A 60948-nucleotide genomic window follows, 5' to 3' on the forward strand; every position below is an offset into this window, starting at 1 on the left:
ATGAAGATTTAGGGCAAGCAACAGTTTTTGAAGCCTAGGACTCTGGTCGTAGTCCCAAACTGAAAAGAGGGAATCCCGGTCTGGAGAAAGCCACTACTTTAAATATAATAAAACTAACTGTACTAAGCTAAAAGAATAACTACTTACAGTTTTACATACATGTCTGAAAAGATGGAGAGAGGACACAGGATTCCAACTCAGGCCATGCGGCGACAAGAACTGAAGGGGCATCAACCCACACTGCCTCTTACAGCCTTGCCAGGGAACATAAGGAGATCTACTGCACAGGTGCATGTGCATCCACATGTGGAATACACCCAGAAGGATGAGCACTCAAAGAAGAAATGAACACTTGCTGGGAATCTGGTGCTGCCAGTAAAATTGTTTGTACAGCGCCTGACACAATGGGGTCCTCCTCTGTAACTGGGGTTCCTACTTGCTACTGTAATACAAATATAAAGTGATCTCTGGTGTGTAAACTAGAGCAGTGGCAGTCAAAATTCTCCATGTAAGCTTCCAAATGACTGAGGCGGAGATCTGAAAAAGGGCTGCCTATCAGCCTCTTTACTCCACAAAGGCTTTTGAGCAGGAAGGGGCAATTGTAGTGCAACCCTGGCTCCATTACCAAAGCAGCTATCCAGATGCAATGCAGGATACACAACCAAAACAAACTATAAACTTTAGTTGAGTTGCTAGGTAACTTTTCTTGGGGTTTTAGCTGCACATTTCAAGTGTTCTACTGATTGTGGCAGTTATAGGGGAATAGGGTTGATAAAAGGCACATCACTCAACCTCTACCCTTTCCAGATGTTGCTTTGTTACACAGATGGGAAACTGAAGTTCACTGTTTGAATTCAATGAGCCTTGGTCAACGGTTTGGAGTTCGTGTTATCACAACTGGATTGGATAGTAGGCGAATATGTTCTCTCAGCAGGTCATGTCAGACGAGTTAGTAGCAGTGAACTTCCATCCTTACATGAAGACGACTATCAGAACAAAAAGAAAGGCGTACTTGTGGCACCTTAGAGACTAACCAATTTATTTGAGCATAAGCTTTCGTGAGCTACAGCTCACTCACGAAAGCTTATGCTCAAATAAACTGGTTAGTCTCTAAGGTGCCACAAATACTCCTCTTTTTGCGAATACAGACTAACACGGCTGCTACTCTGAAACTTATCAGAACAAAACCAGCACTGATTCCCGAACCCTGCCACAAACTGCACTTTCAGGGACATATTAAGGATGTACAACGTACAGGGGCGATTCCCCTGCTTGCACACACATACTTGCTCAAGTACAAAGTGTAGCTGCAGTAGCAGAGCCACAGCTTAGCCATGCCGAGTATGCTCCCACATGGTTCAGGTAGGTTTATACTCAGCCTGGCTAAGCTCTGCCTCTGCTGCTGCTACCTGTGCCACACTGCTACTTACACGCATGAGCACTAGCACAAGTGTGCATGCGAGCAGGAGGAATCAAGCCGCTGGCTTGTAGCACAGGCACAGCTTAAGAGAACTCCCAAAACAGGGAGGGCCTTGTTCTTTAGCCAGGCCACTTCTTGACCATCATTCCTTGACTTCTACACTAACGCCTCTGGTTTGGGTTTCCCAACTATCTGGATCTGTGGTTGGGCTAGTCATGAAAACTTACCTGAGCTCTGTGCAAAGCAGGGACAAGTTAGCCAACAGCTGTTCAAATCATTCAAGCCATTCTGCACCTTCATACACTTATTTTCTCCTGGCAGTGCATGGCAGCCTACAGGAGCCCATTCTCTGCAAGGCCATCAGTTTTCATGTCCTGCTAATATTTTTAATGCATTTGTCCCAATTCGGAATGGGGAAAATGTCCAAAACCAGACCTTTTAAAGTTTTTCCAACAGAAAACATGAGACAGATCCCACCTTCAGTATAACCAACAGTTTGGTGGCTAGGGGACTAAGCTGGGATGGGAAAAATCTATGTTCACATCCCAGGTAGAGGAGAGAGAGAGAGAGAGAGAGAGAGAGAGAGTCTGGAGAAATTCAATCACAGACCTGAGAAACCTTCTAATGAAAGTTTTGAACACAGTACTTTCCCAATTTCCATTTTGACAAACAGCAATCTTCCAATGGCAAAAAAGTCCGTTCCCCCCCCCCCCCCCCCCCGAATTCCTACTAGCTTTAATCATCCGATCGCATCCATTTCCTCACATTTCAGACATGCTTATTTCTAAATAGGCCCTCTGTCACTGCCAGGTACCCTCCCAATTTTTGCTTTAAACGGGCTAGTTGTGTGCGCCTAGACAGGACCAAACCAGACCAAGTACCTGGCCTTTACAAAGCTGTACCAGGATTTAACCTTTTGGGGCTAGATGCAAGGCAAAGGCCTTCTTGTTTTAAGCATGGTGATTGGAACACCCTTTCAAGTACAAATGCAGGATAGGACACAGCATTAGGAGGCCTGCATTCTATTGCCAGCTCTGCCACTGACTTGTAGCAGGGTCTGGTGCATCTACCAATGTACAGTGTAAGTTAGCATGGGACAGCAGCATACCATAATACCATATGTATTAATGTTTCTTGAGTATCCAAATCTCTGAAGTCCCCTTTAAGAGATCCATGGCTGCCTCTCCCTCTCACCTTATTATTCTGTTCAATTTAGCTTCTTACATACGAACATCTCTGGTATCTGTACACACTACAGAATAAAAATACCATACGGCCTGCATCAATACATTGTTTCTTCTCCATTTCCCCCTACTTTGAGGAAAAAGTGCAATACTTAAGTTTTTTTGCTCTATGCAAATGGTGATGTTATTAGTTGCTTTGTAGGAAAACAGATCAAATGACATTTGTAAATGGAAGATCTCCCAATAGAGGTGTTTCTAGCGGAGTCCGAGAGGGATCTGTTCTTAGCTCAGTGGTATTCAGTATCTTTAAAAATGATGATCTCAAAAGACAAAATCATTACCTTCCTGGTTAAAAACAAACCAACCAACTTTCAACAATGGTGGAATGGTAAATTATAACGGGGAAGGTCAGTTCTATACAACCCCCTGGATTACTTGGTAAGCTGGGTTCACTTGAACATGTATGTGTGACCAATTGCAAGATCACATCTAGGAACAAAATGTACACTTACAGAACAGGGAACTGAAACCTGGAAGCAGTGACTCCAAAAAGGAGGTAAATCATGGTTAACCAGCTGATCTTAAGCTCCTAATGTGGTGGCTTAGAGTATTAATGTGACTTTTGGAGGTATAAACAGGGAAACATTTGAATAGGAGTAAGGTTGTGGCATTACCTTTGTAGATGGCATTAGTAAGAATGCAGTTTCCAGTTCTGGTATCCACACATAGTGCAGATCAAGTGGTGATTTGATCATGGTCTCTAAGTACCTATATAGTGAGATCTCTGAAAGTAGAGGGCTCTTTATGCTATCAAAGACATAGCGAAATTCAAGTGAGGGCAATGAATCACTGGAACACTGTTGGATTCTCCATCACTTGACGTCTTTAAATCAAGATTGGGTGTCTGTTTCTAAAAACACTGCCCTAACTCAATCACAAGATAAGGGTCTGATGCAGGAATTACTGGGTGAAATTCTTTAGCCTATGTTAAGCAGGAGATCCCTTCCGGCCTTAAAAATCTACAAAAGCAAGTTTGGAATAAAACTTTGCAATTTAACCCAAAAGGAGTGAGATTGTGGTCATACTTTGTGCTGATTACTCCTACAGGAACTTTCTCAGGATAAAGCTAAGAAAGCCACTTAGTATAGTTGCCACCTCCTCTTCATTTTCATTCTTGTTTTACCTCCCTATCCCCACATTTTTCTTTTCCTTCCTGGTATTGTTGATCCTTTAAGTTCCCCACCTCCTATATAGGCCATATGCTGCTCTTTCTACTTGTGAATGGGTGAGAAATCCACTGATGGCAAGCAGTGTTGCAAAAAAACAAACAAAAACTTTAGTAAACAGAAGAGTCGTAGGAAAGCTACTTTGTAGTATGAGAAAGTAGGGAGCTAGTAGGCTAGTTCTGTACATTCATGGTCTCCAATACTCCAGAGATTTAAAAGCTTACTTCAGGGATTTGCGTATTACAAAAGCTACATTCTCAAGGAATAATTCCATTTTAAAGAATCAAAACAGTTTAGTTGGTTACCTTCGGTAAGTGAAAACCTTACAGGTGAGAGCCTCGGACTTTCTATGTTCATTAGTTGTGTAAGTGTTGTCTACTCCAGTGAAATCCATTCCCTGCCCAGTCCTAATAAAGCATATGCTCTCATTCACAAGCCTTCAGACAGAATGTTAGGAGGTGTAGAATGCATTATGTCACCCCATGACAGCCAACTGAAAGCTCAAATATTATCATATAACAGTAATTTATAAAAAAAGCCTTCTCCAAGTATATAATACTATTCAACTTACCCATCCCTCCTGCTACTGTACAAGTTACACATTAAAGGTCTAACTAATCAGACCTTTAGATGAGCATCTATTTACAAGCCACAAAGCAGCGATTTTGTAGAGTAACTTTTGTCCAGATAAAAACAGTATAATCTTGACATTTTATTAATGGGCTTCATACTATGCATATTCTGGAGGGCTGTGGAGAAGAGTGATGACTGTCTTTTCTCTTAGTTAATTAGCTACTGAATCTGAGAGTTGGAGGAACAGATTACTTTGGCTATGCATAAGATTTGGGAAGTAAAAATCAAACTGTTTATTATTTACCATTTGAAAGCATTTTACACAGGTTTTGATCTTCAGAATACCCTGGAATCAGTAGAAAAAACTTTAAATGAACAGTTTTGTATAATAGAAACCTTTCAGCAGTCAAAATTCTGACTAAAAAAATACATGCAAAACATACTCCTCTCAAAAACACAACTTTGAACAAAGCACCGAACTACACAGATATGCAGAATGAAACAGCATTTTAACTTCACCAAAAAGTAGTCTTCATAAAAGGTGTAAAAGTCACCTATTCACTAGGCACTGCTCACTTTTTAAACAGAATAGACAATAAAAATATTGTCCACATATCTGCGATCCCAGCTCAAGGGCTGTAGTTAGAAATTCATCTAAACTTCATGTTTTAATAGCGACCTGTAAGAGAAAGTATACAAAACGAATTAATGTATGTTATTACTAATAGGCTAAATCTTTAACAATATCAGTCAAAACCTTTCAACATCTGTGATCACCTTGTTCAAGTAGGTAACAGAAATTCAAGAGCTAAGGGCTTGTCTGCATAGGGAAATTTACCAGCATTAACTATAGCACTGAACTTCCCTGTGTAAACAAGCCCTCAGATACTTGACATATGGAGGACTGGTGTTTCAAGATACTGAGAAAGGACAGGTACAATGCAGATTACTATGTACGGCAGAAGGATGTTTCCATGTTTATTAGCAAAGAATGTGGGAACATTACTAACGTATCCCTTAAGAACAAGTAAAAATAATGCAATGGCATTCTATTTTAAACAGAACCTTCCCATATGAATACCTCAACAGAATGTGCACTGATAGTGAGATACTCCAGACAGAAGCCCTTATTTTAGCAACTTTTTGATATTAAATATACTAATACAAAAGCCATTACTTGGACTTTAATCTCAGATTAATTTAAAAAGTGTTCTCTGTCCTATAGAAGGTACCATGTTGGGAAACTCAGTTACAACATGTTAGCCTCTGCCAGGATTGATCATTTGATCTTGGGCATAACCAAAACGTTAACCATGACATGGCAATATGGCATAACTGGGTCTCCCATGAATTTTTAAAAGGAAAGTTATGCCTGGCAAGGAGACAGTAATGCAAGAAGGCAAGAGTAAAATTGACATCTGCCTTGTCCTTAAAAAGGTGGTCACTTGCATGGAGAACTCAGTTTTTTCCCCCCGCAAGGGGCATTTGGGCAGGAGGAGGGAAGGATAGCTCAATGGTTTGACCACTGGCCTGCTAAACCCACGGTTGTGAGTTCAATCCTTGAGGGGGCCATTTAGGGATCTGGGGCAAAAATTGGGGATTGGTCCTGCTTTGAGCAGGGGGTTGGATTAGATGACCTCCTGAGGTCCCTTCCAACCCTGATATTCTACGATTAATACTCTCACCATCTAGTTTAAAGTTCCAGTAGTCGCACTCAAATTTTTTATCTACATGAAAGTCATCATCCAATCAATGTCTCAGCCAATTCTAAAACAAGACTTACGAGGTGAATAGGATCGAGATCTGGATCGAGATCTGTAACCTCCTCGGCTGTAGTATGGGGATGGTGATCTTCTCCTGTGGAAAGGATTAACATGATAATTAAGCCAATTTAGGTTTCACAGTAATTAACACTGATCTACACAAATTCAAATGATACCAAGAAATACCATATTATAATTCTCCTTCGACACCCCTGTTGCTCGTGATTAGTGTACATGCCATGAAAACTGGTCACCAGAAATTTAAGGTTAATCCTGTCACACATGCACTCTAGCTGCCTGTGCGACATTCTTAACTAGCAGTTGATTCACTGAAAACCATGCACTGCTAAGCTGACACAGGAGCATCTGTATACTGTATTGATAGATGCTACCTAAAAGTCAGTAAAGGTACTAGAACATAATGGCCATATGGGGTCACACCAATGGTCCATCTAGCCAAGTACCCAGTCTTCCAACAGTGCCAGATGCTTTAGAGGGAAACAAACAAATCAGGGCAACTGAGTGATCCACTCAGTGTTGTCCAGTCCCAGGATCTGGGAGCACACGAACAGCATGGGGTTTGTCCCTGACCATCTTGGCTAATAGGATGAATCTATCCTCCTGGAACTTATCCAATTATTTTTTGAACCTAGTTATACTTTTGGCCTTCACAACATCCCCTAGAAATGAGTTCCACAGGTTCACTGTGTGCTTGGTGACTACATGCCTATAAAAGCTAGTAGTGTATGAAGAAAGCAAGCTTGAGGTACTTAATATTTCCAGAGAAAAGGTTTCATTTTATATTTTAAAAAACAACCACGAGTCATGCCAATGTTAATTTTTGGACTATTAAACATTCAGAGACTGAGAAACATTTTATCTGTAATCAAACAGCATACCATAAGATATGTAACAAACCAATACTACTTATCTTAGCTATTCATCACCAAATATTTAAATTGGAAAAAAATCTAACATCAACAGCTGCAATCTCTGGGCTGGTAAAAAATTAGCACCGCCGCACTCCCCCCCCCCCCCCGCCATCAAGGCTCTCTACATTTGTCCCGCCCCCCCCCCCCCCCACTTATTCTTGTCCCCCAGCGACTAAGTGCACAGAACAGTTTAAGAGTAACTGAAAAAATTCATTACACATGGAAAATTCACAATCTGTGCCAGAGTGTCAAGCTCCATCACCAGCCTATGTCCTCACCAACCTATATAATTTTAAATTAGGTGAACTTTTGTTTTATTCGTTCACCAGTCACCACTACACTTTTTTTTAATGCTTCTGGATGTACATTAGGCCTCAGCTGTTTGAATTTTTTAGGCAGGCTGTTTCATGAACATTTCTACTGTTCTTTGGATATTAAATTCTGTCCAAGCATACCTGTAAATCTGATCCCTGTCTTGGGCAGCTCTCCATCCTCCTCCTCCTCCACCACCACCTCCTCCTCTGTGAAGACAGAAGCAAAATAACCTTTTTTGCACTTCATTATTTTCAAAAGATATAAAAACAAGGAAAACAGTGCTATATCTAATATAAAACTACAGCTGGATCACACAGGAAAGACAAGAAAATACCTAAATAAAATGTGCTGCACTGTGTAAGTGAAAGCTACCTGTTTCATCACAGTTCATGTGTGTACTATGCCCAGCATGGTTTGGCAAAAATCACAAAGTGTCTGGGAAAGTTGAAGAAGTCTCATGGTCCAGTTTGCCAATATTATATGTTACAATTTCCTATCCTCCAGGTAGCAGCAGTTTGAGAAAGGAAGAAGCTCCATCATTCAGAAGTTAAAGCCATGAGGTGCAACAGACTGGTCTCAGACACCCCCAGAGGACCCAGCCCAAAGAATACTCTAGAGTGGTAAGGAAACTGAGCATGGAGTTTATTTTTGTATAGATCTGTGCATTTCTTATGCTACTAAAGGACAGACAGTGGTGTTTTAGAATCCTGTGCAGAGTCTGCATATGTTGCATGTTACACCTATTACATGACCTTGAAGAATTAACTTGTGGGCCCAGACAACCTACAAAGCTGGAGTTGTGGGAGCCACAGGGAGCCTGAGGGGCAAGGCAGCAGCAGAGGCAAGGCAGGAGCGGGGAAGGAGAAGAGGTGTTGGATGGGTCTGGGGTTCTGAGGGGGCAGTCAGGGGACGGGGTCCAGGCTGTTTGGGGAGGCGCAGCCTTCCCTACCTGGCCCTCCATAAAGTTTCACAAACCCAACGTGGCCCTCGGGCCAAAAAAAGTTTGCCCACACCTGTCCTAGAAGGCGTGACAGGAAAAAGGACTAAGGGAAACAGTTGCTCAGAAGGGATATTTTGAGCCAGCTAAGGAATAAAAAGACAGCCTTAGATTTAAAATCTTATTGTAACTGCACAAAATCTGCCTCAGGCCTGATGATAGGAAGTCATTAAAAAACATATAAAGAAAATGAACTACTAGATATTAGCTTAACATTTAAATTTTGTCTTGACTGTTGCATGGTCCAACTTTGTTCATGCAACCAATATGAAGATTCAGATGTAACATGACATTTTTCACCTCCACCACCACCCGGCTATATTCACGTGTTTTAAATAAATTTCAAACAGTTCTACAATTTATTTATGGCAACATATGTTAACTATGAGCTTTCAGTCACCTTAAGTACAACCATGCTAGGTTTGTCAGACTTAAATCCTCTGCAAAATAAAACAGCTATTAAGCCTCATTAGCACTGCCACTTAAAAGGCTAGAGGGCAACTGTTAATCTATACCATAGAATTCAAAGTTCCTAGACTACCCCTGCATTCTACGGCGTTCTCTACAATTCAACCCTGCATGTGTCTAAGGTTTCACTTTCTCCCTTAATTTGGGTTTATCTTCTCATTTCCTAGAGTTAGTCGCTGTGTTGGTGGATCCTGAAGCAACTGTTGTCCATAACAGGCTTTACAACAGGAAAATCCAGCTATGGGTGCCAAGGAGTTAGCGCATAGATATGAAGCCGTGAAATATGATTGCCCTCTGTTTTGTAGAAAGGCTATGTGACATTTTCGTAGTACATCTGTCCAGTACAAGGACAGGTTTAATTTATGACCTTGTCTACACTTTAACTTTCAAAATAATCTTCCACTGTTGTACTCCAAGCAGCAATAACTTTTGAGCACTGGTAGTCACTGCTATTTTTACCGCTGTGTTGACTAAGTTTCTCCAGAGCATGGCTAGACTACCAGATGGGGAAATGCAAGTGGTAGATGTCTATACTAGTACTTTCACCACTGTCGTCTCTTGGAGATTGCCCCCCGCTTTTTGGGCCAGCGTACAGAAGAGGCGTGTATGTCCGCTTGCTCTTAAAGCTGAAGTATTCACAGCAGACACACTATTAAGCTATTAAACTACTTATACAGATATATGTAAGTATAGCATTATGGACTATTTATGTTGAAATTAGAGATCTCATTCAAATTGAAATTCTGTCTGCCTGTCACATTGCCATCTGTTATTTTTGATGTACAGCCAAACAATTATTTGCAGTAAAGACCAAAGATTTCAAAACCAGAGCTTGGATGTAAAACAGTGACTTCAAATGAATTTCAAAAGGTACAGTTATAACATTTAGTAAGTTAAAGAAATGCAAATAATTTACTTCCAAAAGCAGGAGTTTCAAGAGAAACTAGCCCATGGTGATCTGCACATATTTTGTTATTTGTTAATAGTGGCTCACCTATAAGATCTGCTGTAATATTCACGATCATCATACCCTCTGTCATACCCTCTGTCATAGTAATCTCTTCGTCGGGAGCTGCCACTGCATGGATAGTGAAACAAAGTTACAAAAATACAAAATACTGCATACAGGCAAGCCTAGCTGAGTCCTACAGTACCGTAGGAATCTTCAAATAAGGTGGTCAGGAAATATAACTGTAATCTTAACCTGGATTTAATTTTTTGACATGAACACTAAGTTTAAAGATTGCAGGAGGAATTCTTTTCTATGACAACTTTCATCTATTCCTAACTTTCAGGGGAAAAGAGTCCCCTTTGGAAGGATTTTTCCTTAGGTGAGGCCAGTATCATAGAAGATTAGGGATGGAAGAGACCTCAGGAGGCCATCTAGTCCAACACCCAGTAGGGACTTAAAATGTATGAACACAGTTTCAGTTACACAGCTACTAAACTGACATTTCAAAAAAAGCTCTCAGCTGACAAAAATGTTTTCTTCAAGACTTTCAACTTGAGATCTTAGTTCTCATATGCCTTTGATGGTATGAAACCAAATTTTTAATGCAAGTGTTTTAGATCGCAAACTCAGATTTAAAGCTATACATTTAACATTTCCGGGTATGGCCTCTCCTACTGTTGGCCTCCAACTACCCATGCCCTCTTGGTTTTCCTGGCACCACTTCCCAGGGAAAACAATGATGTTGATAGATCTGGACGAGTCACAGCAAGTTAAGAACTGACTAAATTACGGAACATTAGAAAGGTGGATACAAAGTACTGAAATTGATGCATTTTTGGTGCTTTAGGTTTTTTTAAAAGTGTTATATTACCAGTAAGTGACATAAGTTCATGTAGTTTTATTTCTATTTATGGTTATCTAAACACAAAGTTACAAGTCAATAAATTATTGTACACAAATGCATCTTGACTTTTTACAGTTGGAAAAAGCATACAACCTTTGAGGGCTACCCCCAAGTAAGAATTGAAGCAAATTCCATAATTTTTATTTAACAATAACTACACAAGTTAGTCATTTTCATAAACGGAGTGGCAGTTACTTCGCTAATAAGTGCCATCATTTGACATTTTAAAAGGTTGTTTTATTTAAAAATTCAATTTTTAGATAACTTTTTTCCCCCTTGACAGTTGTGTGATACGTAGCCCCAATGTTGACTGGCATGATTTTGTTAACATTTGGTGCAAGTATACAAATCAAGGTGCACTATTATTTTATGCCCATATACTTAGAGTTGCATGTTTACTTTTGAAAGTCTGGGACTTTAACGAAAGTACCAAAAAACCACCACCACCACGTGGATGGAGAACTCCTACAAGAGCACAGATCATTTAACAAAATAAAACAAAGACTACTTGGCAAACAAAATGTGCATTTCCTTTATGCCACTTGTGCTATTCAATTTCTGAAATAACTTACTAAGTTGGTCTTCCCATGTAGATTCCAGGTGTGGGGGTGTGAGGCCTTTTTGTTATGGAGAAATCTACCCGGATTCTTCTCCCATCAAGTTCCATTCCATTGGCACGCTCTTTAGCCTATATGGAGTGAAACAATCATGATTTAGACAGTTTTAACTGCAAATAGATTAACTTCAGCCTAATAACTGCTAACCCAAGTTTCTATCAACTACTTCTCCTTTCTCAGCTAGCTGGGGCTGGATCATTGATCTGTCTTTTCCAAGCTTGCCAGTCCAATGCTTGCTCCATTCCTACTCCGTCCTCCCTTACAGTCTATCCACTGTTTACTTGGTTGTCCTCTTGTTCTCAGGCCGCAAACTCTAGTCTCAGATGTCTCCCTAATGGAATGCCTTTCATCCATCCTTGTACATGCCGATACCATTTCAGCTTCTTTTATAGCTTCTCTCAGATACCGCAAACCTTGGTTTCACGCCTGATGACATCATTCCACATGTGGTCCTGCAAGGTCTCCCCCTCAAACATCTAATTTCAATAGCTTGAAGTCTTCTCAAGTGTCTCTCTTTGGTTACCCATGTCTCTGATCCACACAGAAGAGCTGGTCTTACCATGGTTTTCTATAGTTGCCCCTTATGTAATCTGGGCATTCGTTTATTAGAAGTCACTCCACTTACCTTGTACCAGACTTCCCCCATGCTCAACTGTCTTGGTTATGGTTCTCTGATTTCTCTATTTGTCACTAACCAGCCCCACAAGATAAACACAGATGATACCCGATTTAGGTGCTGGCCCTCAATGTTGATACTCATCTGTCTTCGTTCTGAGCAAGTCACCCACATGATTTCTCTTTTCTTTACTCATTTTGACTCTACAGTTTGTTAGTTTCCTATTGCCGGCATCAATTGCCTGGACCAAATCTTCCTCACCATCGGCCATTAGCAAAATGTAATTTGTATAGATCTTCATACAACCTTCCATGTGGATTTACTTACCTATGAAGTCTATCACAATTATGAATAGTAATGAACTAAGCACTAATCCCTGGTGGAGTCCAGCCTTCACCCTTGAAACACTGAAGGTCAACTGGCACCTGTGTCATTTAACCCTCATACAAACCCATCACCATCTGGACAAGATCCTCCAGTACCTCACAGAATTAGAGAGGCACCAGCAGTCATGTATGTATTTTGCCAGATGCTCTCTCTCTCTCAAAAAAAAAGAAAAAAAACAAAACACACCAAAACCCAGCCTAAACAATGAACCATGCTAGGTATTTCCCTCCAGCTTCTTTATCACCAACTGTCTGCCAATGAATATACTATCTGCTGTCCATTTTCCTATTCTAAAGCCAAACTGCTTCTTTCCTTAAATGGGCTCCACATTTCAGAGAATGCAGCTATGATTCTCACACAGTGGGTCAGGTCACTTGTGTTTCTATATCAGTACCAATATGGAATTATCTTTTCTTCCCAGAGTGCAGGATTCATGTAAGCCAATGTATCTTAGCCTCTCTCAAGGCTTTGATCATTTCCACTATTACTTCATCTGGACCTGCTGCTTTTCCAGGTGACCTGTGGGCAGACCTCAATGCATCTACATTCATAATTATATGCTGCATTGTCATGCAAAGCAATAAAGGGTTTTCCACATTAAGTAGACCCCCCCAAAAAATTTTCACTGTCAGTTACATACAAGACCCCTGCATCCTTTCTGGTGTGTTTTCTTTGTCATCTTCCTTTTGTTTCTTGTCCGTGAGATCATATACATTTTCTTTTTGGCAAATTGAGAACAATTGTGAAACTCATACAACGTATCCAAAATTAGGTTTCTTGCCTTCCATACTGCTTGTTTGGAGGCTCTATAGGTGACATCCACTTCTTCTGAAGGTTTCAGAGTAGCAGCTGTGTTAGTATGTATCCGCAAAAAGAAAAGGAGTACTTGTGGCACCTTAGAGACTAACAAATTAAATAAATTTGTTACTCTAAGGTGCCACAAGTACTCCTTTTCTTTCTTCTGAAGGGTTATTTTCCTGATGCATGTTTCATTGGAGCAAAGCTCATACTGGATCCATTTGCCAGTTGCGACCATTACAACCAATGTGCTGGGGGTACAACTGCTTTTCTTTGGGTAACAGTACACATCTTCCTCTGGTTCATTTGGGTTAGCAAGAAGTTGTTTGCATGCTTAATACATTTCTTTGGTGTGAGACTCTTTTTCTAAGATAAATGATGGCAATTACCCACTGATTGCCTAGACAGATGTCAAGCGGTGCAATGCCCTCCACATTCTGTAATCCCAGTTCATATCATCCTTGTGTATGCTCATAGCCTGACTTAAGCCTGCATAAGCAGTAATTTCTCTGGTCCAACCTCTAAGTCTTAATACAGTTCAATTACTTATTGTTTGGATTGTGATTTCAGCAAGATCATAAACTCATTAAATTGAGTTTGTATTTAGAAGGATAACTCTGGTACAACTGGAGATCTACCACGTATTTTTATTTAAAGCATACCTTGCATGCTGTATTTTGTGCTGAGATACCTACAATGGACAGGATCTAATAATTCCCCAAGATGGCTTACAGCTCTTATATGATGAATAGAGTTAGCCTTTTGGGATATGTGTAAATTACTTTCACCTCAAGCTGTGGATGGGCAACATTAATAGTCTAACTGCCATGGTCAGGTTCTAGTCTCCATCAAGTGCTCTGAAAAGGTGTTCAGTTTTATTTATCATTGACATTTGAAATTTTGCTTCAACGTGTATTTTAAACCTAATATGATTGTGGCTTTGGGCACATATCTGATTAAATTACTCTAATCTAAAAACTAAAACCATATAAACCTTTTAAAATATTGTTTTAAGACTATCATACATTTACCCGTTTTTCAAGACCTATATCCAAAATCAAATGCACCCCAGGGGAAGTCTGAGTTTAATATCTCATCTACTTCAAATTGAGAGAGTTACAAACCAGTTAACTTTTAAGCCTAATTACATATTTAAATCAACTGAATGGAAGATTAATACTAAAATAGTATTTCGTTCATCCCAGAGGATCCTAAAGCAATTTACAAATTCTATTCATATAAACAATACTAGTGAAATGCAACCAACCAACCAGAAAGAAAAAGCAGCTTTAGTCAAACACACGCAACCAGCTGTGTGGGACTATTTCTCACCAACATAGGGCTGAACTGACCATACTGATATTTTAACCTGTGGCATTTGAAATAGTGATCACTAAATCATTCCTTTCAGAAGTTTGCCTTTTAAACAATTGATCAGTTCGAGTAAATACATTCATAATCCCATCAGTTATTTTGAAGAACTGTTAATAGACCACAGAAAACAAATGCAACACTTTCAAAAATGCTATTCTTGTTCTTGTCCAGGTGCATATTTTCATTATAGCAGTTTTAAATATTAATACTGTACCTTAATTCCTTTTCTACACAGTCTCAAAAAAGGTTTAAAAAATACATTTTACAGGGCTATGTACTAGTTATACAGGAATAAGTTTTTAACATTTGGGAATTGCAAATTTTCAAACTGTTATATTCCAGCTTACCTCCTTTGCATCATCAACATTTTCAAAATACACAAATGCAAATCCTCTTGAACGCCGAGATTGCTGGTCATACACAATGGAAACATCAGCAATTGGGCCATACTTGGAGAACACTTCTCTCAGGTCCCTTTCTGTGGTGTAAAGACTCAATCCAAACACACCGAGACAACAGTTTGGGTCAGGATTTGCCTAGAAGAATAAAAAAAAGTTTCCTTTCAAACTTTTAGCAATTCAGTGACTTTACAAACATGAGTTGATTTGGCATGTCTTCAAGACAGAAAACAAATTGACTGCTATCTAAGAAGTTAGTTTTACTTACAACAGACATCTGTGTTAGGAACAAATCTTCAGACTTAGCTTTCACAAAAACATGTTTTGCATTTCTCACCACAAGAGGAGCACACAATTCCCATGCCAAACTTTGTAGTGGCATCACAACTTTATTTCCAGAAGTGGGTACTGCCTGGAAGTGCCCAATAGTTTATCCACAGAATAGGGCGCTGACTGGTGGATACAAATATCTGTATATTGGTCTGCGGGCACTCCTATATTTGAGTAGTTTGGCATTTATTTTATTCTCCATTTTAGAGATCTAAGAGATTAAAAGACAGTTGAGAATGAATATGACTTTTTAGTCAAGCTAATTTGTTTTGGTTTAATGAAGACATCAAGGCAGTTTTCATTCCCCAATCTCCCCCTCAAGTGTCCTCCTAATTAGGAAACTTTGGAAATTAAAAAATGAAGCTTATTTCTTTACTAAATATTTTATCTCAAGTGGGTATGTACACTTATTTGTTATTGTAGGGATGTTCTTGAGTCAGGACTGTTTTGGTAGCTTTTTTTTAAATAAAAGAAAAAAGCATTTGTTTGGCAACAAAAATTACATGGACTTTGCAAACAAGACAGATAAATTAAAGGGCCTACCAACTTTGACTATATCCCTTTCTATTAAAATCTTTTAAAGCTTCAGGGTTTAAGGTGCCTGAATATATGACAAAATGCTGTGTATTTCAAGAGACTAATACAACAAATCTAGTTTATTAATTTTGAAACCTATACACAAAAAGGTAATGGTCAATCAGACCTGTTTAAGAGAACCACCATCTCAATTTAATTGACTGTGTTAATAGTCAGTCAACACTTGTTTAGAAAAATGTCTACATTAACATACAACTTTCAGTGAACAGGCACCTTAAGTTCCTGTAAGCACTGTGAAACTTCAGATATTCCTTATTTGATCACATTTGAGCTTGTAATTTTTGAAGATGCAAATATTAATGTATTGAAGTATGAGTTACCCACCCATAGTAAATATACAAAACAAAAAAAAAACCTTACAAATACCTGAGATCACAAACTTTTCTTTCACAAATTCAAAAAATCATAATTAACATTTAAAATGTGGTAATATAGTTAAAAACAAATGTCATGTTTTGCTGTGAATTTTTATTAATATAGTACACCATGAAGATAAATTTTATTTTCCAAATCTGAGAAGAGATGGCAGCAGATCGCTTTTATAGATTCCTTAGTTCAAGGGGGAAGACAAGCAGATTGAAAACTGCAATAAACCCACAAAGAGCTAAATTTAACAATCCCAATGCGTTAACAGTTTTACCCTGTTTCCAACATGACGCCTACGAGTAGACATAGGGGAATGGCTGTGACTGTGTCGTCGTCGATAATCCCGACTGTAAGACCTGCTCCGGGACCTCCTGTGAGAGCGGGAACGAGAGCGTGATCTTGTATAGTGTCTACGAGAACTCCTCCTTGATCTAGATCTGTGCAGAGAAAGAACTAAGTTACTTCTGAGGGGTTACCATGTTGCAACTACACATTAACATGAGGAAATCAAATACTCCATTTTCTATGTATAGGTAATTTTTAACTTAAAAATCATGTTGTACTACATCTTGTAGGGCAATACAAGTACTTATTTCATCACCAGTTCTCAAGTTTCTCAATTCAATCTTTACAGTTAGATTAGATTCCTTTAGAGTATTCATCACTATAGTGGGCCCCCATATAATTGCAAAAATAGAATTCCAAACTCCATTTCAACTCCAAGCGATTTCCAATCATTCATAATTGTTGATTTGAAGCAGTTTATGCATAATCTAATTGCAAAAGATGAATCAATGTTTCCACAAAAAGAAGAGGGGAAAAACGGCACCTTCTTAGACAAAGATACAACAAAGAAGGGGACCAGAGATGACAGACAAATATGACTGCAAGCACAGAAAGTTTTTTTTTTTAAATAAAAAATGAGGTGAGACTGAGGAGATGACCATTGTTCATTTCAAGAGGGGACATGACAGAGGTTTATAAAACACTGAAAGATAAACCAGATACTCCTATTTATCCTCAATAAAAGAGGATACCTAATGAAGCTGAAAAACAACTACTTTAAGAACTGTGAGGAAATAATCTTAATATAAAACAAACATACAGCACTTGCCCAAAAGGCATTAAGATGAACTGCTAAGTGTGATTTGAAAAAGATTAGACATTTATATTGAGTATGAGAACATCCAGTTACTCTAGCTATTAAAACTCACCACTAACTGTAGTTTTGAGTGTTGCCATTGTACAGTCACACTTGTGGTAGGGACCCCCTGTGCAACTGAGCTTCTGGAACCTTTCTAGAAAAGCAGTACTTGTTGGGACAGTGAAAATGCCCTCTTTCAGCATTGAATATTCAGAGATCATAAGAAGCTGTGCAATCCCAATTTGCTTAATTCCTTCCATTAAACCTTTTAGAGCTCTTAAAACAGTAGAGCTGTTAAGAGGGGAATTTGGGTAATGAAGCCAGGTAACATTCCTTGAGCTTTATGTTAGAACTTAACTAAGTGGGGAATTAGCTTAATACAGTGCTGACCACAACCTGTCCATGTCTACAGTGACTAACAGTGGTCAGCATATTACCTTACTTGACCCCTCAACAGCGATGTTAAAGAAATTTGTAGTTGAGAAAAGCCCTTGAAGAATACAAGTTGATGGTCAACCTCTCTTCAAAGTAGTCTCTACATATGCCCTTTTATGACTCAATCTCCAAAAGGACAGAGGACAAGAAGGGACTAAAGGAAATGCAAAATGGGTCTAGACTTCTGGGTAACCTGTCAAATTTGAAACTGGATCGATGTTGAAGAAAATGAGCCAAACTTCACCTACGTTTCAAGTGACTTTATACTCTTCAGCTGCAGAGACTTCTGTGGAAGGGGTAAAGGAGATAGATGAAGGGTATTACTTCTAGAATCTAAGAGACGGGGGGGGAGCTAACTTTGTTCAAGTTGTACCAACCCCTTAGATGGTGCTGCAGATCTAGTCCTTCTTTTGAGTTTTCTTTCTATTCTAAGCTTGCCATTAAGAAAAGGAAGGCTTCCTACTTTGGCTTGTGACTAAACCACCAAGCAAGATAACTTGATCTAAGCTCAGTTGATAATGCCCGATGTCACAGTTCTGACTAATCTGATGGTATCCAGAAAGCATGGAGGGCATGCCCTGGAACAGAGTGACCCATCAGTTACAGTCTTAATGGGCACTGAGAAGATGGGTCAAGAAAAGGAAATACCTGACCCCAAACCTGCAATTGATATCAAAATACTTTAATCACTGCTGACATGGAGAATGCCAAGTCAATCTTCCTGGCATCTGTCAAACAGGGTTGATAAAAATCAATGTTTATTTAAAATTTAAAAAATCAAATCGTTTTTTTTTTTAAATTTAAAATTGGATTTTTTTGATAAAATGCTTTTTGAGGAAAAACCTACCTAAAGATATCTTTGAGCTATAATGAAATCTCATCATGAAATAGGGATTATAAATTCTAATTCTATAGTATGAGTATATATTCATGTAATGTTTAAGAAAAGGTTTGTAAAGGAGTTCCAATAGTTCATGGATTACGGACGCAATTTTATGGGGTTCCAGGGGCTTCTGTATAGATTTAGGTTAATCTTTCTATCTACCCAACGGGACTCAGTGCTCAGTCTAGAAGATACCATCAGAAATGCTTAGTTTTGCAGTTCTCAAACTGTGGATTTGTGTCTCCAGAGGTAACATGCTTGTTAACAGCAAAAATGTTTTAAAATAAATATATAGAGGTGAGAAAACCTCAACCCTATTGTCCCTTGGCAAATTTGTGCACATACAGTCAATCCCTTACCTCTCTCTAAAAGTGCAAAGTTTCAAAAAGTTCAATAAATAGAAGATTGTTGGGGGCAGAATAGATCTGAACAAGGAAAAGTATTCTGGAGATAAATGTGAGAAGGGAAGGACAGGCAACAGAAACCACAGTGAAACTGTTTGAGCAGCATATTCCAGAAGTCTTGAGGTCTTTCTCAGTGTAGCCTTCATTGATTTGAGATCTACCATACCATTCTCTCACTAGGAGGGAAAACTTATAATGGTAGCAGGCTATAAGAGAGACCCAGTTTGGGAATATTTTAATGAAGTTCCTCTACCTGTGGGTAAGACGGGCATGCGTGCAAAATGCGAAGTGCAACAAAGAAATGCAAGGCCTTGTTGCCCAAATGAAACATCACAAGAAGTGTTGTGTCTCAGGAGGAAGCTGCGTTGAAGATGATGAAAGGAACATGGCTGAACACGCAGGATCTTCAGGTTGGTGAACTTTTTTATTTCATATTTCTTTCTTAAGCACTGCCTATCTTCCTTCTGGACTAGTCTTGAATTCTCATGTTTGATCAAAAAATATAGTTGTTATTCTATGGTACTATCATTGTAGATGCAGTTGTGATAAAAAAATAAATAGCTGAAATAAGCAGATCTTCCTTTTACAATTTCACCTTTAAAGTAGTACTGAGTGTCAGTGAATGCAATGAGTAATACTAAATGAGCAGTATGGTGGTAATTAAATAACTGCATTGACTTATTTTGTTTAGGAGAATCCATCCTCAACATACAGGATTCTGAAGACTATCCACCTTCAAGATCACCATCATTTTCTACAGTTTCAGAATTATCTGCCAATGATAGTGTTTCAGTCACATTATGTATGTCACATAACCACAGTATATCACCTGTGGCAAAAGAAAAAAAATCTCCATCATCCAGAAACAACCATAGATAAGTTTGTGATGATAACCAGCAGATTACAAAAAGAGGTAATTGATGAAAACATTGCCCGGTTTGTTTATGGAAAGGACAGTTTGTTGCATAGGATTGAGAACCCACACTTCATTAACATGGTTCAGTCATTACGACCAGGATACAGTCCACCCAACAAAGCAGATGTTGCAGGCAAATTGCTGGATAAAGTGTATGAAAGAGAAATTGAGCAGCGTGCAAAAGTTCTAGAGGGTAAAATTGTCAACCTGAGTCTTGATGGGTGGAGCAACGTCCACGATTCTGTTGTATGTGCTTGTGTGACAACAGAAGAAGGGACTGTCTTCCTTACAGAAACAATTGATACACCAGGAAATGCACACACAGCAGAATACTTACAAGAAGTAGCAGTCAAAGCTATTAAAAAACTGAAAAAATTTAAGTGTCTAGCATGCAGCTTGGTCACAGACAATTGCTGCAAATATATCCAAGATGAGAAGAAATTTAGGAGAGCGCAAAGAGAGTCCCAAGCTAACGACATATGGTTGCAGTGCTCATTTGATGCACTTCCTAGCCAAAGACTTAAGTGTTCCAGAAATAAAGGCTAATGTTGTTGAAATTGCAAAATACTTCCATATCAACCACTTTACAGCAGCAGCTCTGAAAAAAGTGGGAGAAACCAGGCTAACTCTCCCACAAGACGTGCGATGGAACTCAGCAGTGGACTGATTTGAGCACTATATCAAGAACTGGCCTAATCTGATGACAGTTTATGACCAAAATCATGAAAAAATAGCTGGCACTGTCACAGCTGAAGTTCTCAACATTGGGCTTAAGAGAAATGTTGAACACATGCTGAGTACCCTGAAGCCTATTTCTGTAGCACTGAACAAAATGCAGGGAAATAGCTGTTTTATTGCTGACCCTGTTGAAATATGGAAGGAACTGACGGATCTTACAAAAGAGAAATATGCAATGACAGTTAAATTACAAGCATTAAAAAAACGAATGGGACAAGCACTATCTCCAGCTCATTTTCTTGCAGATATTCTCAATACTTAGTACCAGGGTCAAACCTTAACTGCTGAAGAAGAGGAGTTAACATGGACAAGGAGTTGACATGGACATCCAGCAATCATCCCTCCATATCGCCAACTTTAATAAACGTCAGAGCTAAGGGCGAACCATTTAAGAAATATATGTTTGATGATTATGTTTTAAAGAAAGTCACACCAGTGAACTGGTAGGAAGTCACTTAAGCACTTGGATTCAGTGATAATCTCACTTAAGAGCGGTAGCTTCTTCCACCGGAGTAGAAAGAGTATTTTCTTCCTTTGGACTAATTCATTCCAAATTGAGAAATCATTTGGGACCTGAAAAAAGCAGGAAAGCTTGTTTTTCTTTTCCAGATTATGAACAAATAGGAAAATGAAGGTGAAGACGACTGAGTTAACAGCAGAAGCCAATATTTTAAGTTTCTCATGTTGACCTGGCTGACAGTCTATTTAATTTTTGTTTTTTAAAAAATATTTCATTTAACTATTTTAGTTAGTTTTAAAAAAACTTGAAGGTTTAACTAAATTCAAAAATTCATATGCTTGTTTTGTTAAAATCTGATGTTTGCTGTTGAAGAAAAAAAATCCAGAATACATAACGTTGTTGTTTTAGTTAACTAAAACCATCTAAATGTCTGTCTGGTGATGTTCTCCTCCTAATTCAGCATGGCAAGAAAGTCCTCCAAATATTAAATGATTAACCTGTTGAATTGGAGATAGTTCACCTCCCAATGACTTCATAAATATCTGCTTCAATTACCTTTGGTAAATGAAATAACCAATCATTCATTTTCTGATATAGCTGTAAAACCAATCTGAAAATATATCACTTTAAAAAATGTATAGCGTGTACCTTCTAAAAATGAAACCTACATCTGAGTTGTAAAGAATATGTATTAAGGTTATAACAACCAACAAGAATGCACTTTTATACAGAAATCCATGATTAAATGGAGTCTTCCTGACTAGTGACTGAAATCATGATTTAAATCAAGTCCACCCTGGAAAACCCTCGAGCCCCTAACATTACTGATATCTGCTGAGACAACCAGGAATCAGGTGTGGAAAGGCATAGTGGAATCCCTGTTGCAGGACCTAGTGCAAATAATCTGCCTTCTTGGTGACAACAGATGCAGATGCTGGGGTTGTCTGATATCTCAAGCAAGGTTCAACAAGCTGCCATTGTCAAGCAGAGCCATCTTTCAATGCAATATGACAAAAAAGGTGATGAGTCTTCTCTTGGATTGTTGTGACCTCGAAGTCTGATGACACCACTACCAATATCAACAAGTCTCAAAATTGTCTGTAGTCATTAGGAAGTGACAAAGATGTAGACATGACTGTAGAATCTGAAGACTTAAGTTTCATCATCACTTGGAATCACTTCCTGCTTCCTCTCCATTTGAATATGACAGATCATCATGATGTCAGTTAGGGACAGAGACTGCATTTTAATGTACTTTTACCTCTCGCAGGATGAACAAAAAAAGCAAGTTCTTAGGATCCTCTGGCCTCCAGAAAGTTGACAGAGATCCTTGACAACATGGAGGTAAAGGGGATAGGAAGAGGGCATCTACACCAATGTTTCCTCAACAAACCTGCACTGCCCTGGAGAAGAAGGTCCAACTGGAGTCTAACTGGAGCCCCAAGTGGAATCTTCCCAAAAGCCAAAGCCCAAATAACCCAGAAAAAGCCTTCATATCCATACTATATGAACCCTAGGCTGACCGAGAGCCCTCTAGAACCATGATTATGAATCAGGAGACTGGTAAATGCTCCAGATGCAAACTAGGGATCCCAATGGATCGCTACAGATAGCAATAGTCACTGTACAGATTGTAGAAGGGGTATCAATACAAAGGGACCAGCACTGTGAAAGGCAGAGCCAGAAGTAACAGGGATCAACATTCATTGGAAAAGCTAGAGATGTGCCTTCGATCTGCTCCTGTGCTGCGCTCCTGTGGATTTACATAAGAATGGCCCTACTGGGTCAAACCAAAGGCCCATCTAGCTCAGTATCCTGTCCTTCTGACAGTGGCCTATGCCCGGTGCCCCAGAGGGAATGAACAGAACAGGTAATCATCAAGTGATCCGTTCCCTGTCACTCATTCCCACTTCTGGCAAACAGAGGCTAGGGACACCATTCCTGCCCATCCTGGCTAATAGCCATTGATGGACCTACCGTCCATGAATTTATTTAGTTCTTCTTTGAACCCTGTTATGGTCTTGGCCTTCACAACATCCTCTGGCAAGGAGTTCCATGGGTTGACTGTGCGTTGTGTGAAGAAATACTTCCTTTTATTTGTTTTAAACCTGCTGCCTATTCATTTCATTTGGTGACCCCTAGTTCTTGTGTTATGAGAAGTAGTAAATACTTCCTTATCTACTTTCTCTACACCAGTCACGATTTTATAGACCTCAATCATAAATCCCCTTAGGCGTCTCTTTTCCAAGCTGAATAGTCCCAGTCTTATTAATCTCTCCTCTTAAGGAAGCCGCTCCATACCCCTGATCATTTTTGTTGCCCTTTTCTGAACCTTTTCCAATTCTAATATATCTTTTTTTGAGATGGGGCGACCATATCTGCACACAGTAATCAAGATGTGGGTGTACCATGGATTTATAGAGAGGCAACATGATATTTTCTGTCCTATTATCTATCCCTTTCTTAATTATTCCCAGCATTCTGTTCACTTTCTCAGAGCCAGAATGGCAATCTAGCCATACAAGGCCACAGAAATCACTGAAATAATTTGAAGTCTCATCCACAAAAAATTCTTAAGGAATCAAAGAAAAAAGGTCTGGAATGGAAAAAAAGGTTCCCTCCACCTGCAGCTTGCCACAGGAGGAAAAAAGCCAAGGTAGATGGGAAGCACACAACTTCATAACTTTTACTCTGAACACTCAGTACTGCTAGGGAGTGCTCAGGTGGTCCCAGAAGGCACAGCTTTTCTATAAGTCTGCCAAAGCTGAACCACGTGTGGAGAATCTTACAAATGGGAATATGCTACAGTCACCTAGGGGGAAAAAAAATCATCCTTCAGGGCATAATCCAACCACAGATTGTCAGGTTAGAAAGAAATTTCCTTAAGAACAGGTTTTTTGCATCCTCTTCTGAAGCATCTAGCAGCGTCCCATCTGTGACAGGATATCAGACTAGATCAGGACTGCGCAGCCACCCATGCACATGACATTCACTCTGCAAATTAAATTCTAAGCAATTTTTAAACTAGTCTCATTGGGATGCTAACTCAAGAGCTAATCACCACATTAATGTCAATAAATGTGATCACAATTTAGTCAATGAAGCTGGGAAGAGGGTAGGCAGTGAATCCTACATGGGGGTGAGTATCAGAAGTTGCTGCAAAGACAGAAATCCAGAGGAAAGAAGATGGGAAACAGAAGAGGGCAAGAAACAATGGAGACTAGAGAAAGCAACGAAGGGCAGAAATAATGGTGGTCAAATTTATATGCTCTCTCACTGAATGTTAGAATAAGGTACTGAACAAATAAGGGCTAGTAACTAGATGTCTTGTTGCTACATGAATGCCATATTCCACCCTGACCTTTGGAAGTTCTCAGGTCGAGAGTGTATTTAGCCCTAAACATATGCGCCAGCCCACAGACCATAATTAACAATGGAGTTAGCCCTCTTCAAAGAATGAGCTAGCTGTACATCACTGGACAAAATGGACCACTGATCTGAAAAACTCCTGTCTTATAATAGATGTGTTCCTTATGTATACCCACCTTGCTTTTATTCTGCTCATACTACAATGACAAGAAAACCAAAAATCCTGTGCTCAGAACTATTAATGGCATGTCTACACTGCAGCAGCACAGCCACAAGTTCTTCTGTTGATGTAGCTCTCAAAACTTTCCAGACTACTGCACCCCTTTCAGCAGTCTGATTTGTCTTGTGTACTCTCAATTTCACTGATGAAATATTAATTTTTAGATTCTGCTCATGCTTTTTATGTAGCCTGTTGTAACACTAGGCAAATATCTAGATGAGCGAATGTAACCCCTGGAAGACCTCTGTGTATGCCTAGGTGTACGTGTACCCCAGTTGAGAACTACTGATGTAGATATGGTTACACCCTGTCAGATTAACTCTACTGGGGTTGGGTTAACCTAACCACAATGCTCAGGGCATGAAATTTCACAACCCATAGCAACATAACTTAATCAACCTAATTTTACGTAGACAAGGCCCTAGCATCAATCATACGCTTATACTGAAGGCATTTTGCTCATACAGGTGTCAAAGAGCACCAAAGACAAATGCACAATTATCATTCTGTGCATCATCAGATTATTGTGTCTCTCTTCTACTGGTGTGTCAGAAAGAATCCAGTCTAGCTCTCAGAACTAAAGCTAAGTTTGTAGGGCTGTTTCATTTCTGAGCAGAACCACATTTAAAACGACTTGCCCTTGACCATGTTCAAAATCTGACAAAGCTGGAAATGGAATGTAGGTACCTTGGCTCCCAAGTACACCTTAACACAAGGCTGTAATTCTACTCAAGTTAGATGGTTAAGCCAGGGGACTTTGTAAACTCTGCAAACTGACTATTTCCAGTTCAAGGCATTTAAAGTTTATTACAGGTGTCTCTGTTCTAGATTCATGAAACCACAGTGGTCAAAAGCTTCCAATGAGAGAGTGGACATGCTGTAAAGCCAGTAGGCCGAGGAAATTATAAATTCTATTATAATGCTTGTGATCTTCCCAAGCTCAATAGTTATTGACTTATTTTCTTTAAAAGCCAAGAGATTAAAAGCTAATACTGCAACTTTAATGTTGTCACAGTATCAACTATAAAACCTCAGTAAGTCCCCAAAGTTATATAATTCCTTTCAACATCTGGCTACTTGTTGTTAATTTGTATTTTATTGTACATTAACTGATATTCTTATCCATTAGAACATCTAAGCCTTTTCTGAACGCTCCTGGTGTCCTCAGATCTCTCATAGCAATGAGTTCCACAGGTTAATTATGAACTGTGTAAACAGGAGTTTTCATTTTGCTTTTCAGTTTTACTTGATACCCCCTTGTTCTTTTATTACAGTCAAGTGTAAACTGAATGCAGGATTTACCATTCTATATCATTCATTATTTTGTACACATTTATCATATCCCCTTATTCATTTCTTCTCTGAAGAGTCCAAACAACTTCATACAGAAGCCCCTTCACACTCATTTTGTTGCTCTCTCTGAACTTTGTTTTTTTGTGGCAGGGTCACCAGAACAGTATTTAAGGAAAAGGTGTACCACTGATGTACATAATGGCATGTTTTCAGTATTATTTCTATTAATTCTTTACACAGCCTAACACTTGCGCTTTTATACAGTCAAAAAAAGTCAGCGTGAACAGCTCAATGAAAGCCACCTCTGCTCACTGACACCCACGTCTCTCCCCTGAGTGTTTACAATTAAATTTAGAACCTAGCAACATTATGAGTAAAAAGAAAAGGAGTACTAGTGGCACCTTAGAGACTAACCAATTTATTTGAGCATAAGCTTTCGTGAGCTACAGCTCACTTCATCGGACGCATTCAGTGGAATGAATGCATCCGAAGAAGTGAGCTGTAGCTCACAAAAGCTTATGCTGAAATAAACTGGTTAGTCTCTAAGGTGCCACTAGTACTCCTTTTCTTTTTGCGAATACAGACTAACACGGCTGCTACTCTGAAACCTGTCATGTATGAGTAGTTAAAGTTATTTCTTTTAATTTGTCAGCACTGAATATGTAGATCAGAACAACAGAACACTGTACAATAAGCCATCTTTATGTACATTAAACAAAAAAATTGGGAATTGTGCTTTTTAAAAAAAACTTTTAATCTATTAAAACAGTCTGAAAGGTGTGTAGTTTGTAAAACCTACCTCCCCCTCCCTTCTCTGCTTTTGTATTTAAATCTTGAATTCAGGCCATATGCCATGGAAGATGCTATGGTGACTTATGAACTAGTGCAATGACATCACAAGAGTCAAGAGAGGGGAAGGAGTTTTAGTCGGACAATTTAGCAGTTTGTAGACATTTAACTATCAAATATTATGCCACTGAGAGACAGGAAACATTTTATTAAACTGATAACACCCCCCCCCCCCAAATCAGGGGTTCTCAAACTGGGGGTTGGGACCTCTCAGTGGGTCACAAGGTTATTACATGGGGGGAGGAGGTGTCACGAGTTGTCAACCTCCATCCCAAACCCTGCTTTGCCTCCAGCATTTATAATGGTGTTAAATATATATATAAAAAGTTCTTCATTTATGGGGGGGGGGGTCATACTCAGAGGCTTGCTATGTGAAAGGGGTCAACAGTAAAAAAGTTTGAGAGCCACTGCCTTAAATGAAGAGGTGAGCCCATACATGTAAAGACTGCAGAAGTTCTTCCAGAGGGGGAAGGAAATAAGGAAGACCTAACTTGATATACCTGAGGTTGAAAGAAAAGCAAGAGTCTTCACATCTCACTTATTTTTGTGTGTCATACAGCAACTGAAATGGCACAAGATTGTTTTTATTCAAATCTTCCGTAGGTCTGTTTTAAACCTTTGGTACCAGATTCAGGCTTAGCTTGATTAGTTTCCACCCCACCACTGTCAAAACAAATTCAGACACTTCTGTGTTGTAGGTAAACTCACCTAGATTCAGACCTGGATCTAGATTTTGACCTGGATCGCCTTGAGTCCTCCTTGGATCGAGATCTTGCAGGAGTGTGCCTTGCAGACTTGCCGGACCCATGAGCACTTCCGCTTCTGGAAGCAGAACGGGATTCCTGCATGCAGATATCGAAAGTCTAATTTGTACACAATTTCTGGGTGATCTAAACTCTGTAAACAAGCTCCAGTGAAAAAAATGGTAAAATTTGCATCTCAACTATGTGTCCGGGCAGTTGAAATTAGAACTGCCTAGATTTTAAGAAGTTTTTTTCCCTGGTAGGCACTTCTTTACCCTGCATATGCTTTCTCTATTAAACAGATAATGCATGCATGTTTAGCAAAATATACAGGGACACATAAACAGACTAGTAATTACTTAGCGTAGTGCTTTCAGATTCCAGATTACTTCTTATCTTAACTTCATTTTTATTCCTTTTCTTCATTCTTCCGTTTCAAATTCTGACTTCTTTCATCTTCCCCACTTCACACAAATTGCTCAATATTCTATAAGTGGGACTTCTGGTCTGATAATTAGCATGCATTCACTTTCTTTTTTTTTTTCAAATTTCAGCTTCACTTATTCCTGAGCTTCAAATAATTCTCATTTATAAAACTTGTCAAATGACGACTTCCGCATTTTCCTTCTTCAACATTAACCTTAATAGAAAAAGAACAGGATGAAGAATATTTTAAAACTCCAGGATAAAATCTAGTGCCAAAACTGAAACTAGAAAAAAATGCTATGTTTTTTGGACTTCTTTATTATATATGCAGTTCAAGACTTGGACCTACCAATTTTTCTATTACTTTTTACATGGATGTCAAATCAGTCTTAGTATTGGGTAATTGTGCATTCTCTATTTATGCCTAATTTAAAATTAAGTGTGCAATGGATTGAAGATTTACCGGTCATTTTGACATGAAAAATTTCAACGGCTACTATATTTCACACTTCTTTAGCCACATATTTAAATCTTAATCAACAAGAAAATGTTTAAGTGTCAAAAGGTCACCATTGCACTTGAATTTAGTTAAACTGAGCAAACCGATAATCTTTTTTAATTCAAAAGTACAATTCAGTTGTATATTAAATGACTTAACCTTACAATGTTCCTTTATGTCACTAATACACATTATAACAATTTTGAAGGTGTGATTTTAAAAGCTAGGTATGTGCATGTTTAGTTTGCCTGCAAACTCACTGCACATGCAGGTTTTGTATTTCCATATGCAACCATGGTAATTCTGCACACAAACTGAATATGCAATTGTGCATATCAACATTAATTCTGGTTCTCAAAATCTAATGTACTATTTATACCATTGTTTATTACTTGTATTTTTCTTGATATGGATAATGAATATACCCTAGTTACTTACATTTTATGATTTAAAAAGTTTCTAGCCAGTGCCACGTTCAACTTCAATACACAATCACAAGGCTGCAACATTTGGGTTGCAAACACTGGAGAAGAATGTTAGTTTTGAAATATTGGTTGGGGAAGTTTTTTGTTTTTAAAGCTCATGGAAACTTTTCTATAAATAGCAAGCTTTTTCCAAATTAGATTTTTTTAAACTAACATTTTTGGGCCAAAAATTACACTCTTCTTTTGTCAATCCTAATGATTTTCTCTCTTCTTTTTAACTTCATGTTCTCAGTGTTTGGAAATTCATACACAAAATTTTTTTCATACTGGATAGTCATTATCTGAAGTTTAATTTTAGTTGAAACCACCACTTCCACACAACCAAAAGAAAAGCTTGTTCTGCTGTGAATTTCATTGTTTATATTGACTACCATTAATGTTTAAAATATTATGAAGTGTTAAGTGAGAATTTATTTCAAAACAGCAGCAATGGCAGTTAGAAGTCAGATATTCCTCTTATATTTGCGAAAAAGTAATCAACTATACTACCCAGCTATGAAGAAATAAAAAACAGACCTTAAGTTTTCTACACTAAGCAGTATTTACTATGAGTAGTCTCTTACAGTTTCATGCAATGAGAGCTAATAGGATTTTTCTAATTAGTTGTGAACATTATTTAATCTGGACTCAACTACTACATTTAAAGAAAAATTCTTAATCCATCCCAGAACTCTGCCTCATTTTAAGTTTCTATGAACCAATTCAGCCAGTTAAAAATTTTTAAAAAATTTGGAACTTAGTTGTCACTTCAAACACAATTTCCTTTTACAAAGTACTTTGTGCACAACAGTGATAAAACCAGTAAAGGCCAAAATGTCTTCTAGATTAGGCTTCCTAAACCTAACTCAATTTACTCAGTGTTTTCCAAATATACTCCTTTTAGGCCCGGCAGAGAAACATACTGAGCATTAAAAATTCCCATTGCTTCTATAATCCTAGTTTTAAAACCAGTAGACTTCGGAAGAATTTGAGCATTTGCTTCATTTAGTGACATTTGTCCAAAAGCCTTAATCCACTTGTTAACTCAGAACATTGTCCTATGTGTAGTTCATACACACTTTGCTATATTCTTCATAAACTAAGCTCTCATTTTTAAAGAAATTTCTAGTTCTTTGTGGGTCTCAAACTTGCAGACAAAGAGCAATACTATTGTCTGAACGCCCAACACCCATTTTAAATGGCATAATTTCTAAGATTACATTTTATCCAAGAAACTCATGTCTTAAAAAGATGGGTCACTTTACCTATATTACCAAGTGCAGCAATATCTGAGGTGGAACATGTTAAACCATTTAACATGCCAGACAATTACAAGGTTGGTAACACACTGTTTCATACAAATGCAGAGGTAACCATAACTAAGTGGAATTCCCTTCCAAAAAAAAAAAAAAAAAAAAAAAAAAAATGGCAGAAGGAAACCTAAAAAGAGGAAAAAGATAATTGCTTAACATCTACATCCTAAATAAAGCAATTGGCTTCTCTCTCATTCAGCTCTCTCTCTCCTGTAATTCTTTCAACAGAAGTCATGATTCTATGCCCAACCCCTAGTTTCAGTTTAACTTTCTATACGATCTCCCCAGGTTCCTTTCTGGGAGTCTCTGAAGAACCTATTCCCTCCTCATCTCTAAAGAGGGCACACATTACTGCAATAATCCTTAGAAGACTGAGGAAAGCTGGACATGACTCCAGTAGAGCATGTCAACACTACCCCTCCACTTGGCAAGAAAGGAAGCACTCCCTTCACAGAATATATTGCCTCAAATACTAGAAGCCCATGGAGCAGAGAATCTGATTTGTTTCCCCACTACATCTTCATCAGTCTCCTCTCATCTTGGTGCAAGTTTCTCCCACAGTTGATTCTTACATTTTTCAGCTTCTAGTTTGCTTGGTTTTGCTCTTCCCAGTCTGAGTTTTCCTCTCTTCCTACTTGTATTGCTTTATGCCCCTCTCTGTACTGAGATTTCTCCTGGAAGCTTGCTATGCACAGGAGCAGCAAAGGCAAGGCAAGTTTCTGCTTGTGCTATGGCTATGGGGAAGGGTGGCAGAAGAGAAGTTGGTTCTCCCTCCCCAACTCTATGCAAGAGTGTGAATCTGTCAAGGATTGTATTAGTTTCATACCACTGCATATCCCATTTATGGAAAGAGCAAACGTTTCTAATGTTTTATATCTAAATAGTTTTCTAAACCTGAATTTCAGAATTGCAGAGGGGGCTTTTTTTAGGATTGTAACTCCCCCATCCTTTCCCTGTATCTGCTACTATATTCATTCACATTTTTCCTTCATTCATTCAACTTTGGATTTTGAGAGTCCATGGGAGCCAGCAGCTCCAGGGTCATAGTTCCTGTAGCAGTCATGCCACATATTTTTGGCATACACATGACAAAACATACACTTAATGCACTTAAAAAGGGAATACAAGAGGCCAGAAACTCAAATCTGCGCCTTCTGTGTTTTCATTATTATTCGTGGCATTCCATTAAATTATGCTACTATAATAGAACAATTAAGATACTACTAAAAATATGGAAAAGTTATAAAATCAGAATTATTTCTAAGAAGGTAGATTGTTTTCAAGAATGCTCCATGTGGTGAAAGCTGTAAGGCATAAGGCAAGCGCAAACAGCTAAAAGAAAACCTTGTATTTCTACAAACACTTTAAAATAACATCTCTTATTCATTTCTATAATAATTAAATGACAAGTAGTAGGGCTTCAGTTATCTTAAAGGGATAATCAACTTGAATTTTAATTTTAAAATATAAGCAGTTTCAGATAATGCACTTAACCCTGATTTCCTGTTAATTTGTGAATTTACAATCACATTTTTCAAAGTGTTTTTCCTATTCTTAGTTACTATGTAGAAGTTCCACTTAACAGGAGAAAAACCGAATCTTTCAGGTTTAGTATTAGTAGATAAATTCAGAGATGTGATATTTAAGATGACTGTGGCCTAATGTTTAGAATGAGCCATGCTTAAGTATTTTCACCAAATGGAGTTGACTGTTCCTCTCATAGTTTGAATACTATTGAAAATTTTTTATAACAATTTCTTATTCACAACATTGGGACATGTTCTTTATTTATTAGTAAAAAATTTAAAGTTGATGTGTAAGCATTCTATAAACAAGGCACCAGCAGGATACGTTAAGTCACTCATATAAAGGACAGAGGACATTCAGTACAACTATAATTATCTTTCACTGGCCATGTCTTCACTGGAAAAAGGTGTCAGAGTAACAGCCATGTTAGTCTGTATTCGCAAAAAGAAAAGGAGTACTTGTGGCACCTTAGAGACTAACCAATTTATTTGAGCATGAGCTTTCGTGAGCTACAGCTCACTTCATCGGATTGAGCTCATGCTCAAATAAATTGGTTAGTCTCTAAGGTGCCACAAGTACTCCTTTTCTTTTTGGAAAAAGGTGTGTTTTTCAAAGTTGGTAAAAAACCAGCCAAACAACTTTTTCATTGTGAAGACAAGGTGAGTAAATCCTCTTCTGAAAGAGGTTCAGTACCTTCAGTTCTTATTTGGTCATTCAAAGGAACAGGATCAGTATTTGCAGGTCTCAAACATTACCAAATAAAAGTACACAGACCAAGGTAACCATCCATTTTCCAGAAAGACTGTTAACTCCGAAACGTATACTTCAGGAGTGACCAGAACACCACTGAACCAACATTTGGCATAAAAGGTCTTGAAATAAGAGTAGGAACGGATGTCAGTGTTCATTGTGAAAAATGTGGCCATTTATTTCAAATCCTGGATTTTGCACAATTTACATCATCTCACTTCATCTTGGGCAGGTCGTCGGTGAATACATTTCAGGGCGTGATCATATTGGGAGACAAGCACATTACATCTCACTCAACTACTGGGCCCACAGCTTTACTACCCAACTTCTAGCTTGAAGCAGCTAAAAGCCACTTCTCTCTAACTCTGCAAAAAAAAAAAGTACTTAAAAATACCAGAAAAATGTCAAAAAAGCCAGTGTTGTTGTTATGTCAGTCCCAGGATATTAGAGAGACACACAAGGTGGGTGAGGTTATGTCTTTTATTGGACCACCTTCCGTTGGAGAGAGAGACAAGCTTTCAGGTAAAAAGCAGCTCTGTAAGGTTGAAGAGCTCTGTTTAAGCTCAAAAGCTTGTCTCTCTCACCAACCGAAGACAGCCATATAAAAAAATATTACCTCACCACTGTGTCTCACATAAGACAGTCTAAAACAGCAAATCTTATAATCTAGTCTAAAATAGCAGATTTGTGGTAGCTAGTTGGCTGTGTTCTCCATTTTTATTTTTTAAAATGTGTGAAATGTATGAATTTTCCCCCCAAAAAACCCAAGTCAGTAATATTACTCCTGTGTGGCTGTTTTATAATTAAATGCTAGTGAGACATACCCGATTTTAGGTCTTGTTCATGTCTATGTTGATAGGGGGTTGCTTACATATGCAGTTTTCTGAAGCCCCAAGGTCAGGATGATGTATAGTTTAAATTTCACACACTTTCTATAATACTATAGGTTTTAATATAGCTTCCATAAACACTAATCAGAGACGCAAAGTGGTTATGTTGGCAAATTACTCAAACCCTGCCAGTATTTTCTTAATCAAGTAGGGCTTCATATAGCTATCACAGTTCGGCAACCCACTATGAACAGGGATTAAATGGTATAAACAGAAAGTATGTTCTTTTCTTTGCAGAAAAGTTCAAGATGTAGAGATTATGAAAAATAAGATTGGAAAAACACTAGCCTAAAATCTGATAATGTCTAGCATCTTGAATGTACCCTGAAGTTTAAAAAGGAATTCTGCCCCTAATTGTTGAACATTTAGGGTTACTACACTGCAATGTAAGCCTGTGTTAGAGCCTGGTATCAAGGCTAATGCCCTTGTGTCTCCACTGCAAGTGTGTTAACCCAGGACCAGGACCCTGCAGGTCCAAGCCCTATTGTTCGGAAGTGTAGCTGCAGCCCTCCTTGAGGCATATCCCAAGAGTCAGTTGGAAGTAGCCCACATTTCCATGCAACAACTTCCTGAGCCCTCTTACCGCCAACAATCTGCAATCCACTCTATTGAAAAGGGAAGCTGCCCCCAGCCCTCCTTTTGCAAATCAGAGCACCTCAGGTCAGTGTTAACCCATTTGGTTCAGATCACCATTCTGCAAATACACTACCAAAATCTCCTAGGTTTGCAGCGGAAAGTGAGCAGATCGAGCCTTCTGCTTCCTGGTAATGTGCTGAGTGGGCTGGGCAGTAAACATGTCCTACCACAGTCCTACAGCTAGATTGGCCACATTTTCGGGGGGGGGGGGGGGGGGGGAGGAGCGCTAGGGACTCTGGGATATGGTTACTTTGACTTAGGTCTGCACACTGCAGTGTGGATGCCTGAGCCCTACGTTTAAGCATGGGTTAGAAAAGTCTGAAAGTAGGGTTTAAATACAATGTAGACGCTCAAGCCCAGAGTTCCTTACCACTGGTCAACTGATTTGGGTCCCACTAACCCTAGGTTTATACTGCAGTGTAGCTATACTCTTAAGGTCAGTACTACTGTCCAATAGTAGTAAATCTGAGCCACCGGAAATTCTACACATGCTACTGGAAAGATGAGTACATGGATAAAATTTAAGATTTCATACTAACACCCTACATATTCGTTTCTATGGAAAGCTTAAGTTTTACTTTGATTTTTTTTAAAGGAAATAAAAACCTCTATGACAGATTTAAAAACTCAATTACCAAACAATGTGTAGAAATATAAACAGCTACATAGGTCTCAGGCATAACGGGAAGTCAGAAAATTTCATTTAAAAATATGTATTTTTGCAAGGTTTCAATTTAAACTAATTACTCCATTTGGATTACACAGACAAGCTCCCCCCCACCCGCCCCGCGGGACCACCAAATATCTAAATAATTCACCTCTCCTTTTCTGCTTACCTTCCATTTGTTATATTTGACCCAGCTAAATATAACATTTTTGCAGTAAATGCTGCTTGTTTCTGAAGCTGTCGTTTACTGTACCGTAACTGCAATACTACTACTTGGCTTTCATAGAAAATTTTGTGCCCCTTGTGAACACGAAGGATAATACTGTCCCAATAATCACTGTTTGCAAAACCAAAACTTCAGGACTTGTAATTTCAAGTCAGTTGCTACTGTCTAGGTATACAAGTCACTTTGAAACATGATTCAGGAGGCCAAAATATCTGCGCAGAATAGAATTGTAGCTATTTTAAGAGGCAAATTTATGTTTTCAGACATAATTAAAGGCCAAAGTTCAATGTATAAAAGATTAACTTACACAAGCAACTGCAACTTTTGACTATTAAACGTTCAGAAGTGCATTACTATCTGCATAGTGAAATCACAAACAGAATTATCACAGAAAGCAAGTAACAGATGTGTTGCAGTGTGGACAGGCAGAACCACTGAAAACTATCTTACTGCCACTCCAAAGATTTTCCCCTTTATTTTGATCTACCTGTGATCAAAGGGCTAACTGTATACTGCAAAAGTCTACAGTGTTCTTATCTGAGCAATTATGCTATTCCAGTTTTTGGGGAAAAAACACATTCTAAGACACTGCCATCCTTGACAAGCCCAGTAAACTGCTATGAAAAGTTACATAGTGTTTACAAGCAGCATAAGGTTTGACAGAGTGCTCCCCTCATAGCTGTAAACACAGCAAGAGCTCAGGTTCAGCTCCATTCTCCCATCCCATTGACTCAGGCCCCAGCAAATGCAACGGATGCCTATGCCAGTACTAATGGTAAAGCAAGCTGGCCCTCCCCATAAGCTAGCCCTCAAGCTCTATATGCATTTTAGGCACCATCAATAGCTTCTGGTTATTGATAGTTTGTCAAAAGCCGTCACACCAAACCATTAATAGCAAGATAACAGGGACAGTACAGGCAGCACCAGTGCCTCCAGTGGTGAGCACAGGAACTAGAGCGTGGAGGCTTGAGTTCCAATCCCGTTTCCACGATGCCTGGAGTGGGACTGTACCCACGTTACTTAACGTCGTCTAAATACCCCATCCCTTACCCAGAAACACCACCGAGGAAGAGAGGACAGGCTATAGCCACGCTGCTCTGCGGCAGCGACTGCCGGCAGACGGGTGGCTACGCCCCTGGGAGCGCCGGGAGAGGTGCTGGGCCGGAGGAAGCACATGCCCTAGCCAAGCTCCTTGCTTCGCCCACGATTGACTCAGCGGCTTCAGGGCGAAGCCCGCTGAAGCTCCCTGCTGCTACTAAGTGCGGGGGGGGGCTGTGCACCTCTGGCGTGGAGCCCGCGCAAGGCACGTCCTGCCGGGTAGAAGCTCGGGCCGCGCCCGCCAGCACGTCCAGGCCGTGACCGTACTTCCAGGGCTGCCACCCCCGAGAAAGGGGCTCGCCTGCCAGGACCCCGACGGCGGGCCGCCTGGGCATAGAAGCGCCCGGCCTCTCGGCCATTTTGTCCCTTTGGCGGGTCACCAGCCCAAGATGGCGCCGGGAGGACTCACCATGGAGCACGCAGTCGAGCAGCTAGAGTGTCCCCGCCTCCCCATTAGCGGCCCGGCGGCCATTTTCCCGCGCCAACCCCAGCCAGCCCTAACGGACGGGCCTCCCAGCGCGCTCCCCGCGGAGGCTAGGCCGCGCTCCACGCCGCCCCCTGCCTGCGAGCTACAGGCCTGCCCCTGCCTCGCGGGGCCGTGGAGCGGCGCCCCAGGCCAGCCCCAGACGGGCCAGGCCGCGCTGCCGCTTTGGAGGCCCGGCCGGCTGTGCACTCAGGCTCCGTGTATTACCCGCTCGCCGTAGTTCTGCTCCCCGCTGTCGCTCATTGTCCCTCGAAGGCTGCCAGCAACCGTCGCACCAACCTCCACCACCGTCCGGCGCCAGCGCTCTCCACCACGGAACGGAAGTGACGTCTGTCCCTCCCTGGCCAGGCCCCGCCCGCTTCGTGAGGCAGTCGTGAGTGACGCCCCCGGTGACGGGATGAGCCCAGCCCCACCCCCCGCTTGCCCCTCCCCCTTGACTGAGCTGTGAGCCTAGTCTCTTCCGCCGCCCCTCATTCCCCCACACTGGGTATATTGGGGGGAGGGGCTGTGGGTGTGTGTACTGGGAGGGGTATTTGGGGGGTGGTGGGTGTGTGTGTATTGGGAGGGATATTTGGGGTGTGTGGGAAGGGTGTATGTTTACTGGAAGAGGTATTTGGGGCGTGCTCGGGTGTGTGTGTACTGGGAGGGGTATTGGGGGGGGTGGGAGATATGTGTGCATTGGGAGGGATTTTGGGGGGGGTGCTGTGTGTGTACTGGAAGGAGTATTCGGGATGTGTGGAGGGGTGTGTGGATACTGGGAGGGGTATTTGGGGGATACTAGGGATGTGCGTGTAGTGGGATGGGGTATATGGGGGGTTCTGGCAGGGATACCTGCAGCCTCAATCTCAAGGAGGGGGAACTGTTGTGCTGCCTCTCAGGGTGGTAGGGCGGCTGGCGCAGGCCCCGGTCGCAGTGTCAGTCAGCACCTCCCTATGGGCCTTTCCCATACTGAGAGCAGGGAGCTGGGGCCTGGCCACGCTGTGACTGATCCTGACTGGGTTCTGTGGTCATGCAGTGGGGTAGATGGCCTGGCTGAAAGGCGCTTGACAGCCACACTTACCTGGCAGGCTGGGTGGGATCCGGCAGTTGTGGATGCAGCGAGGACCAATGAAAGTGCAGAGATGCAGGGCCGTAACCAGGGCAGGGTGAGTGGGGCAGCTGCCCAGGGCACAAAGCCACAGGGGCAAAAAAATGATGGGGGCCCAATAGCTGGGGGCGCTGGTAGGCTTGCTCTTCCTGGGCGCTGAAGAGCCTAGTTACGGCTCTGCAGGACGACTTTTTCTGATTTGTAACGAGCAAGAAAAAATCACGGACATTTTTCCACATTTCAGAAATTTGCCCAGATGGAGATCGGAGGACCAGAAAAAAAGTCATGCCCAGGAAAACCCAGGTATGGTAACTCTAAACCCCTCCCACACCTCTTCCACAGGCTGAGGGGTCAGTCTAACCCCGCCCACCACCTACCGCTCTCCCATGCTTTTCTCTCACCAGCATAAGCTGGTCCAATAAAAGATATTGCCTTACCAACCTTGTCTCTCTAATACCATGGGACTGACATGATTATAACACTGCAAACAACATATAGATATGAACATGGAGCCTTTTTCTTCACATGAATTTTACACCAGTGTAAACTCATGCACTTTGATGTTGTTACTCATAATTCACATCAGAGTACACGTACAGAGTACACATTCCAACCTGTCTGCCCATAGCAAGAGCTTAATGAAGCATATAGCATGAGTTGATGTTCTGATGCCATAATTACAAATTCTCAGTGTACCTGACAATTTACAAAGGATGCAGTTTAAAAGACTGGGATTTTAAACCCTGTCACCAGTAAGATATTGCCTGTACTAGTCATATTCTCATGCCACATACAGAGAATACCTGCTCTAACCAGGCAGGAAAGGGATAATAAGCCATAAATTTTTCAGGGATCAAATTAGTGGTTACTGAGGCCAGATTTACACTACAACATTTTGTCAATATAGCTATTTTGGTCAGGGGTGTGAAATAAACACACTCCCTAGCTGATAAAGGTGTACCCTCAGAGCCCTCTAATGTAGGTGCAACTTATAGCAGCAAAAGGCATTTTTCTATTGGCGTGGTAACACCACCTCCTCAAATGATACTAGTGATGCTGACAAAAAAGTGCTGCATCATTAATTTTGTTTCCAACATCTTGATTTTATGCTACCTGAATGCTCATATTTTCCCTCTTTTTACTCTCATCTTTCCATATTAGTTTTGTCAGGGAGGGGGTTAAACTAATAGTAAAAGGGTTGGGGTAAAAAAAGGGAAGATATGAGCACTCAGCATAAAATTGAGATGTTGAGAACAAAATTAATCAAGGAACCAAAGGACACAAAGAGAAGAAATTCTTGTATTGCCTATACACTAGTGACAGGGTAACAAACAGGAGGAACTAGAATTGCTCTTTTTTTGAATATCAATTGAAATGTTGGAATCAGTGTTGGAATAAATGGTTATAACCTATTTAGGAAGGATTGAGTGGGCAAAAAGGGATGGGGAGTGGCACTCTGTCAAAAATGGCATTATCTGTTTCCGAGTCACTGAGAACTTCGAAGAGAATGATCTTGAATGTATATGGATCAAAGTCCCAACAGATAAAGCACAAGAAGGGGTATTAGTTGGTGTCTGCTACACACAACCAAATCATGCTAGGGAACAGGATGAGCAGCTCCTGACGCACCTATCTACAGTGTGAAGGAAAAAATGCTTTGTAATCATGGGGGACTTCAATCTGAGTGACATATGCTGGAAGTTTCAGGCTACCAGTACTAAAACATCCTTGGAATGTGTAAACATTATACATGACAATTTTATAACTCAGATAATATTGCAAACAATATGGGGAAATTCTATATTTGCCCTTGTTCTAACAGTTACAAAGGAACTAATCACAGAACTAAAAATTAATGATAGCGTAGGTACAAGTGATCATGACTTGATCACATTTATAATGAGCATATAGAATAAAATCCAGACCAGTAATCTATATACTGGGTGCTTTAAGGGGGCTAATTTAATAGAACCATAAAAATGTAGGCCTGGAAGAGACCTTAATAGGCCATCTGGTCCAGTGCCTGGCATTGAGGCAGGACTAAGTATTATCTAGACCATTTCACAAAGCTGAAAACAATTATGGACCAAATCAGCTGGAGGAAGAATTTAATCAGAAAAATGTAAATGATAATTGGGAATCATTTAAAAGAACACCTTATTAGATGCCCAATAAACCACAATATCATGATTGAGGAAGAAGGCTATGCTGGTTAAAAAATGACCTGGATTAGAGAGAAAGTGAAGGCAACTGTGTATATAATACAAACACACACACACACACGGAATGAATGGAATAAAGGGGAAATTGATAGTAATGAGTATAAATCAGAAATTAGGAATTGTAGACTATAGATAAGGGAAGCCAAGGGACACAAGAAGAACTCTATGTCCAGCACAGTTAACAACACTTAGAAAGAGTTTTTAAATCCTGACAATGGTATTGGTCCTTTACTAGATGGAAGTGGTAGAACTATCAATAATAATGCAGAAAAGACAGAAGTGTTCAATAAATATTTCTTTTCTGTATTTGTGGAAAAAACAGCTGATGCAATCTCATCACATGGTGGGATGGAGAAAGTTGCATGGTGGGAACTTGACCCCTTGCTAGCCCCCCCTTGCATGACTCGTGTGTGTTGGTGACACAGAGGCCCATTTGTGTATCAGCAGCTCTTATCAGGCGTGACACACTCACTACACTTCACACACTGGTGTCATGATAGTTATTTATTAATAATTTATATTAATATATAAATATTATAATAAATTATAATATTTATTAATCACTGATCATTGATGCCACTGTGAAATGTTTGTAACAACTCAGTAGGTGAAATTATGGTACTCTCTAATATTATGTCCTGGAGACTGTAACAGACAAAGGTGACAAAACAAGTTTCTTCTAGATAAAGGGAAAGAAAATATAGTGGCAGACGCCCTGTACACGAAATAAGGCTCTGACCAGCTGTCTCTGGGTCTGCCAGGGGCTACCGTCCTGCAGCTTTGTAAGGGGGAGATGCAATGCAAAGAACATCCCAATGCCAGAGGGCAAAGGGCTCATTGATGTCATAATCTGGACCTAAAAGATGAGGGAGGTCAATGGCTGAGCACTTTGAAATGTTACCAGCCTTCATTCCTCTGGCCAGGCTGACTCATGGGACCAGGAGGTTGGCATAGAACTTCAGATTGCCCCTGTAGGACTCCAACACAAACAGACGGACCCTGGATACCCAGAGGGCCGTGCCTTCCACTCATCAGTCATCCAGGATCAGAGGACACAAATGGTAATTGTGATAATATCGGTATGAGTCCCATGTGAGCCTCAGATTCCCTCTGAACTTTGTACTGCTATGCGCTGAGGGTAAAGAGAAGGGATGAGGCATTTAACTCACTGTACCAGCCTGGCTGAAGACCCGAGTCATTCACAAACCGAAGAGAGGCCACACATGTGAGCGGCGGATCCCCCACCTCTCTGCATGGAAGCTGAACAAAGGCCCTGAACTGGAGAACAAGGGGGAAAAGGGCCAGGGGGCATAGACGGTGCAGCCAAAGCTGTAGGGAAGTCTCCAAATATCCAAAGGGTCCTGCTTTAGCTGCTTCTGCCCATGAAGTCTCTGGCTCACTTTTTACTGCTGTTTTTTCACATGGTGGAGGAGGGAAGATGCTACCTGAGTCCTAGTGCCCCCACAGTGGGTGGAAATGGGGGGGGTGTCTCCCCTGCACAGTTCTGGGTCCAGGGAGGTCCTGTGGGAGCCCAGCTGAACCCCATTTTGCTCCCTCAGTCAGAGGATGGAGACAGGGCTTGGCCAGTCAGAGATGCACAAATACAGCAGCAGGCTGTGCTGGCTGAGGAGGAGGATCCACCTGCCCACAAGGCTGGGATGCTCCTGGCCACCATCCCCAAAAGGAGGAGACATAGGGTGCTGATGGTCAGGGACTCCCTTCTGAAGGAGATGGAAGCCTTCATCTGCCAACCTGACATGATGTCCTGGGATGTTTGCTACATGTCTGGACACGACAGAAAGGTTGCCGAGGCACCTCCATCATTCTACCTCATGCTTCCCATCCATTTAGGCACTAATGATATGGCCAGGTCTGAGCCTGAGCTGATCCGCACTGACTGCAGGGCTCTGGGAGCGAGGGTGAAGGTTGTGTTCTCGTCCATCCTCCTGGTTGAGGGTAAGAACTCAAGCAGGGACACACACACATCATGGATATGAATGCAAGGCTGGGCAGATGATGTTGAAGGAGGGCTTTAGCTTCCTCGATCATGGGATACTGTTCCAGGAAGAAGGTCTGCTGGGAAGAGATGGGGTCCACCTGACCAAGAAGGGGAAGAGCATCCTCATGCACCGACTGGCCCCCTAGCAAGGAGGTCTTTAAACTAGGTTCAAAGTGAGCAGGAGACAAAACCCCTGTCAAGGCTGATTTCCCACTCTGGCACTTCAAGTGCAGAAGGTGAGGGCCCGCAAAGATTCTAAAAATTAATACTGGCCACTCCATGCTTGTATCAGAGTAAGAGCCGTGTTAGTCTGTATTCGCAAAAAGAAAAGGAGTACTTGTGGCACCTTAGAGACTAACCAATTTATTTGAGCATAAGCTTTCGTGAGCTACAGCTCACTTCATCGGATTCATCTTATGCTTATGCTCATGCTCAAATAAATTGGTTGGTCTCTAAGGTGCCACAAGTACTCCTTTTCTTTTTTCCAGACTTGTATTAATCTTCCAAGGTTACAGTTTCTCTCTGACCTTGGATGCTGCCACCACCCAAGTGCAGACCCCCTTTGAGAACCCAGGAAGGCGCAATTGAGAATTTCTTCCTGTGGGGTACCCTCAAGCCCTTTCACCCCCCCTTCGGGGAAGGCTGAGAAAGAAAAAAAAAAGAAAGAAATCAGCTGTTGCCACCAGCTAATTAAACAACATGTGCACAAACCTCTAAAGACACAAAAATCCAATTCAGTTCTTTAAAAAGGTAAATTTTATTAATAAAAAAAAAAGATAGAAAATATACCTGGGAACTGAGGCATTTGCTAGATGAAAAAAAACCAAAACAACTACGAGGATTAAGCATCAAGAATAGCTTTCTTGAGATCCAGTTTAAAGGTTACAAGCAAAACAAAAAGCCTGGGATTAGCACAGAGGAATCTACAAGCCATAAGGAAATAAAAGGAATAAACCTAATCACATCTTCCTAGACATTTCCTGATCTACTTACATATCTGGGGTTTTAAATGAGTCTTTCTAGGTATGATACTGATGATTTTTTTCATACCCGGCCAAAGCTCTTACAGCATAGTTCTGTTCTGTCCACCTCTCCCTGGAGAACAACAACATTCAGACAAAAGGGGAGTATTGTTTCCATTTTAAAAAGTTTTAGCCTTTCCATTGGCTTTTGGCCAGGTGCCCACTCACTTCCTTTTACCTATGCATGGCAGTGAGACTTTTTAACACTTTACAGGTAGAGCGATTAGAGAACAGCAACTAAGAGGGATTTATAGCTACTGGCTGGCTGGGTGTCCATAAAAGGGAGCTACCCCTAACCCCCCTTCATTTATCACACACCCTCCAAATTACAGACGGTGCTGGCCAGCCTGGTTCAAGTCGGGTCCACGCTGGCTGGGATTTCTTCCTGGAGGTTTAGGAAACAGAGTTAATTAGATACATGCACCTCTAATTTTACTAATAATTACATGAAGAACTAAACAGTATTTTCCGCATGTTAAGGATTACAATGACTTAGAATATAGGGACATTTTTACCTGGCTGATTCTGGGAAACCTTCCTAGGAGAGTGCATCAGCCACTTTGTTAGAGGCTCCTGAGATGTGTTGTATCACAAAATCAGAGTCTTTAAGAGCTAAACTCCACCAAAGAAGTTTTTTGTTAGTCTTTTTGACGGTGTCAAGCTACTTCAGTGCAGCATGGTCAGAAACGTCATCCCCAAATGTATGGGTGTAGCTTCTCCAGAGCATACACAATGGCGTAGCATTCTTTTTCTGAGACTGACCAGTGGCTTTCCCTCTCCGAAAGTTTTTTGCTGAGGAACACGACAGGATGGAATTGTTGATCTGGTCCTTCCTGCATTAAAACTGCTCCTATACCACGCTCAGACGCATCTGTGGTTACGACAAAAGGTTGGTCAAAGTGCGGGGCCCTTAGTACAGGGTCAGACATAAGGGCCTCCTTAAGCTGGCTAAAGGCTTTTTGACACTTCTCTGACCATTGAACTGCATTTGTCTGTTTTTTTCCTGGTTAGGTCAGTCAGTGGGGTGGCATTTGGCTGTAGTGTGGTACAAATCGTCCGTAACACCCGGCTAAGCCCAAGAAGAATTGGACCTGCTTCTTTGACTTAGGGACAGGTTAATTTTGGATAGCATTTACTTTAGCCTGTAGGGGGTTAATAGTTCCTTGACCCACCTGGTGTCCAAGGTATGTTACCCTGTTTAGGCCTATTTGACATTTTTTGACCTTAACTGTTAATCCTGCCTTCCTTATGCGCTGGAAGACAGCTTGGAGGTGCTCCAGGTGTTCTGCCCAGGAATCTGAGAATATGGCCACATTATCAAGGTAGGTGACTGTAAATTCCCCAAATCCAGCCAGAAGGTTATCTACCAGTCTCTGGAAGGTGGTGGGTGCATTTCACCGTCCGAAAGTGAGCACATTAAATTTATACAGCCTTCATGGGTGATGAAGACTAACCTTTTCTTGGCTGGGTCATCTAGCAGCACTTGCCAGTACCCCTTAGTTAAGTCTGAGATGGAGATGAATTGGGCATGTCCCAGTTTCTCCAATAGCTCATCTGTGCGTGGCATTGGATAGTTCTATGGGCGAGTTCCAGCATTTAGCTTACAGTAGTCCATTGCAAAAGTGGATTTCCCCATCTGGTTTGGGAACCAGAACCACTGGAGAGGCCCATGCACTCTCAGAGGGGCAGATTACACCTATGTAACATGTCCTTGATCTCCCTTTCTATCGCAGTTTTGGCTTGAGGAGCCATCCGGTAGGGTTGGGCTCTAATTGGGCGAGCATCACCTGTGTCAATGGAGTGGTATGCCCGTTCTGTCTGTTCTGGGATGGCTGAAAACATTGGTGTGAAGCTGGTGCACAGCTCCTGGATTTGCTGTTGCTGCTTATGCCCAAGGGTTATGGAAAGGCTCACCTCTTTTACGCCACTGTTGCTTTTCCCTTCAGAGTAGACGCCTTCAGGCCACTCAGTGTCGTCTCTCTTCTGTGCTTTAAACTGGAAAACCTTGATTTCTCAGGAATAAAAGGGCTTTAGAGAGTTAACATGGTATACTTTAGGTTTTAGGGTAGGGTTTGGGAATGCTATGAGGTAATCAACAGCTCCCAGGAGCTCTTGGATCATAAATGGCCCCTCCCATGACGCTTCCATCTTATTGGCCTGGAGCGCTTTCAGGACCATGACTTGGTCACCTACTCTGAAGGAACGCTCTCTGGCATGTTTATTGTACCAGGCCTTTTAGTCTTGTTGAGCATCCTGTAGGTTTTATTGAGCAAGGGCTAGAGAGTCTTTGAGGGTGTTTTGCAGGTTGGTTACAAAGTCCAAAATGTTAGTTCCTGGAGAAGATGTAACCCCCTCACATTTCTGCTTTACCAGCTGTAATGGCCCCTTAACTTCATGGCCATAAATGAGTTCAAAGAATGAAAACCTGAAACTGGGATGTGGTACAGCCCTGTAGGCAAAGAGCAACTGCTGCAACACTAGGTCCCAATCATTGGAGTGCTCATTCATGAATTTACATATCATAGCCCCCAAAGTCCCATTAAACTTTTCCACTAGGCCATTCATTTGATGGTGGTAAGGGGTGGCAAACCAAGTGGTTCACCCCATGAGCTTCCCAAAGACGTTTTATGTTCCCTGCTAGGAAGTTAGTTCCTGAATCTGTAAGGATGTTGGAGGGCCAAACTACCCTGGCAAAAATGTCTGACAATGCCTGGTTCACGCTTTTAGAGCTACTGCTTTCGGGTGGCAAAATCCATGAAGGTCAGTATGTATAGATTTCCTCTGGGTGTCTTCTTAGGGAAAGGACCCAGAATATCCACAGCTACATGTTGAAATGGAACCTCAATTATGGGGAGGGGCTGGAGAGGGGTCTTGACCAGGTCTTGGGGCTTTCCCACCCGCTGGCACACCTCACAAGACTGGACATAGGTAGAAACGTCCTTGCCCATTCCCTCCCAATGGAATGACTTTCCCAAACGGTCTTTGGTCCTGTTCACCCCAGCATGGCCACTAGGGTGATGGTGGGCTAAGCTCAAGAGCTTTTCCCTATACTTAGTTGGAACTACCAACCGTCTCTGAGGATGCCAGTCCTCCCCGCCAGAAAGGGTTTCCTTGTATAAGAGTCCTCCTTCTACAACAAACCTGGACCTATTAGAAGAGCTGAGAGACGGTGGGTCATTCCATGCTGCCATCCAAGCTCCCTTAAGGCTTTCATCTGCTTCCTGCTCTGCCTGGAACTGCTCCCTTGATGCTGGAGACATTAGTTCCTCGCTGGGTTGTGGACTTGGGCTTGGTCCCACTGGAAGCGATGCAGGTGATGGTGGTGTCTCCATTGATTGTGAACCGCTCTCCTCAGGTGCACTAGGTTGTATTTCAGGCTCTGGTTGAGCTTCTTGCACCGGTTTAGCTGCTGCTGCTGCAGGTACAGGCTCTGTGGCGCCCTTTGGTGCTGACTCCCATGACTCTAGTGGGGTTGCAAGCACGGGCTCTGGTGCTGACTGCTCCACCAGTTCCAATCCTTGGGCTGGTTCTGGTTGGGTCCCAGGAACTGGATTGACAACCACTGCCATAGACTCTGGTCTGGGGTCTGGTTCCACCACCTCTGGCTGGGTCCCTGGGCCTCTGGTATCAGGGGACACAGACTGGGTTCTTGTAGGAGGCTCAGGAATGGGGTTAGGTGTGGAGGCCTGTTTAGCCTGGCTGAGGGTGACCATCCCCACCCTTTTTGTTAGCCTCACATGGTTGGCCAAGTCTTCTCCCAGCAGCATGGGAAAGGTATAATCGTCATAGACTGCAAAAGCCCATATTCCTGATCAACCCTTGTACTGGACAAGCAACTTGTCTGTAAGCAAGTTAAAAGAGTTGGCCTTAAAGGGTTGCACTGTGACTTGGGCCTCTGGGTTGATGAATTTGGGATCCACTAGGAATTGGTGGAAAGCTGACACCTGTGCTCCAGTGTCTCTCCATGCAGTAATCTTCCTTCCGCCCACACTCACAGTTTCCCTTCGCTCTGTGGGTATTTGCGAGGTATCTGGGCCTGAAGGCTGTCAGTGGGATCGTAGGGTGATGAGTTGCAGTCAGCTGGTGCTCTTGGGGCAGTTGGCTTTTACATGCCCCAGCTCATTACATTTGAAGCATCGCCCAGCTGACTGTCAGCTGGGGCAAGGTGGGTGGTTGGAGAGTAGAGTGGTAGGATGAGAATGTATTTGCGGTCTCCCTGACTATGTGGAGGGTCCTCCTTGTGAGGTGGGGCCTTGGGCTGACTCCGATGGTGGGGTGTTGTTTCAGGTTGCCCCTTCTGATATCCCCACCAACTGCTACTAGCTTTTTTCTTCTCCACCACTTCCACCCATTTGGCTCCGATATCCCCCACCTCGATTACAGTTTTGGGCTTCCCATCTAGAATGTACCTGTGATGGGTTGGATCACAGAAACCCCCTGGGGGCTGCCACCTGGTGTGCCAAGACTACTTCTTCTCCTGCTTTCCTGCCCTGGCAGCTTAGGACTTCAGTGCCCTGCCTGGTTTGAGCCAGAACTGCTAGCCTGCTGCAAATCCAGACCCAGGTCTGAACCACGTCCCCTAACAGCTGTAGGCTTAATTGAAAGCAGCTTGGGAAGTGTTCCTGTCTTTAACACTCAGATGCTCAACTCCCAATGGATCCAAACCCCAAATAAATCCGTTTTACCCTTTATAAAGCTTATACAGGGTAAACTCATTAATTGTTCGCCCTTTACAACACTGATAGAGATATGCACAGCTGTTTGCCCCCCTCCCCCAGGTATTAATACATATTCTGGGTTAATTAATAAGTAAAAAGTGATTTTATTAAATACAGAAAGTAGGATTTAAGTGGTTCCAAGTAATAGCAGACAGAACAAAGTGAATTACCAAGCAAAATAACATAGAACACGCAAGTCTATGTCTAAGAAAACTCAATACAGATAAAAACCTCGCCCAGTAAGCTTCCTTTTACAGACTGATCTCCTTCTAGTCTGGGTGCAGCAATCACTTAGACCCCCTGTAATTACTGTCCTTTGTTCCAGTTTCTTTCAGGTATCCTTGGGGGTAGAGAGGCTATCTCTTGAGCCAGCTGAAGACAAAATGGAAGAGTCTCCCCTGGGCTTAAATAAACTTTCTCTTGTGGGTGGAGACCCCCCCCCCATGCAAAGTCTAGCTCCAAGATGGAGTTTTGGAGTCACATGGGCAAGTCACATGTCCATGCAGGATTCAGTTTTTACAGGCAGCAGCCATTGCTTACCTGCTACCTCGAACGTCCTCATGTAGACTTCTTATGTGGATTGGAGCCTTCCAAGATCCATTGTCCCTTAAGTGCTTCTTGATTGGGCATTTAATTTGCACATTCCTTTCTCAAGAAGCTGACCAAATGCTTTACAAAGGCTACTTAAAAATCAAGCCAGTACACAGCCAATATTCATAACTTCAAATACAAAAATGATACATGCATACAAATAGGATTAATAGATTCAGTAGATCATAACCTTTACAGAGATACGTTACATGGCATATGTAGCATAAAACATATTCTAGTTATGTCATATATACATTCAATAAGCATATTTCCATAAAGCCTTATGGGGGGCACCGTTACAGTACCCTTCTATTTCCTCAGGAACACCTACTAAGAACTGCTCCATTTGTATGAGGAGAGACACATCTGCCAGAGACTTAACATTTGCTCCTGATATCCAGGCATCCCAATGTTTCACAATGTGGTAGGCGTGTCGGGAAAATGCCATGTCTGGTTTACCGCTTAGGGCTCTGAACTGCTGACGGGCATGCTCAGGTGTTAGCCCCATCCTAATTCTGGCCTTGTGTTTAAAAAGTTCGTACTCATTCATGTGTACGTTAGGCATTTTAGCTGCCATTTCTGCTAAGCGTCCACTGAGTTGTGGCCTCAGCTCCACTACATACTGGTTTGGAGGGATGTTGTACTGAAGGCAGGCTCTTTCAAAATTTTCTGTATTATCGCCTACCTTGTATGTGGGGAATTGCTTGGAATGGGGAGCGGTACCTGGAGGAGGACTGCTAGGGCTACCTGGTTGACCCAGCGTAGCCCTTTCCGGCTCTAAGCGCTTCATCTCTCTCCTCTCCTCCACCTCCAAGCGCTTTGCCTCCGCTTCCGCCTCCAAGCGCTTCATCTTTCTCCTCTCCTCTGCCTCCAAGCGCTTCATGTCTCTCCTCTCCTCCACCTCCAAATGCTTCGCCTCCAAGCATTTCATCTTTCTCCTCTCCTCTGCCTCCAAGCGCTTCATCTCTAGGAAGAAATTCCTGTCTTCCGCTGTTAGAACTTGGTCTGGGTTAAGGGCATCCCTCCGTCCTGGCACCTGGATCTCGGGTTGGGGAGGGCTGACCCTTCCCTCCTGGGAAATCTCCAGTCCCCCATCCCCTCCCTGCATTTCTGTCATGGAGCTGGATGTCTGGGCTTGGTGTGCCGCTTTGGGAAGACTGGCTGCTCGAGGGTTTCGGTGCCTGACCGCAACCTCATGCACAGGGCTGCGTTACTCTAGCCTAGCTATTTCGTTGCCATGAAGCTAGAAAAAAAAATAAACTGCTTGTTGGACTTCCTGGCTTTGCAGGCTGAACCCTTTGTCTGCCGGTTCCCGTTCAGGCAGCAAAGAAAAGAAAGAAAAAAACTCCCTGGCTTTGCAGGCTGCCAAAAGGAAAAATGTGTCCCTTTTAAAATCCTGAGGTCTGTGCCTCTGGTTCAAAATGAGCCCACTGCTCTGCCACCATGTCAAGGCTGATTCCCCACTCTGGCACTTCGAGTGCAGAAGGTGGGGGTGCGCAAGGATTCTAAAAATTAATACTGGCCACTCCAGGCTTCTATTAAACTCCCAAGGTTACAGCTTCTCTCTGGCCTTGGATGGGTAGATGCTGCCACCACCCAAGTGCAGAACCCCTTTGAGAACCCAGGAAGGCGCACTTGGGAATTTCTTCCTGTGGGGTACCCTCAAGCCCTTTCACCCCCCCTCCGAGGAAGAGGTGAGAAAGAAAGAAAAAAAAAAGAAACCAGCTGTTGCCACCAGCTAATTAAACAACATGTGCACAAACCTCTTAAGACACAAAAATCCAATCCTGTTCTTAAAAAAGGTAAATTTTATTAATAAAAAAAAAGAAAGAAAATACATTCGGGAACTTAGGCATTTGCTAGATTTAAAACAAAAACAACTACAAGAATTAAGCATCAAGAATAGCTTTCTTGAGGTCCAGCTTAAAGGTTACAAGCAAAACAAAAAGCACCTGGGGTTAGCACAGAGGAATCCACAAACCATAAGGAAATAAAAGGAATAAACCTAATCACATCTTCCTAGACATTTCCTGATCCACTTACATATCTGGGGTTTTAAATGAGTCGTTTCTAGGTATGATACTGATGATTTTTTTCATACTTGGCCCAAGCTCTTACAGCATAGCTCTGTTCTGTCCACCTTTCCCTGGAGAACAACAGACAGACAAAAGGGGTGTCTTATTTCAATTTTAAAAAGTTTTAGCCTTCCCATTGGCTCTTTTGGCCAGGTGTCCAGTCACTTCCTTTTACCTATGCATGTCAGTGAGACTTTTTAACCCTTTACAGGTAGGGCAATTAGAGAACAGCTACTAAGAGGGATTTTATAGCTACTAGCTGGCTGGGTGTCCATAAAAGGGAGCTCACCCCCTCCCCCCCGCCCTCATTTATCACAACCCCACAGTCCAGGTCTACACTTAAAAGTTACGCCTGCATAGCTATGTTGGTTAGAGGTGTGAAAAAAACCCCACACCCTGACCCATGTAGCTACACTGTCCTTACCCCCTAGGTAGATGAAGCTCTGTCAACAGAAGAATGCTTCTGTTGATGTAGCTACCATTGTTTGGGGCGGTGGAGTTCTACCCTGATGGAAAACCCTCTTCCATAGGTGTAGGTTGCATCTATACTGCAGGGTTATGCTGGCATAGCTTCGGTGACATATTTCTACCAGTGTAGTCTCTGTAGACATAGCCTCAGTCTGTGCAGTCTCTCAGTTATTTGGCTGCATATAAGCTTCTCTTTTGCATACCTGCACCCACTTGGACAGAATGCCCAGTGGAACTCTCTGCCCACATGGTGCGAGTTTCTGGGCAGACTTCATGATTCCTTGTTTTAGATGTGGCCCCTTAACTGTCTCTTCCAGCTATCCTGAATGAAGGGTGTGTGTTCCCACCCATCATTTTCAACAACATTTTAACTGAACCCGTAACAAGGTTTAACCCAGCTCATAACATTCATTAGTGAGATAGCAACAACGACTGTAGGTAGCTGGGCTGTGTCATCGTAGATTAAATTCCATGTCAATGTGATCCATGTAATGAAAGCATTTCACTTGTGACTGAAGCCATTTGAATCCAGCCCTACCATGGATGTATCCCAGTAAACGCAGTGTAGCTCTCTACCCCTGGTGGCTAGAGCATGTACAGTGTTTGAGTCTGCTACTGCCCCTGCGCTATGGATCAGGTCTTTAGCAGCAGAGGCCCAGACTTTTAGTTCTAGACTTCAGTCCCTGTTGGTGTCATTCCACAGAGAGGAAAGTCTTTGTATTAAAACAGCACCACTGAGCACACCTTCCACTTTCCCACTAGCCATACCGAGCTCCAGCAGGTACCCTTTCAGCCCTGCTGCATAGCCCTCATGTCTCGAATGTGCTTGGAATGGCTCAGTGGCCAGACTGCTGCTGACCGACTTGGGCTTTGCCATGAGACCTGTGACCAGGGATGTGAGGTCAATTGTTCTAGCGCTCTGTGACCAGTGAGATGAGGTGATGAAGGCGGACCTGAGTGATGAGAAGACAGTGGAAAGGATTTTAGGAAGAGCCTTCATAGTAGCAAACTTCTAGGATCATAAAACAAAGGGGAGGAAATGAATCAGGTATGGAGCAGAAATTGCTTTGGCCTCGTCTCCTAGTGGTTAGTGTTTGCTTTCCACTCTTGAGTCATTGGGACGGGATTCTTTGCTGCCTTAAACTAGTGGGGAGAGTGGGATCGCTCTGATACTCCTTTGTCTGGAGCCCACATGTGAGAGGTCCCCTGTGTAGATGTTGCTTTCCTTTAAAGGTGAACTCTGGTGTAACACCAAACATTAGTTTTGTCTTTCACTGACCCTTTAAAGATAGCCTCAGAACTTGTCCTGTTCGCTTGACACTCACTTCCTTTGCTGGGCAGCCTTTGGTGATGTAATGTTCACAGCATACAGACAGAGAATTAGAATAAAATATTCCTGCTGGGAGGCTGTAGTATAACACTATTTTATTTTTTTTATATCCAGAACCCTAATGCACAAGAACCAAAACTAAACATGCAGAGAGAAAGCAGGCTGCTCTTGAAGGCAGAGTGGCACAACTCACCCCACCTGAGTCTAGGCTGGCTCTTCGCAGACTGACAGCTGAGGACACATCCTATGCTTCCCTCAGAGTCCCCTAGCCTGCAAGCTGGAACAGGAAACCCCTTGGAATTTAAAGTGACAGCTTGTAATTTTAACAGTTTTCAATACACCACAGGTGAGAGCCTAAAAGAACCTGAAAAATGATGTCATAGGAGGTACCAGAGAAGAATAAATAAAGGCATACATACCCCAGGAAGCACATGGAGGGCAGAGGTTTCAGCTGGCTTTCACACCACTTCCCACTTCGCCAGCTAGGCTTTCGACTGCTGTGAAACTGAATGTTGGACTCCACCTGCTCGCAGCAGTGGAACCCAAAAACACGAATCTGGCCTGGTCCCTACAATGGGAAGAGGGACATGTGGAACATTTTACTTCTACTCGGAATCACGTCAAGACAACCAAAGGGAGAGCACACAGTGCCATGTGCACCCTGGACAGAATGCCAGGTTGTCAGCAGTGTTCAGTCCAGCACCTCTGCTGCTACTGCATGTGCCCAGAGAGCAGTAGGGCTAGAACGGTGAGGAATGGAAGGTTAGTCGCAAGTGGGTGGTTTTTAAGAGGACAGCCAGCCTCTGGAATTGTATAGCTCCTAACTGGACGTTTACTAGCTGCTTGGTGTGACACAGACAGTTAGAGCCATGCTTTGAGCCTGCACTTCAGGAGAAAGGGATCAGATTCCCAATGATCAGAACTGCCAGGGTTCTCACAGGCTTGAGTCTAGATAGGAAGAGAGGAAGGAAAGCACTTGCTGAACTCAAGCAGTCTGGCATGCACTTCCAGCGTGCAAAACGAGAGACGATGCAGTTGTTCTGCGATAGGAAATGAAGTCGTCTTACTGCATTCAAGTTTCTGTGCACAAATGTACGTAGGGGAAATAAGCAAGGAGAGCCACAAGTGATACTAAATGAGAGATTCTGAATCTCATGCTTGTTTGGTTCTCATAACTGGAGCGTCCAAATGGATGGCTGCAGTCTCCCGGGTACGGGAGAATAGGAACGGAAGGAGGGGGGTGGGGTGGCACTGTATCCGAAACATTGCCTGCAGCAGTGAGATTCGCTTTGTGGGAGAAGAGAGGAGGGAAAGGACACAAGACCTGAAAAGCAAAAGAGGAAGTACAGTGAATATCTGTTATAGTACCCCAAGAGCAGGACTGAAAATCCCTGGGGTAATTGAGAACCACAAGGATAGTATAACCCCAGGGGACTTCTAGTTCTGCATAGCTGTGCTTGAGACCCAGTGCAGAAAACATGCATCATCCCAGGGGCCCGTGAGCTCCAGTGGGCATAAGGTTGGTGAGCTGGAGGGGCCAGCGAGAGGAGAAGTCATTGTGGATCCCAGGTAATCTCTGTGTGGGTGGAGGGGTGATGCTGTGCCTCTGCCCCTGGGCTTGCTCACACACCCCCGCACCCTATTCCCCATGCAGACCCTGGAGCACCCACAGGGGGTGCAGGCTCCCCTCCGTGATGCAATCCCTGTGCAAATCTGGGGTGCACACTCCTCACTTGGGCAAACTCCCAGGAAAATTTTGTCTGGGTAACTGCATCAAAACAGCCAGGAATGCTGGATTTGACCCTTACTGAATATTTCCCGGCAGCCCCTAGGAGAGCTGAATCTCAGGCCCTTGTGCTGGGTGCGGGTTGTAGCCAGAGTGTACTAGGGCTCCAGGGCCATGGAAAACAGAGTGTAAGTTAGAGCATCCCTGAGCTGGATTTTTCACTCCCTTGAGCACCGTGGCTATGCTGACCTAAGTTTTAAATGTAAACCAGCCCTCAGACTTCCAATGTCAAATGCAGGAAGGAAACGTGAAGACCAATAACCCCCTTGCAGGCTGCCTCACTGCATCAGAAAGAAATTAGAATGGAATGGCCAAAGTCCATTTTGCAGTTCATCTTTTACATGTGGGTGGTTTCCCTGTTGCTGGCTGAGCTTCGCTCTTTCAGAGGCACTTTTAAAATTTGCTATGCACCATTGAAATAAATCCCTAAGGAAACCTGGCTTTAATTTTCCCCATGGGAGGGTCTGTGAGGATATTGAATTGCTTGGGTAGTTCTGGAGCACAGGCCCAGGCCCTGCAGGGATGGAAACCTTTGCGACTAGCATTGTCTTTGGGAGCGGGGGTGTCCCCACTCCCCAGGGATGGTGAAGATCAAGACAGTGGTCTCCAATACCTTCCATTCTCCAGAAAGTTTGATTAGGAGGGATGTGAAGTGCTCATAGCAATTCGCAGACGTCATGTGTTACTTTTGGGTGGACTAGTCCAGTGGCTCTCAACCTTTCCAGAGTACTGTACCCCTTTCAGGAGTCTGATTTGTCGTACATACCCCCAAGTTTCACCTCACTTAAAAAGTACTTGCTTACAAAAGAATCAGATATAAAAATACAAAAAAGTGCCACAGCACACTATTACTGAAAAATGGCTTACTTTCTCATTTTTACCATAAAATTATAAAATAAATAAATTGGAATATTGTACATACATCACTGTATAGTAGATAGAGCAATATAAACACGTTGTATGAAATTTTAGTTTGTACTGACTTCACTAGTGCTTTTTGTAAAACTAGGCAAATATCTAGATGAGTTGATGTACCCCCTGGAAGACCTCTGCATACCCCCAGGGGTACACATACCCCTGGTTGAGAACCACTGGGCACTCACTTCATTGCCCCAAAACCCCAACTCCCACAGAAAAAGCACCTGGAGACCCAGATCTCAGTCTATAAGGATTTTCAGTAAGGATCACACAAAGTCAACCTCCCCACATTCAAGTCCCAGAAAAAACAAAAGAAATGAACTTAATTCTTAGTTAAGCTAAAGAGCGTTAGACCTGAAGCTAAATGGCCACAAGGTGGTGCCATACCTCCAAAAATGAAGCTGGGCTGTGGCTCACTCCAGTGCGCTAGCCAGAGGCTAGTCTCACAGAGCAGGTCCCACACCCCAGGGACCTAGAATGCCTCCAGAGTTGCTGGCTGACTCTCGCCCACATGGGCCTCCAGCATCTACCATCTCATTGCTTCCACCAAGCAAACCCTGTGAATCATCAGAAGGGTTCTGGAGAGAATGGGCTGCTCCACAGGAGACTGGGGCTAATGTCAGTGCAGGAAACTCAGCTTCCAAGTCCTTGAGTTAGCCAAGGAAGAGGAGGATTAAGATTTAACTTTCCACCACAGTGTCTGCCAGCTGACCTGCCTGGGGGCCCACTACAGTCCTGCGTTTTCTAGGCATGTAGCCCTCCCCTGAGGGGCAGTAGGGTGACAGGAGGGCATGGCCCAGAACTTCAATCGTAAATTAAAATGTCCCCTTTCTGCCTCCATTTCAGCGTGGAGGATGAGTGCATGTGCGCTACTCTGAGCCGCTTGGGACGGTGAATTGCCTCTTGCCCCACAGAGCTGTCTGTCCCCTCTGGCCTGCCTTGCACACCAGGCGCAAGAACTGCTGTTTCGCCCAGGTTCTTTCCCCAGGCCAGGGAGCATGCTGACCTGGGGGTGGAAGGATGGCAGCAAGAAGGATGTTCTAATAGGACCCAGTCCTGAAAGGTACTGGGTGCCTCTGCTAGGTGCTGACCACCCTCAGCTCCCATTGACTTTAATGAGATGAGGACACACTGCCCCTGGCAGGGCCAGACCCAGGCAGAACAAGCTCCCCCAGTAAAACAGCCCTGTGTGCAATATCCCAGGGCACGGTGACGCTCTCTCCTGGGTCCCCAGACAGTGGCTATTTGAGGGTGTAATAAACCCCAGGGTAAAATCAGCCTTAAGCTTGAATGACAGCATTTCCCCTTCTCATCCCCTCTCCCCGTTTTCAGATCTCCCCAGAAGCATAGGAGAAGCCGGGCTTTCTGAGCACCGCGGACCCGGTGTTTGGCTTCTGGCGGAGGAGGCTAGATCAGGATCCTACAGTGACCCACTGGCTCAACCTCCCAGTCAACAGTTTTGACCAGTTCATGGCAGCAAACAAAGGAGTCCTAGAACAGCAGGTCTGGCTCCCACAGAGCAGGACTCGCGGTAGCATCATGCAATCAGCTGTGCTGTGAATTAAAAAGCAGCTGGCACATTATAAACTTTGTTTCCCCAGTTTAGCATTTACTCTGCCTATTTTGGCTAGTGTCCATTGGGCCAGCTCATGGAGACGAGCCCCCTGGGAAGAGCTGGAAGAGCACATCCACAAGCAGCATTTGCAGTCTAAAGTTACTATTTTTGATACACCAACAATCCCTGCTTCCCTTTGCTGTGGTTCATGTGGGCGCCTGGCGGCGTTGCTCAGAGGGGAGCTCCAAAGGGGCCAGAGGCTGTGTATCTCACCAAGTGGGAGGAGCAGTGTCGGGTGGCACATGAAGAGGGGAGTATGTGGTGTCTCCCCAAGAGGAGCAGGCACGGTGGGGCTGAATGGGGGACGCTGGGTGCTCAGGTAGGGTAGCAGCACCTAGAGAGGGCTCTATAGAGGGAGGCAGTGAGCATTTGTCCAGGACAGTTGTGTGGGAAATACAAGACAAGGTTCATTTCCCAGGGCAGCACCCCAGAGGTTTGCATTCCCCATGGGGCGTTAGCTGGCTGTGTCCTGGCACGTGAGCCCTTCCCTGGTTACTGACAAGTACCATGGCTGTTGGCCCTGCACAGGGGTCTTAGAAGCTCCCGAGTAGATCCAGGTCATGGGACATGAGACAGCAAATTAAGGGCCTCCCTTAAAATGCAGCCAGATGCCTATGGAGGGGAATGCACTAGGGGGTTAGGGGACTTGGCTGTCTGAACACAGGCACTTGGGGGAAAGGTCATGATACGCCTGACCGGGCTCCTGGAAAGAGACAGGTGCCCCTCAGCGGTCACTTCTTCAGGCTGGGCTTTTCACTGGAGCCCCAGGATGGCAGGGGCCCAAATCCTGTGACAGCCAATGGGAGCTGGGCAAGGCACCTAACTCCCTCAGATGGCTTGGAACCCCCTGCTGGCTGTTTACTACTTTCCCGGGTGGAGACAGCCTTGAGAATGGAATCAGAAACTGCTCCCGAGGGCTGAGCACCAGCCGCCGATGTCTCCTGGGAACCACCAGTTACTGTCGCCTCAGCCACATGGGCAAAGGTCCATGCCAACCTCTGCATGTCACATGACATTCTCATACGCAAACTAGGGAAATGTGGCCTAGATGAAATTACTATAAGGTGGGTGCACAAATGGCTGAAAAACCAAACTCAAAGAGTAGCTGTCAAACTGGGAGGACATACCAAGTGGGGTCCCACAGGGGTCTGACCTGGGTCCAGTTCTATTCAATATTTTCTTTAATGACTTGCTTGGATAATGGAGTGGAGAGTATGCTCATAATTTCTGCAGATGATACCAAGCTGGTGTAATCGATTAGAGTTAAAATGATCTTGATAAACTGGTTGATCTGAAAGCAACAAAAAAAATTTCAGTGAAGACAAGTGCAGAGTACGTCACTTAGAAAGGAAAAATCAAATGCACAACTTCAAAATGGGGACAAACTGTCCAGGCAGTGGTCCTGCCAAAAAGGACCTGGCGTTCACAGTGGCTCACAAATTCAGTACAAGTCAACAGTGTGATGCTGCAGTGAAAAAAATCAAATGTCATTTTGGGCTGTATTTACAGTAGCGTTGTATGTGAGACATGGAAGGTCATTGGCCTGCTCTGCCAGGCACTGGTGAGGCCTTAGCAGGAGTACTGTGTCCAGTTCTGGGCACCACACTTTAGGAAAGATGGGGACAAATTGGAGAGACTCCAGAGGAGAGCAATACAAATGATAAAAGGTTTAGAAAACCTGACCTGTGAAGAAGTTTGAAAGAACTGGGCATGTTCAGTGTAGAGAAGACTGAGGGGGGACTTGATAACACTCTTCAAATACGTTGAGAGCTGTTATGAAGAAGACAATGATCAATTGATCTCCATGTCCACAGAAGATAGAAGTAATGGGCTTAATTTGCAGCAAGGTAGGTTAGATATTAGGAAAAACTATCTTAACTATAAGGATAGTTAAGCTCGTGGAAAAGGCTTCCAACAGAGGTTGTGGAATCTCCATTCTTGGAGGCTTTTAAGAACTGGTTGAACAGACACCTGTGAGGGATGGTCTAGGTTTATGTGGTCCTGCCTCAGCATGGGGGGATGGACTGGGTGACCTCTTGAGGTCTCTCCCAGCCCTACATTTCTATGATTCTACACCCCTGTCTGCATTTAGGGCTTGTCTTCACTAGAAAACCAGCTTGCGTTAGGACTCTGACCATGAGGAATCATGTCCACTAACAGAATGCTGACACGACTTACTACTTGCTGTAGACAGAAACTATAGTCTTCAACATCATGTCAGCTGGCCATGAGCAAACCCTGCCGAATTGTAGGGTTAACCATGACCAGCTGACACAGCGTTAAGTGTAACTTACCCCTGTCCATTCTGACTGCAAAGCCACGTTGAACTTCGTGTTTGTTGATGTGGCTCCTCAGGGTGGTGTTCTAAGTCTAACATGACCTGATTTCACAGCTGGGACCCCTAGGCAGCTGCAGCAGGCATGCTGCTACAGCAGAAGCTGGCTGCTGATTGTTGAGTCAGGGCTACCCTCATTCCGTTGGACTGTTTTTCCCCCCCAACGGTTGTGCTAAATAGGTGTTCACATAAAGAGTTTGAAACAATTGGAATACAAATCACCATTCCCAGTTGGCCGAGGCCTCTTCCAGAGAAAAAAAAGCAAAGGCCCCTACAGAACATAATGTCAAAACCAAGCAGAACCTTCCTCCTCCTCCCCCACAACCTTTTCCTTGTGTGAAAAAAACAAAGTCCAAACTTTGTTTTCTTTTTTCCCCCAGGAAGAAGACAAATAAAAAGCAGGGGACAAACATTTTCTTCCCTTTGCAAGTTGCCTTTGGCTGTCAGATGCACAGTGACCCTGCTGGCTGCTCTTTGAGCCAGGCTGTTTTCTTAGGACTGGGACGGGCCTGGGTTTCATGCTAATGCCATGTGTGCGTGCACTGCCTGCTGAGGCCAGTGTTGGCTCCATGTACATAATCACAGCCTGTTGTTACAAATCACTGGAGCAGAATGGGATGTTACGGTACAGCTTGATTTTGTCTCAGTACTATGGCAATTAACACAGCATATGCAGTGGGCATGGCTGAACCTCCAAACTGGGGGGGGAGGGTGTGTGTCTGTGTCTGTGTCTGTGTGTGTGTGTGTGTGTGTGTGTGTGAGAGAGAGAGAGAGAGAGATTTAGTGACAGCTCCAGCCCTTAGACCAGGACTCATGCAGCTGGATGCTCAGCTCCTCTTTGAATACAGGATGGGTCAGAACCATGCCCCTCACTCACACGAACTCTTTCTCTGCAATGGTGCTGAACTCTGGCAGGAGGCAGGGATATGTGACAGCTTTGTGTGTCACAAGGAACAGCCAACCCAGACAGTGATTTCTAATTCATGGACTTTTCTTGGCAAGGGAAATTGGACAATTTTTTGACTTAGAACTGTGTGAACACAGGGAGCCTTCTTCATCACATTTCCATGTATGTTATCTCTAGGGAATGTAACCAGTACACATGAACACCAGGGGGCACCATCTGCCCTCACATGTGTCTCTCCAGCAAGAAAGCCCTGCTCTCTGTTCTTTCCCCTCTGGCCTCCAGAGCAGCATGCTTGCTCAGGTGTGCAGGGCGACTGCAGCCTGCAAGCTAGCACCTGTTTTTGCTCCGAGATGCCCTGAGCTTTGCTGTGATCAGAACAAGTTAGGCCTAAATTCAAGGATAAATCTCCAATTTGAGATCACTGGAGTTTATCATGCGTTGATGGATGGTTACTTGGCCTGCCATCTACAAATCACAGTGTCTGAGCACATGGAAGGTGTCGCCCATCCAGAATGATTATGACTCGTGAAGCCTAACGTGGCATTGCCAACTCTCCCAATTTCACTGTGAGCTTGCAATATTTGGTGTTTTCCTAAAAGCCCCAGGGCCTGGAGTCTTGTGACTTCACAAGAATCTCAGCTTTCATTTACAAGGAAAGTTAACTTTCTAACCCTCCTGGTTGTGGAGCAAAGCCTGAGAACAGGATCTGAATGCAACATAGAGGCTCAGAAACCAGAAGGCCCAGTTTTTAGTACGATTATGAAAATTTAATCTCAGCATATCTGAGATTATCTCATGATCCTTGGCTGTAGGAGGCTGTCGTTACTTCTAACAATCTCCTTTACCTCTTGCCCTGAAACTGACCTGCTCTGGGTGTTTCCTACTGCACAGTAAGGCATCTGGGCTGAGGTGAGATATCTCAGGGGTTTTAAAGGCTCCGTCTTCTGGAAAGAGCAGGGCAGTCATTTTCACCCAGATGCCCAGAGACAGGCTGGCTGCACAGATCAGCCTGGTCTCCCCAGGTGCTACTGGGGAGCACCACATCGTACAATTAGACCACAACAGCATGTGTGAGAGGGGCCAGATGTGTGTGTGTAGCACTATGTGCATGTGGATGCTCTGTGTCCATCTCCCCCCCTTGAGCAATGAGTCAACCCTCACGTGGGCTGCTCTCAGGAGCTGCGGAGGACTGGGCTGAGTCAGGGGATTGCACTTTGCAATAGG

General features: G+C 42.7%; 1 protein-coding gene and 1 long non-coding RNA gene across 2 annotated transcripts; one reads left to right on the forward strand and one right to left on the reverse strand.

The window, feature by feature from the left end:
• Positions 1-4560: 4560 nt before the first annotated feature.
• Positions 4561-37010, reverse strand: TRA2B (transformer 2 beta homolog). The gene is made up of 9 exons (XM_074964130.1): positions 36859-37010; positions 27637-27770; positions 16492-16654; positions 14874-15062; positions 11307-11422; positions 9873-9956; positions 7554-7619; positions 6187-6260; positions 4561-5082 (listed from the first exon to the last, which is right to left on the reverse strand). Exons 1-9 carry the CDS (start codon positions 36892-36894, stop codon positions 5072-5074), a joined length of 873 nt encoding a protein of 290 aa, XP_074820231.1. The 5' UTR covers positions 36895-37010; the 3' UTR covers positions 4561-5071.
• A 65-nt stretch (positions 37011-37075) lies between these two features.
• On the forward strand, positions 37076-54878 carry LOC141994089 (uncharacterized). The gene is made up of 3 exons (XR_012641017.1): positions 37076-37138; positions 37983-38041; positions 52278-54878. It is a non-coding gene; the product is annotated as an uncharacterized LOC141994089 (long non-coding RNA).
• The last annotated feature ends 6070 nt before the right edge of the window (positions 54879-60948 follow it).

Source organism: Natator depressus, chromosome 9 (assembly GCF_965152275.1).
Source record: "Natator depressus isolate rNatDep1 chromosome 9, rNatDep2.hap1, whole genome shotgun sequence".
NCBI lineage: Eukaryota > Metazoa > Chordata > Testudines > Cheloniidae > Natator > Natator depressus.

Excerpts from the sequence above, each read along its gene's own strand:
- TRA2B (XM_074964130.1), bottom strand. The coding sequence starts at position 36,894 with ATGAGCGACAGCGGGGAGCAGAACTACGGCGAGCGG. Across the intron at positions 27,771-36,858 it reads AGCAGAACTACGGCGAGCGG|GAATCCCGTTCTGCTTCCAG; the intron begins GTAATACACGGA and ends ATCTGCATGCAG. Across the intron at positions 7,620-9,872 it reads TATTACAGCAGATCTTATAG|AGGAGGAGGTGGTGGTGGAG; the intron begins GTGAGCCACTAT and ends CTGTCTTCACAG.